General features: G+C 31.4%; 3 protein-coding genes across 18 annotated transcripts; all 3 read left to right on the top strand.

Moving 5' to 3' along the window:
- Nucleotides 1-3955: 3955 nt before the first annotated feature.
- LOC137828078 (uncharacterized) lies at nt 3956-11892 on the top strand. The gene is made up of 5 exons (XM_090304383.1): nt 3956-4549; nt 6289-6427; nt 10269-10347; nt 10597-10704; nt 11574-11892. The coding sequence occupies exons 1-5, from the start codon at nt 4011-4013 to the stop codon at nt 11846-11848; spliced, it is 1140 nt and encodes a 379-aa protein (XP_090160509.1). The 5' UTR covers nt 3956-4010; the 3' UTR covers nt 11849-11892.
- Nucleotides 11893-15117: 3225 nt separating this feature from the next.
- LOC137827692 (serine/threonine-protein kinase STY46) lies at nt 15118-30544 on the top strand. 13 transcript variants are annotated; one of them, XR_011083768.1, is made up of 17 exons: nt 15126-15804; nt 15909-16023; nt 17689-17801; nt 17967-18089; nt 18823-18895; nt 19666-19776; nt 20209-20259; nt 22439-22578; nt 22644-22751; nt 23299-23372; nt 26719-26894; nt 27302-27397; nt 28284-28364; nt 28496-28546; nt 28969-29073; nt 29320-29460; nt 30065-30544. XR_011083768.1 is itself a non-coding variant. In XM_068633955.1 (16 exons), exons 1-16 carry the CDS (start codon nt 15623-15625, stop codon nt 30089-30091), a joined length of 1662 nt encoding a protein of 553 aa, XP_068490056.1. In that variant the 5' UTR covers nt 15118-15622; the 3' UTR covers nt 30092-30544. The 13 variants fall into 13 exon arrangements, 2 of the variants coding, with proteins under 2 accessions (XP_068490056.1, XP_068490057.1); XR_016522987.1 differs by lacking the exon at nt 28969-29073 and adding an exon at nt 25921-26007; XR_016522989.1 differs by lacking the exon at nt 28969-29073 and adding an exon at nt 25921-26007 and having other exon boundaries at nt 29297-29460.
- Nucleotides 30545-31644: 1100 nt separating this feature from the next.
- On the top strand, nt 31645-60653 carry LNO1 (Nuclear pore complex protein). Of its 4 annotated transcripts, none has more exons than XM_068633940.2 (17): nt 31645-31994; nt 32086-32300; nt 33633-33801; nt 34245-34391; nt 36813-36937; nt 37671-37783; nt 38626-38765; nt 42357-42522; nt 42864-42993; nt 43110-43868; nt 44092-44244; nt 47263-47320; nt 47933-48066; nt 48139-48263; nt 57266-57608; nt 58125-58317; nt 58402-60653. In XM_068633940.2, exons 1-17 carry the CDS (start codon nt 31802-31804, stop codon nt 60501-60503), a joined length of 5265 nt encoding a protein of 1754 aa, XP_068490041.1. In that variant the 5' UTR covers nt 31645-31801; the 3' UTR covers nt 60504-60653. The 4 variants fall into 4 exon arrangements, with proteins under 4 accessions (XP_068490041.1, XP_090160702.1, XP_068490042.1 ...); XM_090304576.1 differs by having other exon boundaries at nt 31673-31994; nt 42872-42993; XM_068633941.2 differs by having other exon boundaries at nt 31678-31994; nt 33673-33801.
- The last annotated feature ends 11436 nt before the right edge of the window (nt 60654-72089 follow it).

The following is a 72089-nucleotide window of genomic DNA, read 5'->3' as shown; positions in this document are numbered from 1 at the left end:
AATGACCATAATACAATAATAAAATTAAATATTAATATAAGGATAAAATAGGTAAAAAATTTAAGAGCAGTTAAGAGGGGAATCCCCTTTATATATAGGTATAGATTATCCATATTATTATTAAAATTAATCTTATTATTAATAGTTATGTTAATAGTAATAATAATACTATTATTATTAATATTGATATCATCATTATTATATATTATTAAGTGGATAATATTAAATAGTAATATTAATAATAATATAATAATATTTATAATACAAATAATAATAATATTATTATTATTATTAGCAAAAACAGGTGTGAGACAGTTTTTTATATAATATTATTACACTAAAAATTTAATTAATATATAATAAATTTATAAATGTCATTATAAATTGTAATATATATATTTCTATGCCATTCTAAAATACATTCTAAAGAAGTGATACATTTTCAGAGGAGGATGTGTTTAGTTTTTCTTTTATTTATAAAAAGTATTTTTTTTTAATGAACATATTTATATTTATTAAATTATAACACCAGTACCAGTTGAGTAAATTTATATTATTTGAATAGAAAATATAATTTAACTTTAAATGAGTTTTTTTAATGTATAAAAAACGTCATTTATTCTTTCTCAAATCTTTAAAAACTACACGACAAGAAACTAGTGTAATACATTTATGATATAGTTTATAATAAAAGATGGAATAAATCACTAGAAGCTTAAAAATGTATATACTTTGTTTTTCAAAGAAGATTGTTACTAAAGCAACTATGAATCTTGTTAATAGAAAATAATGTATTAATTAATACATTAATACATTATTGTTAAATGATTTCTAAATTAGTATCTAATTAGTTACAAAAGTTTTTGCTAGAATCTAAATAATTGGTAGTAAAACCTTGGTAACTAATTAGATAAATCATTAAACAATAATATAAATTAATTTAAAAACTAAATTTTTTTCTAGTTTCTAAAATAATTTCTAATTTATTTTTTATGAAAGTAATTATTTTTCTACCAAATTTAAAAGTTTCCTTTAATTAGTTGTTAACTTGGACCCACTCAATAGAATAAAAAATATTATTGTGATCATTATGTAAAATTAGTATATTCTTTTTATCAATTGACTTGTATATCAATACAAGTGATTGATGATCCTTAAGTATTTCATTCTTTTATAAATTCAGAAAAATCAATAAATTACAAAATAAATAAAGATATATGTAATATACACAATTATCTATTTGTGTAAGCATATGTATGAATGTTTTGTGGGATTTTCATTGAACTATAAGATCTGGATTATGCACTGAATACAAAATAATATAATGATATGATAGGGTTTTGATATTTCCCAAATGCAGAAGAGTGTGTTTTCATTCTCCATTTTCATCCTTTATATTGAAAAAGTGTGTTTTCTAGTTTTTTTTTTCAAATTTAAATTTTCTGTTTAAAATCCAAAAATTGTGTTCTAGAATTTTTTTTTTCACATTCAAATTTTTAGTTTAAAATTAAAAAAAAATCTATTTTTTTTTTCATATTTCAAAATCACAAAGAATAAAATTGGAAAAAAAAATCCTCTTTATATATTGTGTTTTTTTCACATTCAAATTTTCAATTTAAAATTCAAATAATTGTGTTTCTAATTTTTCATTCAAATTCAAATTTTTAAATTTAGATTTGTCATATTTTAAAATTATAAAGGATAAAAATAAATATATATATATATATATATATAAAAGATAAAAAAGTTCTTTATATATTATTATAAATTAATATTATTATTACTATTAATATTATTATTATGAATATATGGATAATAATTTATAGGTAAACAATTTTCACTCTTCCTTCTCTCTTTTTTCCCAATCTTCATTAAAAGAATTAAAATTGAACCAATTTTTCACTCTATCTAAAAAAAATATTACTTGAATTTATATTTTAACACAATTTTTAAAATAAATTAGAACAAATATAGAACCTACCATAAAAATGGTTAAAGTTTATTTTATAATGTAGTAATGATCATTTATTGAAGAAAGAGAATAGAAATATTAATTAGATGTTTTTGGATATTACAAAACGCGTGGCAATACAAAATACCCAGGACAAAATAATTAATTCACCCCTTTAAATATATCATAAATATATTTTAATCCTTTATAATTTAACTTTCTTTTCCGTTTTATCCGTTTAAATTTAATTAATTTAATGTTTTCTATTACAATAATTACAAAAATAATATATATAGAAGTTAAAGCATTTGTAAGAATTATTCCTTAATTTTTTAACTGATGAATTCTATTTTAATGGAATAACCTTTACAGTTATGTTAATATACAATTTTTAATATTTTAATTTTAAATTAAACTCAACTGTATGAAATATATTATAAATATTTTAATCTGATTTTAAATTTAATTTTATTTCTTATTCATATTTAATTAAAATTTAATATTTTTAAAACAATGAAAATGAGTGTTGGATTTTTTTTTTCAATTTCATCATATTATTTTAAATATTCTTAATTTAATATCACTCTTAATGTTGAATTAATATAATATTTCCTATCAAATTAAAATCTCCGTTCAAATTAATGATGCTCTACTGTAATTAAATTTATCATGAGTTTACATTCAATTTTTTTTTTATAAAAATATATGTAATTTGACATCTAAACTACCATTAGACATTAGAGTAACAACAATCATCTACCATTATATGAAAAAATATTATTAAAAAAAGAAAAAAAAATATAAGGATATTAGGTCAAAACTCATATATTAACAAAAATGATACAGTACATAAGTAGACTATAATTATTCATAAAGAATTTTAAGAACAGACTAGATAAAAGTCTATTATACCAATAAAATAAATAATTTTCTATTAATAATTTTTAAATTAACCAAGTTATCAGCACACATATTCTTTTCACAAAAAATATGAGTAACCTTAAACCACCTAATTTTCTCACAATAATTAAGACAAGTATTCATTGATTTTGAAACATTCAAGAAACATTTGTCCTAGTAGTAAATGCAACCCAAACCAAAGTAGAATCACATTTCAACCAGATATTAATAAGCCTCATCTTTTAAGCTTCCTCTCTAGCATGTATAACTCCATAAAACTCAACCACTAGAGTAGTTTGAACTTCAAGGAACATAGAGAAAGCTACAATAAATTCTCTCATACTCTCACAAAAAATACCTCCACAAGTAGCAAGGCCTGAATACCCCTAACAGTCTCATCAATATTAATTTTAACGCAGTCTAGTAAAGAAAACTTTCATCTCACAAGAAGAGGACGAAGAACTTTACTAATACCAAAAAATTTGACAACTTTAAAATCCATAATATCACATTTTTCATAGAAGTTTTAGAAGAGTTATCTACAAGACAAGTTAAATCTTTAATAACCGAAATAGTCTGAAAAATCTCAATCTTATCTTGAAAACGAGCCCAAATAAAATGAAGAGTTTTTGAAAATTAAATGAGTTAAAAGAAATAAATGGAAGTAATTAAATATGTATTATTAATGGTTTTGTATTTTTCAGTTTTTTTTTTATGGTGAAAACCCACCGTGTTCCACTGCATGTGTAACCGAGGGCGGATATATATATATATATATATATATATATATATATATATATATATATATATATATATATATATATATATATATATATATGGAAAATGATAGTATGACAACTCAAAAAGTTGTATACAACCATGATGTGATAGGTTTAGAAATAAATATATATAGTAAAGGATAAATTTGTAATTAAATAATATAAAAAAGTATTAAAATAATAGTATTAGGAGTTGTAACTTGTATAAAAAAAAAAAAGTTATCCTTATATCATTCATATATATACACGAGGGACTGGGGTCAGAGTCACGCAAAACACTTCCTTCCTCAACAGCTTCAGTTTCCTGTCACCACAAAACGTTTCAACAAAACTCCAAATTACAAATCCCAAACACAGAAACGTTTTTCACATTTTGTGCCATGGAGAACAATGACATCGGAGCTCCGTCGGATGCCGCGCTCTTTTACCAGATGCCACCGACGGAACAGCCACACAGCCCCATGCACCACTGGAGGATCTTCTCCGACCACTCCTATCCCCTCCTCGACACCTTGGACAACCTTCCCAACTTCGATAGCAAACATCTTGATTTCGAAATGCCCAACTCTTCACTGCTGCCTCCGCTGCCACCAACCGCTTCTCTAGTGTCCGTTGACTCCGAAACCTCGGAGAAACCCAGCTGGCAGATCGGAGCTGCACCAGTAGTGCCCACAGCCGGACTCGACCGAGGAAAGTCCGTAGTCTCGGGTGATCTCTGCATGGCCGGCGGCGGAGCTGATGGCTGTATTAAGGATTGCGGAAAGAAGAAGAAAGCGAAGCCGCGTCGGAAGAACGCTTCCCTTCAGGCGTCATTGACAAAGTTGATGCAGGCCGGGCCACCGATTTCTTTGGCGAGGAAGCGTATGGAGCCGGAGGAGCTTGCTGAACTTGCTAAGGTTGATCCCATGAAGGCTAAGAGGTCTTATTCTTTTTTCCATTTTAATTATTTTTTAATTAAATCGTTTTTAAAGTTGGATTTTTGTTCCGGCTATATATAATTTATATGTGTAGAGATGTGGTTGGTTTTGACTGAATATAGTTATTTTACAAAATAAATTATATTTTTCATGAAGAAAACAAAGTTTGATATTATTAATTACTTGTGTTAAATTATAATAAAAAATTAATGGAAACATAATTACTTCTCTTTTCAAGGAATAATTTTTTTTAAAATTATTTTTGTGCATACTCATTTTAATAGGAACTTATTATTATTCATAAAAAATCTTCATCAAACCTTAATCATTTTGCCGTTAAAGTTATCAAATAGCAGATTTTTATGGTCTAATTAACGGTCTGATTTTAGAAGTATATTAAATTATTAAAATACAAATAAAATATATTTTTAAAATTATAATTTAAAAAAAGGATTTGACATATAAATTATAATATATGTATGTAATTATTTTATATTTTTTTCAAATACTATTATTATTTTACAAAGGGTGGTGATAATAATTCACTTTAACAACTCAATAAATTAATATTTTAATTTTTTTTTCAACTTAAAATATTATTATATTAATATAATAGTTATTAATGTGATTTATTTTTTGGTAATAAATTAATCTTTTCCTTTTAAAAAACAAACTTATTCATAAACTTAAAGAAGTTTGACAGAGTTATATACCATCTTTTATGTAATAAATTAAGAAATAAATATATATAATAAAAATAAATTTATAATTAAATAATATTAAAATATTAAAATAATAATATTAAAAATTGTAATATAGTTGTTTAGAAAATTAGAATTATCAATGTATCATTATCCTAGACTGCGGGTTGGACGAGCCAAGTTCGACAATTTTTCATAGTTTTTCATCTTTGCATGGTAATTAAGAGTTCTTCCACTGTGATCTATTTTTTTCAAATTTATTACTACAACTTCAAAATCAAATAAATCATTCCAATGCATGACTTTGTTTTAAATTGCTTTTTTTTATAATTTAATAAAGAACTTCCGCTTGCAACTTTTTTTAACAATTCTAAGAAATTATATTTGCATAAATGATTTTTAATTTTTTTTTATAGAAATTGTGTTTGCGTACATAATTTTCATTTTTTTAATGGAAATCATGCTTTAGTGTATAATTATATTTTTTTAAATAAAATTTGTATTTATACTATACAAGAAAATTATGAAATAGAAACTAATTTTTAGAAATAAAAGATAATTAGTTGCTATAGTGACTAAATTAAAGATTAAAAAAAATTGGTTTCTAAATTAGTTAATGATTTCTAAATTGGTATTTAAATAACCACAAAGGTTTTTCAATCGAATTTAAAATCTAAATAATTGGTAGTTAAAACTTTAGTAACTAATTATATATCAATTTAGAAACTATTGAACGATAATATAAACTAATTTATAAATCAATTTCTTTTAGTCTCTAATTTAATCAATATAACAACTAATTATTATTTTTTTTTAAAAAAATTATTTTTATTTCATAATTTTCTTGTAATGTTACCTAAAAAAAATATTACTTTAAATTGGTCTCTGTCTATCTCTTAATTACTTTAGAAGAAGTAATATTTAAATAAAAAAATCAGTTGACCATTTGCACAATTGACTTGCTCAAGAGAAATTAGTTTTCAGAGGATGTAGGATTAATGTTCTTAGACTGATATAAATTGAATCTTTGTGTTTTGTAGGATTCTTGCCAATAGGAAATCTGCTGCTAAATCAAAGGAGAAGAAAGAACGTAATGTGATAGAATTGCAAAAGAAGGAGGAATGGCTTGAAATTGAAGTAGTTAACCACATCAATAATATTGTCTTGTGTAAGGTATGTGTTTTCCTTTCAATTTATTATGGTTCTATATATATATAACGAAGATTTGGCAACTTGATTGTTAACACTAATATTTGTTAAAAATTAAACCTGTTACATCATTCCCTATATCTATTAATTATAAATGATGTTCTGAAAATACTTTGTTTGAAATTAAATATAGATGTTGTCTTTCCTTAGAAACTGTGGTGCCTTATTACAAAAGGTTTAGGATAATAATAATTAGATTAAATTACAATATTTGGCTGGGAAGAAATCCTGCAGATGCAAGACTGGATTGGGTTTGGAATAGCTAGACTAGGGGTAGAGGAGTGTTAGAATCTGGTTTTTGGGTTTTCTTTATATGAAAATTTCTTACAGACAACGCTTTGTTTTTGTTTTCTTTGTACGAAAAATTCCCTCAAGATAAGCAGGGTTGTTACTGTTTTTTTTTTTTTATTTGTTGATTTTGGTCTATCTTTCATATTTTGCTGCGATCATTTATGTGTTTGAAGGTTTTCTTTAGGAGCCGAGGTATTTTGTTTTTTGATAAAATATATTTTGAAGTTTGTTGTAATGATATTCTTGTTGGACAGATTTTTTGATTGTTTTTTAAAATAAAGATTTATTTTAAATAATTTATATTTATTTGTTCAAACTCAGAATTGAAATTTCTCTCTTCAAATTATTAAGTAACTTGTCTCCGCGGCAAGAATGACCACTTACAAGAATATACACCTATATGGTTTTACATAAACTTGTTCTCCAAAATTGTGTCTATTCCATTTTTATAAACTTTGAGAAATTTTGATATATTTCACTTATTTAAAAAATAAAAATAATCTACACAAACTTTGAAATTTCTTTTTCAATGTGTAATTAAAAAAATATCAATAAAGAATTGCATTAAAATGGAGCATTTTTTAATGCTTCAATTCATATATATTAATTAAGATGTCTTAGAGGTAAACTGGCGTTAACATCTCTAAAACCTCAGTTTTGCCACATAGTAGTACACTGTTTCGTAGCATATATATTTTTTTTAAAAAAATACTTCTTAATCACCCAGCATTTAGCTATTGAAACTCTTTCTTAAACGAGTTTCGTGTTATAAAAGAAAACTAAAAAGGTAGTAGTAATTTTCTACCCTTACATTTTGCTCTAAAACTACAAACCTCCATTCTTAGAAGATCAAGGGATCCACACTTTTGAACTCTTGATTAATAATTATCCCATTGAATATGTGTTTCAAAACTTTAGTAAATAGGTTCGTGTGTGGGTGCTTCATTTTGAATGAATTGAGCAAACTATTTGGTTTGGGTCTGCTTAATTGTATTTTTTTTAATTTGTGAATAATTACTCCTGATTCCTATATATGTTTGAAACAAATCATAAACTTAATTTTGATTTTTAAAACTTAAAATATTGGTTCATTATATTTAAGTCACAGTTGATTATATTATAGTCACCTTTCACCCAGATATATAATTTAAAGTCTTTTAATCGTGTTTCTGAATCTTTGATGGATTTAAGTGATTGGGATTGGAAAACATCCATAAATAATATGTCATGCATGTATCCATAAAAGAACATGGTGAAATTTAAATAAACGAAATTGTTGAGAAATGTTTTTGCCCCTAGATACTTATGTGCGGTATCTAAAATATAAATTGGGATCCAAAGAAAATTGAGAAATATGGCTGGATACTTTCCATATGCAGTTTGGATATTCATTGATCATAACCCAAATAAATGAACTGTAGCAATTTAAATGTGATAAATGTACTGTTTACTTGAGATTTATCTAAAAACTAATCCTACTTTAGGTTTTATGTGTAAGAAAATACTATTCTTCTCTGATGTGGTAAGTTTGATCTACACAGCACTTCACTAGAATATATTTTTATAATGTGTTTGCATTGCTTAGATACACGGTTTGTTTTGTACACTTTATTGATGTTTTTTTTGTTAGGTTTCTAAGGTCTTTTTCGGGGTGTTAGTAGGTCTAGTTAGGTTTTTGTGGACTGTTTTTTTCGGTTGAAACATGTTTATTAGACTACTATAAGTACTTTTTTTTAATAAGTTGGTGTATCCATCAAATAGTTATTTATTTTTTATTATCGATTAGAAAAATTATTTGAGTGTTTGAAACCTAAAATCTTAAAAGGCTTGTCTTATAATGAAGTTTTCATGTTGTGTCCTATGTTTTTAAACATCATATACTTTAATATGATCAAAATAATAAGGATTTGAGCTGATTTTTGTTAATAATTTTATTTATTGGTTTTTTATTATGTTTTTTATCAATAAATAATTAATGAAATTAAAAGAAAACACTTCTGTCTCAACTTCAAATCAAAGTTCTTTCCTAGTATAATTTTAGGATAATAAACTTAGGATCAAGACAGTTTAAAAAAATATAATCAAACTTACTATCATCTTTATGGATGTTGCCTATGACTAGTTTTTTTTTATGCTTGCATATATGTTGGACATGATTTCTCAATAGTTAATCATAATATCTTTGTAGTTAGGTTTATCTTCATATCCTTATGATACATGAGAAGAGTCACATGTGTGTGTTTAGTGCTAAATTAATATCATATTTTGATTTTGTAATTATTGAAGTGGTGAAACCCTCTTGGTTTCCTTTCAAGAGTTGCATTAAATTTTGTTTTTATTTTATTGTTACATTGATCCTATTACCTTTTTATATAATCTTTAATTTACACATTTATTGTATATAGAAATTAAAAAAAATTATATATATTTTTATTAAATGAACTTTTTATTATATTTCTTCATTTTAAAAAAATAAATAAATTATACTGAAAAAAGAAACACAGTTTGTAATACTTAAAATATGCATATATTATGGAATCATTAAATAATGGTATGCAATTTTTAAGATGGAAATGGAAAATCTTTTCTACGTACTCTCAAGAGGACAGTGAGGAAATATTGTAGGTGCCAGTCCACGATATTTCTCTTAAACTTGAGTTGTTGTTGTTTTTTCGTTACCTTTTACTTTTTCAGTATTTGGGTGGCTACCCTTGTACTCATTTTACATGAAAGTTATATAAAATAAAAACTGGTATATTTGTAATGTGTGCACTGGAGACAGCAAAGTAACCATTTTCATTTTAATTTATTCCTGTAAATCTCATAGTTGACCAGAGTTCATTTGTGATTCTAGATTTAGAAAAATTCTGTGTTGGTAATTTCTGTCTGAATATATAGTTTTTATTTATTCATATACTTTGATTTTACTATCATTAAAATGTTCTGCATCATGTGGAGGAGATATACATGTTTCACTCCTGAAAAAGTCCTGAAAAAAGACAAAGCACTACATTTAAATTAGTGTCTGAAATAAGAATGCAGGGATTAAGAGTCTGTTTATATACACTTTTTCTTGCATTCACCTAAAATAAAAACAAGCTCAAAATATAACTAGTTTATTAATTCCACATTGGTATTCAGTTAATTTTTGTCTCTATTATTTGAGGAATGTGGGTAGTTATTGAGAATTGCGTTCAACCATATATGGAAAATGTGTTTCTCTATAATTTGAAACAGAGTTTCTTGTTAAAGATGTTAATGGCTATTTTAGTGTTGTCGTCTTTAATAGTAGATACTGATAGAGATTGACATGTTTGTTACAATTGATGTGCAGCTTAATAACTTTCCTCTAATATCTAAAATTGGTCTGTGAGAGAGATTATAGATTGAAAACTCACATGGTGTTTTTGCGCATGGTTTATGAAAAAGGAAAGGAAATAATTATGTTAAATTTACGTACACATATGACAGAAAAAAAAAACAAAAAAAAACATTAATATCTCCTATGATGCAGAGACAGATTACTGTAGTCATTGTTCATGCAAAGGAGATCAGAATAAAATTAGAAGCTATGCAAGAAGAAGACCGATCTAAACCTGGTATGCATTCTTTTTATCATAAAAGAAATGTTTTGATCCTTATTCAAAAGTGTTTAGAATCTTAAACTACTACTTCTCCCATCCTTGTACAATTAGAATGTAATCTCCATTCTTATTATCAACCTCACTCCCTTACGCACAAAACAGCTAAAACATAACAATCTCATGATACCAACTAGAATACTGATATATCATATATGTGGATATTTGCTAAAAAAGTATTGTGATCCAAAATAACCTACTCTGCAGAACTGAATTTGTCCTCATCTATGCTTATGCCTGCTGCTGCACCGTCATATCGTTATGACACCCTTTATCATGCAGAGTCGTTGAAGGATTTGCCTCGACCTCCCCAAGGTATGAAACAAAAATAATGCAGAGGTCTGAAACTCTGAATTATTGCTTTGATATTCTTATATATCAGCATCACCTGCAGATTTTAACCACACAGAAACACCCTATATCCACTCTTTTTTTTATGGAACATACCCTAAGTGGCTTAAAAACATATTCTATTATAAAAACTGATACCTTTCTCTACTAATGCAATGTTTTCAAGCTTGTTATAGTGGACACAAATACCAATCAAAAGAAAATATTGCTTTAGAAAACTTACTTTGTTATCCATGCCCAGCTTTAGAAAGTATGCATAGTTTCATAGTTGTTTACTCCTAAAGTAGCAAACGTGAGCTTTCCCTCGCCTCACATTATAAACTGAACAATTTAAAGGTTTATCATTGTATCACTTTTTGCATGAACAATATCATGATACATCTGCATGTCTATCAATTACGTGCTTGCTTGAGCTGCTTTACATCGTATCACATATTAAATTGCATAAAATTGTTGTTTTATCATAAGACTACTTGTTGCAAGAAAAGTATTTTAGCATGTCTGCATTTATATAGGTTATTAGAATTTTTTAATTTTTTTTCCTGTGAACTTTTATAAAAAAAATTACTAAAAAAATAAACTTCCTATAAATTTTGATATGAATTTTAAAAGTTTTACGAAAAAATGTAAAGAAAATCTGTTTTTTCTAGTAGTGAATATCACTTTTCTTGTAGAATCTTAATATATGAAGTTTAACAACCTTTTAAGATAAGAGGGAGAACTTGTAATCCGTAATTAGTTTGTTATTTTTTACTAGTTTTGATCATAGAGTCTCTTGCTAATTTATAAATTCAGTACATCAATATTATCATGACACACTCTTGTATTTGCAGCTCACAGTGCTGTGTCGAAGGGAATTCACGGCCTCGAGGACGAAAACAAAAATCTTGATGTTTTATCGAGTTATCGTTCTCCAGGGGACCTTTTCGCTCCATTCTCTTCCAACTTACTTCTGCATCAGTTTCATAACCCACCATCTCAGCAGCATCTGAACCCTCTGCAGCCACAACTCTCCATGCCTAATCCTCTTGCTCCGTCTGGCCCGAGTTTCACTGGGCATTATGGCCCTAACTTCTCCAACTTCTGCAACTTCAATAAGCAAAACTAGTTCATTAGCACCATCGGTAAAAACATATAATCTTGTCTGTGTTTGCAATGCTCGAGATTGTGAAGGATATGTGAAGTTCAGTGTCCTGAATTTGTTCTTTATTGTTCTTATGTTTTACCGTGTCAGGCTATAGAGACTCTTCTAGTTTATTTCCTATATTTTTAGGCTAAAAACCAGACTCGCACTTTATTTCAACATTCTGTGGTGGAAACAATTGAACTTGATGAATGGTTGTGTTGGTGAAAACTTTCATATATTACTTAGTAGCTTCCGTATGCATGATCAAACTTTCTATTATGCAAAGCAAATGGAAGGAAAAAACATATTTTCTCTTAGTCGTATGTTTGTGGATGTGTGATAGCATTCTCTCATCCGGTGGCATGTTTTCTTGAATTTTGAATGGAATTTGCGGATGCTTAATGGAAGAAATGGATCAAGGATGTATCCATTGGAGCTATGGTTTCCTTGTAGTTGCATAAAGAGTAGGGAGAGTGATTAGTTCAATCATATCACTTAGAAAAGGTGAAGAAAAAGACCAAGGCATCTATCCTAAAGAAGTTTAGACAAATGAGTGCTTAGCCTTGCAATTTGACAGAATAACACTCAAAAGCACCTCAATCTATAGGTGAGAGGGTTAAACATTTTGGAGCCTTTTAATTTGAAAATTCAAAATACATGTGAAATCATGTTTTCCATGTTTAGCTCACACCTGCTAAATTCTCTCCACTCCTAGGCTGTCATGTGTCCGTCCATGTGCTCTATGTCAAGGTAATTTTCGTCCTCTATTATACCCTATACATTCTAGAGTTATATTGGGCTCAAATAAGTTCAATTATCACCCTAACTAGTCACTTTTAACCCTAATTAGACTTATTCTACTATTGCCCAAATACAAGCCCAACAACCTATATTACTTGGTCCAATTATTTTATGCTACTAGACCCAATACATGATCCACGAAATCCTAAACAACTTTATACAATTTATTTAAGTTAAATTTTAACCAAAAAATAATGTTGATTAGTAAGTCTAAACTCAATATTCTTGTGTTCTTCTCACCAAAACTCTAGTTTATGTTTTGATGAGTTCAAGATCTTCTTGGATATGCTTTATACATTCTTCCATCCTAGAGTTATCCTTTTGATTGGGTCTACAAATATAAACAAAAGCCCAATTAGACCCATATTTGCAAATAAGTCCATAAACAGACTTTAGATCTTCATTCTCCTTATTATGTGATTGTGTCTGGCTGCGGGCTTTGCCATCAATGTGGGCCAACTTGTATTAGTGAAATATTCTTATGTTTAAAATCTTGTGACCTTATGCGTGAGAGTTATAGGACATTGTAAGATTATTTTAAAATGTTGAATAAAAATATATTAATTACAAAAATGGTTCATATAAAAGTGCTTATATATAATGATTAAAATAAATATTTTTTCAACATGTAATTTATGATACCTAACATCAAACAATTGATGGATTGTGGTTGTTTATTGTAGAATATTATAATCTATGAGCGCATAAAATTTGGTTGGATTTATCATTAAGAGAATATAGTGTATTTACAATTATTATCACTTCGTTTAAATACATTCTTTATAATATATGTAACTCGATCAATAAGCTTTGATTGGATCAGGGAGGGTTGTGAGGATTTGAGGGGGTGAATTTGGAATAACTTGGAGAAAAATATGAAGAAAGTTAGATTGTTTAGATTACATTACTAGAAAATAATAAAATAACAATCAATTTTGGAGACAAAAAATAATTAGTTGCTATATTGACTAAATTAGATACTATTTTAGAAACTAAAAAAAGTATTGATATTTAAACTAGTTTCTATTATTGATAAATAATTTCTAAATTGGTATCTAATTAACTACCAATATTTTCTATTTGGATCATATGGCGTATGAAGAATTATGCTAGATTTCAAGATAAGATTGAAATTTTTAGGGTTATTTCGATAATTAAAGATTTAAATTGTCAAGTGGGAAATTCGTCTAAAGTTTTTTGGTATTACTACTCGTAATGGTAAAGTTCTTTGTCCTCTTCCGGTTAGACGAGAGTTTCCTTCACTAGACTGGGTTAAAATTAACATTGATAGGGCTGCTAGGGGTATCCTGGTCTTGCTACTTGTGAAGGTATTTTCCGTGGGAGTATGAGAGAGTTTATTAGTGCTTTCTCTGCGTTTCTTGAAGTTTAGACTGCTATGATTGCTGAGTTGTATGAAGTTATACATGTTACAGGAAACTCAAAAGATGAGATTTACTAATGTCTGACTTGAATGTACTTTTGTCTTAGTTTGTGTTGTGTTTACGGTTAGGACTAACATATGAGTTTTGGTATAGTTCCAACATATTTTTGTAATTTTTTTTAATAATATTTTTTCATGTAATGGGAGACGATTGTTATTACTTAAGGTGACAAAAATGTTAAATTACATAACATAAAAACTTATATATATATATATATATATATATAAAATTGAAAATTACCCTTCATAAAAAAAACACAAACATTTGTCTTTAAATCACTCATAAATGTTAATATTATGTATGGTAAAATATATCGTCTGACTTATAGATGAAATTAATAAATAAAATTTTGATAAAATATTTTATTTATGGTTGGTAAAATATTTTTTTTATTAGTTTTTTTATCTTATTTTAATAAATTGTCCATATTAATGTTTTAAAATAATTTACCAGAGAAACTTATATTTTATTCTCTTCAGTTTTAAAATAATGAGAGAAATTTCTAATGTATAAAATGATTATAAAATTTGGATTATTGTTTCACTATTACATTATTTTTATATTATTAATTTAATGCTATACTTGTTTATTTGTTTTAATTATTTAATTGTTTGTTTTTATGTTTAATAAAATAATTTTTATAAAAAATTATAAATATTTTAAATTATAACGATGAATAAACGTTTACATGAATATTGTTTAAATTTTAATTCATATAAAAAAATTAGATTATAAAAAACACACCCTAGAATGTTATATTTAGATTATTTGCTTTAACATGTTGATGCAACGGTAATGTTAACTTTTACGATTGTAATTCTTATCATTACTGTTTCCCCCAATTAAATGATGATACGAAAGAGGAAAATTATATCGCTAAGATATGTAACCTTACATAAGATATTGTTTGTCACGTTATGATTGACAGCAAGACGCGATTAAAGAAAATGATGAAAATAGTAAAATCCTATATTATATAAAGCAAAAAGCTGTTTTCTTCTTGGAACCAAAACAATAAAACAAGTCTACTGAAAGAAGCAGAACCATATTAAAACCGATATTATTTTATCTTATCATGTTGCTTAAATATGATAATATTATGTTAGAAAAATGGCATAGTATAAGTTAACGAGTATAATGTTTTAATTTTATAAGAGGATTTCAAGTGAAGTCAATGTAAGTTTTCCTTGAAAAGTAAAAATAAAATTCCCCGTTGAGATTGGTTTTGTTTTCCCTCTGAAAGAATCCGAGATTAGCCAAGAGTGAGAGGAACGATAATCCCAACCCAATTACTTCGCTTTTTCTCTTTCTTTCCTATAATCTTGCCTTTTTTTTGCTTCCGGCGGCAAGGACCCTCGCGGTGGACCAAATTGCCCTCCATTTCCTCTTCAAATCACACCAAACCCTTCCCTACTACCTTTTCCACTCATATTCTCCTCACACCACAGTCAACTCAACCGTCCTCTCTCTCTCTTCACGCTATGCGACCTTGAAGAACCATCTTCCGAGGCGAATGGATTTGGTAGAAGGCGTCGGAGAGAGCTCCTCGCCGCCGCGCGCCTTCAGCGGATATGGAAACTACGACGTACGCAACGACGTCTACAACCGCCTCCTCGAAACCGGCCACGACCAAGCCGTTTCCAATCCCGAGTTCCGCGAACAGTTGGAGGCTCACTTCAATCGGTTGCCTCCGAGGTTCCGCGATTGGACTCTCTTCTTACTATTTTTGGATTAGTGTCTTTTGCTTCACTTTCCATTGACTAAGTTAAGTGTTGATTAATCCGTTGCTGTTGTTTCAGTTATGGACTCGATGTGAATATCGATAAAGCGGAAGATGTTCTGTTGCATCAAACGCTTCTTGCTCTGGCAAAGGACCCTGACAAGCGTCCTGTTTTCCATATACGCTTCCTCGAGGTACTGCTATGCTTAATATTGAAGAATTGCTTGCTTGCCTGTGGCTAACTCCGTTTGTCTTGCTATTTGGAATTTTGAATTTCAGTTAGCTTTGGATCATCGCTGATTGATTTTGTCGGATCTTTGTTCAACCAATTTAGATAATTTATAATAATGTATTTAGATTTTAAATAAGAGTTTAATTTTCATTCGCGGTCAGTGTAAAGATTTTTACACTGGTAAAATAATTAAGTTTTTCCTAGAAGTTAAAATTAGCTTTGGTGTAAGTTAATTCAAAAGTTAAATGAAATAGTTTCAGTAAGTTATGCTATGGACTAGTTAGTTTGAACTTGTGAGAGACATGTAATTCTTTTCACCTCCTTTTGTGTTTTTGGCAATTTCATTATCAGAATGACTTTTAATGTGTAGTTACTATAATAAAAATAACAGTAGACTTACCATATATGGTGACCTGCGGTTGGATGACTGTAAACATAATTTATTTACCTTGTCAGATGCATATCAATTATTTTTTTAAGATAATATTTATCTTATTCTCTTATTGGTAACTGTGTCAGCACGTGTGTTTGAGTCCATTCTTCATCTTTTCCTAGTATGGATTTAACTAGAAGCCATACTGGTTGTGTTAACAGAGACAAAAGAAAGGATTAGGGAATATTATCTGCCATTGATGTGTGCTTGGGCCATGACTTGGTTTTACTAGCAAAAGCCTAAATCTGTGTTGGTGTTTGTTTTGTATCAGTGAATATGATGTACGTACCCTGCAATGTAACTACGAATGAATTGAAATCCAAAATAATAGGAACGTATATTCTGGATATATATACACCTTGACCTGGGCATGAACTAACAAGATAGTTAAAGTACAGAAATATATAAGTAACAAAATCTGAAAGGGAAACACTAAGATGTTGTTCTTTAGGTGTGGTCAGAATTACAATTTTACCTTGGTAAACTAAGCACTAAAGGTAGGTGCAGTTACCAAGCTGAAAGTCAATTTTAATTGGAGAGCACACTAACACCTAAAGGGTAACGCCTAAGTTTTTCCATGAATCCTAAAAGTAAAGATGCTGCAGCATCTTAATTTGCATATACAGTCAATAAAAATAATCTTTTGGGTGGTTTATGTGTATACTTACAGTTTGCCTGTTTGTTGCTTATGGTTGCAACTTGCACTGAAGAAGCAACATATATGTTGATTTTGAAATTTTAGATTTTAGAGAATGTCAGTTACCTATCCGAAAGATAAACTATATTAGATTACTTTATGTGTCCTTGCTTCTTTGTTACACGAATTCCTGAAAGAGTTTTACTTTGTACACTTTCTTAACTTGTACATCTTATATTTAGTTGAGCGTTCAAGTGCTTATGTTTACATGGTAGTTAGTTGTTCATATGATCCATCCGATGATTTTCCCTTTCTTGGTCTTCCTCTACATCTGTTTAGTCGGCTATCTCATCTAACAAATTATTCTTAATGAGACCTCTATTGGTTTTCTCTTCAATACTTCCATTCTTCTTCTTTATCCTTAAATAAATATTTGTCAATTGTGAAACAATTGCCTTTTCTATTCCCTTTTTTTTATTCATGCAATCAGTCTTTCATATTTCTTTCAGTTTTTTGTGTCTGTAACAAATTTACTTCTCTCTCAATTTGCTGGGCAGAATATTTCAACTAGAGCAGATGGTGAAGATCAACAAATTTTAAGTACTCATTATAGGACGGGGTCATCTCATTCTCATGCAACAAATGGGGTAGCAGTGGCATCTGGGAAAAGGTATTGTACCCGGTGAACATTGAAATATTCAATATATTTGCACAAGCATTTTACAGGAAGAAGATGGATATTGCATGAGTTATATTATCAATTATGTCTTCATAATGTGTGACTTAAAATATCAATTTTGTATCTTTGTAATGTACATTATATTATTTTCACCAGTACGATGAGGGATATTGCAAATGAGTTTGAGCCTTGCTCAAAGCTTGAGGACTTAAATTTGGATGTTAGAAAGAACTCCAAGGAGACAGAGGAGAAATTTCTTGCTGACAACTTTTTTCCGAGGTACTTCCAGAATGAAGTTACAACACTGATCCTTACTTTTTTTAGTTTTTGAAATAGCAGTATGGCAACTTTTGTTAAAATTGGTAGACATGGCTTCAATTTTCTCTCCCTTGGAGAGGGCAGGAAAACTTAATTCTACCTGTTGCCAAATGTTTATTAATATTTACTGACAATATATTGGGATTGAAAAATACAAGTTGTAGTAGAAAGGCCTGTTGGATACTTGGATGTATTATTGTTGACATGACAGCATTTGTGGCAAAAAGCTTATTTTTTATATTATGTGGCTAGAACATTTTCTTATTTCAATGCATGTGTAACTCTTAAGCAAGGATTTGTTTGGGATTGGGGTTTGGAGAGGAGATCAAATCAGAGAAAAAAGATGTTCTTTCTCTTCTAACAATCCATATAGAGATTCAAATAAAGTAAAGTAGATGAGGCCCCAACATAAGCATCATGTGCATTGTAGAGTAACCCTTTCATGTTGAAGGATTTGTTTGGTACTTTAGAACATGTTTATTTTAAAAATATTGTTAATTTTTTTTTTTTCATTTTGGAGGATATTCCATTCCATCTGTTTTGTTATTTATATGTGATTTACAAGTTTCAGGACTATATTCATTATTATGACTGATAGACTTTAACCTTGTTTCACGTTGATGGAGGAACTGGACCTTTATATCTCAAGTCTATCAATATATATGTTACCTGAATATTTCAATTTAAAATACAGGCATGAACATTCAAGTATCCGAGTTCATGAAATAATATTTTCTACTGTTGACAAGCCAAAGCTGTTAAGCCAGGTATGCTTGAAGAGTTTATCTTATCTGTTGTTTGTGTTAACTTGTATATTTTCTAAATTAATTGGAAGTTTTGAAACTCCAAACTATAGTGAGCTGAAAAATTTCAATCCACTTAGCACAAAATATAAAGGTTTATTTTCCATAGTTCTATCCACTTAATGAAACAGAAATTTTCTAAAAAATTAAAAGGTATTTGATAATTGGAGATTTATTAAGAAGTTTTGGACTATGTGTTAACTTGTCATTTGAAGCATAGAAAAAATGAAGCCATAGCTATATGAAAGCTTAGACTGAATTTTGGATACAAATGTTTTAATGCGTAGTTTTGGTATATCATTGATTTCATACTGACAAGTTACATAGCAAATAAACATTAGATACAAGAGAGCTTGAGAGTGCAAATGGAAAAACTGGAGTGAATTTTACTGTATGAAAGTTTAGATGGAATGTTGGATACAAATGTTTTAATGCGTAGTTTTGGTGTATCATTGATTTCATACTGACAAGTGATTTGTATTATTGAATATTCCTGTATTCTCTCATAACACATAAACATTGGATAGAAAAGAGCTTGAGAGTGTAAATGGAAAAACTGGAGTGGATTTTACTCAAAGAGCTTGAGAGTGGAAATCTGGGCTTTTCCTTGTATTAAGTGTAAATGTAGCTTCACTATGTTGATGTAATCAAATGCGAGGTTATAGTTTGTTAATATTTGACAACATAATTGTTGGATAGCATGATTGCTTTTAACGGATATTATTTTATTTTAGCTGTCAGCTTTGCTGTCTGATATTGGACTTAACATCCGTGAAGCACATGTCTTCTCCACAACTGATGGCTATTCCCTTGATGTGTTTGTGGTGGATGGGTGGCCAGTAGAGGTACACAACTACTTCTGATGAATGTGATGCTATTTGGTTTACCGTGAAGACCTCTGCAAAGTTGTATCTATGAAACCTGTAATTTTTCATTAACGTTAATTTTACTGTTGCATTTGTGTTGTTGCAAACACTTTATAACTTCTAATTGACTACACAATTTCGTACATGGTGATTGATCCCTGCTACAATAATATGAGCCTTGATTTGATAGCAAATTGGGCAAGATGGCAATTATTTATGCCCACAAATGTTGCATCCGTGTCATATTTATTTATAAAAGAAAAATCTTACCAGTTTCAGTTCAGACAAAAAAATGGTCTTATATTGGGAGTCAAGTTTGTAGGATTTTAAGGGGGACTGCTATTATATTACCCTTATGACAGGGATGTGTGCTGAGTACAAATATCGCTGACTTTGCAATCTTGTGCTCAGGAAACAGATGAATTGTATGATGCTATGGAAAAAGCTGTAGCAAGAAGTGAGGTGCATTGTGTCTCCTTGACTTTGTATCTATACATTCATATGTTTGTTTTTTGAGATGTTGGATTTTTATCTATAAAGAATGAACGAATGAATGATTCTTAATTTTTCACTGGCTTGTATTTCCTGGAATGTAATTGTAAGGAAATGTAATTACTCTACATTTTCCTTGAAAATGGCTAATGAATATGGGACTTATAGGGAAAGAAGACTTGATATGGAGGAATAACCACTGATAAATAACAAGCCTAACAGACATCCTGGAAGCATTTACCTTGGCCAGAAACCTTTTATTCAGGTTAAAAAAATATTGAAAGTGACTGATCATTTGCACTTCTTCTAGTATAGGAATCCTAGTCTCCGAACTGCTCCTTGAAATAATGTCAATGGGCTGTTATCCACAGGAACACCAAAAATTAATACTCTATTGTTAGAATGTGAAGGAAGGAAGAATTATCTGATTAAAACCCAGCTTATTGCTATGTCCACATACAACATCAGCCGGCATCACCATTTCCAGAAGATCTTTCACTCCTTCCTGCCTCCAAATCCCTAAGGTGGATATTCTAAAAATTATCTAAAGCTGGACAAACTCACCGATCATACAAAATGTTGATTGGTCAATTCGAAATCTGCCACGCAGCATCTGTGAAAATGATGACTATTTGTCCAATCTCCATAAATACTCAAGCACAAAGATTAGGAGTAACAAATCGTATCAGGACACCAATGTCTTTGTAAGACACCTTTAATCTTTCTATATTGAGTACTAGAGTAAAAAAGTAGCATTATTTGAAATTCATTTAGTAGTGTCCCAACCTGTGCTTTAGTTGAAATTCATTATCCTTTACTTTTGACATGTGATTTATCCAAAGTGTAAAATGTCAACCCCCCCTTGAACCCATGAATACGCAGAAAACTCATTCTGTTCATCAGATCCCTTCATTAACAGATAATGTATATTGCTACAATCACTTGATGCATATTAGCAATAAACATGATTTTATAAAAGTAAAAAAGCTGATGGAAAATTTCATTCAAATCATATCGTAATACATGGTTAAACAGAAGAATGAAAATTTCACTGTTGATACGTTATTCAATTTAATGGTTTCATAGCTTGGGAGAAAACTGTTTCTGTTGTAAACTGATTTCATTGATTATGAAAGAACGAATACAAGATACATTGCTCAGCCTGTTAATATCTATACATAGGTGTAGGTTCCGAGTCAGATTGATGTGACAGTTGTAGCTGTCACTACCTAAATGACAGCTTTTACACTTATTAACAGAACTAACATAATGCAATAAAAAGCTTTAAACTGAAAATTACATAGAGAAAACATATTACATAGCTAAAGGTAGGTGAGATTCCAAATAGAGCTCAAATACATTGATTTTGGACCTTAAACGAAAGAAATGCGGAGGAGAAAGTGGCTCGGTTAATAGTTCAGCAAGCTGGTCTGTACAAGGGATGTGCAGACCTGAATTTGTTTGCTGATAACTCTTTCAGTAAAGAAGAGGTCCAATTCCATATGCTTTGTGCAAGCATGAAGAATAGGATTATGAGCTAGGTGTTCTACTGTCTGATTGTCTCAAAACACCACTGTTGTGAGGCAAGGAGCAGAAATTTCATGCATTAGAGTTTGAATCCAAAGAATATCTGCAGTAACAGCTGTGAGATTGCGATATTCAGCCTTAGTGTTGGACCTGGCGATGACAGTCTGCTTTGGTACCCTTTTAGAGAGAAGACTGTTGCTCTTGTAGACTGGTTTCATTGATCTAAGAAAAAGAATGAATACAAGCCACATTGCTCAGCCCTGCACAACCTACGTATAGGTGCAGGTGCTGAGTTGGATTGATTTGATTATTGTAACTGACCAAGCTATTAGATGACTGCTGTTGCACTTACTAACCGAATTGCTGCTCTGGAGTATTTGTGGTTTCAAGTGAGCACATGAAGTTCCTTTGAATTTTTCAGTGATAAAGTGTATCTATAATGGGATGACGGGAGTTTTATAAACATTTTTTGGGTTAAATCACGTATTAGCTGGAGCTAAGAGGTGTTTGCATTTCATTCCATTTTTTTTGGGATTTAGTAATAATTGAAGTTGGTAGCTCCTTTTGCATAGTATATAATCATGGCATATAAGATTGTAATAAAAATTCTTCCTTTCTTTAGGGGTCATGGTCCCGTTCTTCAAATTCTCATTCTGCTGTTGAGAAAGCCTTAGCAACAGAGGGAAAATCGGGAGATTGGGAAATAGACAGGAGGTTGCTAAAGTTAGGAGAAAAAATAGCGTCTGGATCCTCTGGAGATTTGTGAGTTGTGTTGTTTTTTAACTTCTTCTCTTCTCCATATCATGATATTTATGATTCATACCCAGGTATCGTGGAGTTTATCTTGGGGAAGATGTTGCCGTTAAGGTTCTGAGATCTGAGCAATTGAATGATGCCTTACAGGATGAATTTTCTCAAGAAGTGGCAATTCTGAGGTCAGTATTTTGCTGCTCAGAGTTTAAGACCATACTGCATATCATAATTTGTTTTCCTAATTAATCTTATAAATTCTCTTTCTAAAAGATTATCAAATATTGGTTATTCTGTGTTGTACAATAGAGTTTATTTGGAACACTTGTGTTATCTTTTCCTCGAGGAACACCTATTTGATTGATAAAGCTTAAATTGAAATATCAACCCAAGTACCAACTACCAAGTTTTAAGAAGTCGTTTTGCCTAACAAAACCATCAGTTTAGGTAACTGCTTAGTTGCTGCATCCTTACAATCAACCCTTGAAGAACTGGATGTCTGTTTACTAGAAACTTCTGACAATTGATGTCAGTTGTAGCATCCTTACAACTGGTTATTTTTCTCAATTGATTTTCTGTGCTGGGATTTCTCCATATACTATTTAGTTTTTTCTTGTCTATAGGACACAAATTTAAAGACCAATTGCCAGTCACTTTCTCATTTAGGTTCCGTTCTTTCTCTTCTTCCCTGAAAATCTTTTGACAATTTGACTTCTGTATTTCTGAATGCAGGCAGGTACAACATAAAAATGTTGTTCGTTTCATTGGTGCATGTACAAAGTGTCCACATTTGTGCATAGTAACAGGTATTGACCAATCCGTTTGGTTCTGCAGATATATTCTTCTATATTATCCTATTTAATGTGGAAACGATTGCTGTCCTTATTCGTTGATATTTTATGGAAGTAAAGACTATTAGAATCTTGCCCCTGAAGTTTGAGATTAAAAAAAATTAAAATTTACTCACATCCATGCCCCCTTTGACCCTTTCTAATAGAACAATAATTAGTGAGGAAAACTTATGGGATGACTCCTTATTTACTAGTGAGTTTCACAATAATGTTTAGCCGAATGTTTTAGTGAATTTGAGATGACAGAGTAAATTGACACGAATTCATAAGTTTTAAGAAATTCATATATATATATATATTAACATTTTAAGAAACTGATACCATTCTATTTTTTAAATTTAATTAACATTTTATTTTTCGTTACTTCAAATTTTCTCTCACCTGTATTATCTGAATAGTTACTGTTATTATTTGTTTGTATCATCTCTCCTTTGTCAGTATTGCTGTATCACTTTTACCAGAAAGGTGCTAGGTTTATTCTAAATAGGAAATGTCGAGGATGTTGATATATTGCTACAATCACTTGATGCAATATTGACTTACACATACATAATATGATTAAGTATTGTAATTTTTTTAAAAAAAAAATTAAATTTGTTTTGGTATAAGTTGAAAGTGCGCAATGTTAATTCAGATATTTTCACAAACTAAGCAATAAAAAAAATAAGGAGTTATCTTCTCATTTCTGATTTAATGTTTTTGTTCATTGCTATTCATTTTTAATTGGTTAAATAAAAGTTTGTTGTAATTCTAAGTTTTTAAAAAATAATAGGCATTTGAATTGCTATGGATGAGTTTTACAAAATAAAATTTAACTTGAACTAGAAGAAAGAAGTGCTTTAAAAAGTTCATTTATTAAACAATTGTTATTTTTGTTAAATTTTTCAATTAATGCCGCTGTAAATGAATGTTTTTTCCTATTTCAGTTTTTCAACGTACTGTTGAAAATTTTAAATACTAATATAACCCATAAAGTAAAATCTAAATATGGTCATGATCGGAAATTAATTAGCATGAAATTTTGTGGGTAAATTGACATCTAAGTAATTTCTAATGAATTTGATAATTTAATATTCATAATATTTGTTTTCTAAATTTTCTGTTTAGTTATTTTAAGATTTTTTTTTTAAATTATTGGTTTCTATATGTATTTATATTGAAATTAACTATAAAACACAAGTTACTTAAATCAGTTGGTAAAAGTCCTTTGTAGTTTGTTAAAAAATTCTTTGCAGTTGAGCTATTAGACAGTATTGAACAAAAAACAAAGCAAAGAGAAAATTAGAGAAATATTTATTTTTCGTTTTTCCTTATTTGCTTGATGATTACATTTAGATTAGTATTTTGCACTTTTTTTTGAAAATTTTAATTGTTACAATGAATTAATATTTAAATTTAAATATATAATTGCAAGCTGAAGTAATAGTGTGGTTACTCAAATATTAGGTTTTTTTCTTCTTCTAAAAATAGTGTAGTCACTCAAATATTAAGTGAATTTTCTTTTCTGAAAATAGTGTAGTTAATCAAATATGAAATAATGGCATGAATTATAGATTTTTTATATTAATTTTGAAGTTTGCTATCATTTTGGTATACCTTAAGGTATTGAATGAAGTGTAATTTATTCTTAGAAAATTAAAATCCTTTCTGGCACCTTTTTGTGAGCTTGAGATCAAAAGATTTGTCAAATGGTCAGTGAAGCTGGGCACTTTTGGTACACGTTAATTTTTGAACCAAGAAAATGCACATTAAGAGTTTAATCCATGAGTTTTTGAACATCACAAGGAACTCAAGATATCGTTTACAATGATAAAAATGTGCTGCAGTACAAAAGTTATAGATATGCAACATGTTTAATACCAGGCTGTCTTCTTTTTCCTTACTCTAACTCATGTACCCAAAATATAGTTATTTTTTTTTTGTGAACTGTTGTTAAAATAGATTTATAATAACTATAAATGATTTTTTTTTTCATATTACTTTTCTATTATAATTCTCGATTACAAATCATTTCTATGTTTGTACAGTTTTTAATAACGGGTAGAACACATTTTAGCCAAAGCTATTCTTTAGTTTTAAACAATATTTCTCTTATTAAATTAATAAATTGTGCTTTGTAGAATGTAGTCATATTATCAATTATCAATTCATTATTTATAAAGAAATGAAGTTTTTTGCAAGTTTAAACATTTATATTTCACTTCATGTATACTTGTTTCTGCATCTATAGCTTGTGGTCTGGGTGTTTAGTTTGAAGTGTAGTTGTATGCACAAGACTTTCAATGTTAGACTTCTTTCCTTAAAACACATGAATTGTTTGATCATGATATATGAGTAGTTCTATACTGGTGTGTGTTGATAATCTATCTTTCAAGATTTACAAATAGCATAGTTTAAGTGTCTTTTGTCTTAAATGTCAAGTGCCTTTTGGTTCTGAGTAGTATGGTTTTTCTTCTGATCACTTGACCTTGTGCTAATATGTTCATCATTTAGTACTTTTCAGGGGATTTATTAGGTCAAAACACTGGTCATCGCAACATTTTCAATGTGACTTGTTCATGATGCAAATCAATGTTACGGGGCTTAGAAGGTTTCTAAATGTCATGCAAATTGATCTCCATTGTTGTAATTATGGGACAGTGGATCCCATGTCTTAAGGCAATCTTCCCTCTGTATGTTTTATGACATCAAGAAAAATGATCTGAAAATCAAGTAAAAAATTATCTTCACAGATTCATGTCATCGGATATTAATTTGTTGTGGATAATATGTTCCTTAAAGTTTGGGTGTCAAGCTTAGGATTATTTTCCTCTGTACCTGTGTCACTGCAAGTGTACATTGTTTGTTGATTCTGAAGTAGTTCACTTCATGAATATTGTTCATATACTCTAGTGAACTGAACCTGCTAAATGATGTGGGATCTAAGTTCCTCCAAATGATGTTCGATGCAGAACAATATTAGTTAAATTAAATTGGTTTTCAACAACAATCTCTGTTTCCTTCCTTTTGAGAGATTGCCTAGTGGAATCTACTGGTATGATATTCCACCATTGTACTGATGGTGTTATATGTTATTATTCATTTTTTAAACCTGTGATGCCTCTTCTTGTCCTTGTGTGTTAGAAGAATGTTTCAAGGCATATGCCTAATTTTGGCTTTGATTAATTAAATTCATTTAAGCTATGGAATACTTATATTGATTAATTAAAAAATGGTCTCTTCTCCTATTTATTGTTCAATGTCTTTCTTTTCTATTTAATTTATTAAAAATTTACTTTATGTTTCTTTTTTGTGTGTGCAGAGTATATGCCCGGAGGAAGTCTGTATGATTACATGCACAAAAATCATAATGTCTTGGAGCTGTCTCAATTACTAAAATTTGCAATTGATGTCTGCAAGGGTATGGAGTATTTGCATGCAAACAACATAATTCACAGAGATCTGAAGACGGCTAATTTGTTGATGGATACACACAATGTAAGATTTTTTTTTTTAAAAGTTTGAAACTAATAATTCTCTACTATGTACAACATTACCTGTACTAAAATGAGTGCTACCTTGTATGCAAATGATATTAATGAGGCAGATATTTGCTAGTATCTTTATGTGTATTTTTAATCCAAGAATTTTATTTCACTATGACAAATTATCCACAAGTTCTCTGATTAAATTATTGAAGTATGATAAATAATAAAACTTCAGTAATAACTGTAGTACAACGGTTTAATTGACATTTAGCGTTCTTGAAAATTTGATATGAAATTTTTGCACATATTTAAACTTTTGGAAACGTACACCCTATTTTGTTTTGGAGTTGCATATATGTAATTTTATTAAATTCTGTTCATTAAGTTTTTTTTTTTAAAAAAATCTTTTCCATTTAGGTTGTTAAAGTCGCAGATTTTGGAGTTGCTCGGTTCCTAAATCAGGGGGGAGTGATGACAGCAGAAACTGGAACATATAGATGGATGGCACCGGAGGTTCGTTAATTGAATTGAGAAATGGAAAAAAAAAACTGCTGTACTTTTTGATATGTTTTGTATCAATGTTTTAGTGTCTAAGCATCAGACATTGTAAAGCTAAGGGGGCTGGGCCATTAATAATTAAAACTAAATGTTTCTTTTGTTTACTACTTGGGAGTTTTATTAGTTCTGTGGAATTCTTATATTGACTCTTTCAAACCTAATTTGCATTTTGTTGTTCAACATAAACCATGACATATTCTTTGAGGAATTAGAACAATTTTTCTTCATATTTCCCAATCAAATTTGTACCTCTGATGAAAACAATACGTGCTTTATGCTGTGATGTGTCTAAATGGTACAAATCTCAGAAAAATATTGAAGTATTTTGTGCCTAGATTTCTGATTTTGATCTCAGAACATAATAAATACATTTCTATCTGATAATAAATGTATGCATACATACATACATATGTATGTATCTCCTTGGTGTCAGTAATACATTATAGCAAAGAAATGGATATAATCCTGTTATGAAACTGTCCTCATTACTCCTGCAAACTATTTCTGAAGCTAATCAGAAGTTGCCCAAAACTTCCCACCCTCAGTTCCGCAACAGACCGTAATCCTTATTCCCAAACAAGTGTCACGTGTGTCATTTAAGAAAAAATTTCCATGCCATTTTTGAATTGGCCAAATAGATAAAATATATTAATGCACTTGATAGACAATATACTTCCTCTCTTCTATTCTGCCTTAGTCTAAGCTGGAACAAAAGGGAACGGGCATAAGAAATGAGAAATAAAGTTCTCTTTCTATAGATGCTCATTATGACCATTGTTTTATTTTAATTTGTTCTGGTTTTACTTGTAAGTATCTTACTGTTAATGAATTTTCTCATAAGGTTATAAACCATCAGCCCTATGATCAGAAAGCGGATGTATTCAGTTTTTCCATTGTGCTGTGGGAATTAGTGACCGCGAAGGTATGAGCCTAAATTGGATGTATAATATTGTGTTCTTTTCATATTCCTTTCCCGTTCCTTGAACGGTGTGCTTGTTTGTGTGTCAAGACATTCCTTGTAAAATATGATTTTTTCTTCATCTTATATTTCAGGTACCATATGACACCATGACTCCGCTACAAGCTGCTTTGGGTGTGAGACAGGTTTGCTCTTTATTTATCAATCACACTTGAATGTTCTAGCAAATGTTACTTAAAACTGAAACCTTAATAAGTTATTACTCTAAAGGTACATGACAACATTATATGTATTCCTCTTCTTTACAAATTTGTTTCTAAATCTTAACTGGGTTTTCTGAAACAAATTTGTTTTCCTTTTTCCTAGCAACTAAAACAAAATGTGAACCAATAACTATTGGTGTATTTATGCCCCATACCAGTTGTGCCATAGTCTAGTACTTTAATTTTTTAAAATAACTATCTGTGTGCCACTGTTATGGAGGATATCATGGAACAAGTTAGTTCTGTCATCAGAAGTTGTTACTTGACTTACTTGAGGATGTGCTTTTGTCACTTAAATATTTTTCGGTAATTGCTTATATCATATCTCACATATTCAACTTTAGGTGATGGATACGGAATAAATTTGAAGTCGTAAAGCTAGCATAATAGAAATTATACGTTATGACCAGTTCAAGGATGTCAAAGATGGTGAAGGCGAGCATGAAATTGTAAACTTGAATCTGCAAGCATTTCAATTTTTCTTTATTTTCTCGTCTTTCCAAGGGATCTATAAGTCGTGGCTTCATTATAACGTCAACAAGAAATAAAAGTTAGGCAGAATATTTAGTCAACAGAAATAAGTATTCTACCTCAGTGAATGCATGTTTATGAGAGAGCATATTTGCAGTAAAAGTTTTCAACTAAGATAATCTATTTTGTGTCTGACCCCAGCTGTAATACTGTACATCCTTCAGGGTCTGCGGCCAGAGCTTCCGAAGCATGGACACTTTAAACTAATAGAGTTGATGCAAAGATGTTGGGAAGCCATTCCAATAGACCGTCCATCCTTTAATGAGATAACGGTTGAACTTGAAAATCTTTTGCAAGAAATTGAGGTAAATTATATTAACTGTTATTTCTTAAAAATTAGGACAAGGTACATTCAGACTCCCTTAACAGAAGTGACACTGCACCCAATGCCCCTCCCTCTTCCATACGCAGATATTTGGTGCAGTTTCTCTTGAGTTTAAATATAATTTGCCCTAATAATTATTTTCATGGTAGTAAGTATTGTACGATTCACGATACGAATCGAACGATACGATTCAGAGTGCCCGCGATACGAATCACAAGAATAATCGTTTTTGCTCCCGTATCGCAGTTGGATTGTGTGAATCGTGATACAAATCGTGAAACGATTCCGTATCGCGACTTGCTTTTGTAAAAATCCTAATTTGAATTTGAATTATTATATAAAAATCCTAATTTTAATTTTAATTGCTTTTATAAATAAAAGCTCTAATTTTAATTTACCGCAAATCTGGTGCGTCATTTCAAACGTCCCCGACTCATTTCAAAGGTTTTTCAATTCAGAAAATCAAATCAGCCCTCTGAAACATTACTTATATCTCGATTCAACTACTATAATTAATTAGTTTATTCTTTTGGTAAACATTTAATTTAGCTGGCCTGGTTATTGTTTATACGTGCAAATTGCAGAAAGATCCAGAAGCGAATGGTGCCTGACTGCACAAACTAATATTCCAGATCTTTTAGACGGTTGGATGGATCTGACCTTTTTTTGGCTTCCACTAGCTATTCAAATAGCTGTGAAGTTTTTCACGTTCCCCCTGTTGCACCGAGGGAAAAAGGCGTTCACAGAAGGTGTGACCTATACAAAGTGAGAAAATGTAAAGAGGCATACTAATGTTATAGCTGACTATACTTAAATATATCTTTTCCCGGAAAAATCACGTTATACTCCTCTCAAACTATATTAATTAGAGGAATGCGTTCCACGTAGCTACAAAAAACAATGAAGTGTACAGTGAGGATAATGCTGCTGAGCGTTAATGGCTCATTTCATTTTTCTATTTTTGGGTCAAGTATTCAGTGTTTATATTTCGTGCTGTAAATTAGTGACTGGTATGGACCAATGGGTGCGCGTATTTAAACTAGTTTAATGTAAAGTCTTACTTACCTTTGCCTTCCTTGTCATATTTATATTCATTCTATTATTTTTATTGTTTTGAGGAGGTGAATTTAATGAGATTTATTAAACCCGTCTAGTTAATCATTTTTTTGTTGGAAATCACACTGGATTATTAAACTATAAATACGTATGTGGTTAATCAGTCATATTTGGTATATTTTTTCTACTATGATTGAGATTTTACACCCGCGCTCACACCTCAGATTTTATCCAAAAATAAAGGATAAGAAGAATGTGCTAATATTTTTCTAGTCTTACCGATCCATCGTTAGTAATGCAGATAGTTGACGATGACAAATGTTTTAAGATATGGTGGAGTTAGTTTTATTCTGGTAAATGATGACTTGTTAATCAATCATTGTTTTATTACGTTTTGACATAGGATCTGTTTGTTCAACTATATTTCAACTTCTGTTATTTGCGGGAAAGAGATAAAATAATGTTTTCTTGGTATAAGCAACATTATTTCATGATCCAGCGACTAAATAAAATTTTAAACAACTTTAAAGACTACTCACTCTTCTCCAACAATAAAATTACTTATAATGTATATGTTCTAAGATGCTATATTGCACCAGATGAATACTTCTCTTTTCCCCGTCTCCGCATACATGTACATTTCAGTGAGGTCTCTTATTCACTTGAGTCACTTCATTTTCTTCCTTCTAATGTTTCCAACCCAATCTGATTGTGTTTATCTATCCATGTTACAAGTCACACTGAGTAAATTATATTTTTTAAATCACTCTTATATTTCTATTTTTTATAATAATTTTGAGGATAAGTATAATGTATTTTTTTTTTTTAATTTGAAAGATATGTGTAAAAGGTGTTTAGTGTAATACTTTAAAAATACATAAAAGATTTAGATAATTTTTTTGAAAAAGTTGACGTGTTAGCGTATAATTAAAAAAACTTCAGCAATAATTGACTCTATATTGTATATCCAACACAATCCGGAAAGAGTGATTTTTACAAATAACATGTTTATAAATTCAAGATATCTGTTTAACTTGACTAGAATGTTCAGCGGGAAAAAAAAGAATCGAATAAACTTAAAGTTAAAATAAATAAGAAAACCTAATTTAAATTAAGACAGACCCTCTCTTCTCAACACACCACTTTCACCCAGTGATTCCACACACTCCAATCCCACACCGAACGCAACCACTCTCGCACATTTCCTCTTCTCCACATTTCTTCATTTTCTTCAAGCTTGTGCAACAAACATCGTTCAGCAGAAAATGAGTCCAACAAAGATCGAACCCGAAGAGGTTGAAGGAGAAATAATCGGCACAACCGACTACTTTTTCGATAAAATTGGCGAGGCCATTCCGTTGAAAGGCTCCGACTTCAATTTCGACGTGGAAACCCTTCCCTTGCAGGCTCTCACAATCTCTGAACGTTTTCGCCTCACTTTTGTGGCTCATTCTTCAGGTAATCTGAATATGCGTGTTCAGTTAAACACAATTTTATTTTCGTGTATGCTCAGATTGAATGTTATTTACTTTTAGTTGTTGTGGTTTAGGTTTCTTCGTTGCGAAGACAAAGGACCTTATTGATTCGGCAAAGGAGTTTAAGGAGAAGGGAAACGGCTCTCCCGTGGAGCAACTGAGTCTCGTGGATGTACCTATTGGGAGGGTACGCTCACTGGCTATTTCCACCGATAATTTGACACTGGCTGCTGTGGCTTCTGGCTCCGGAGACATTTCGTTTTACTCTGTTGAAAGCTTTCTGAATAAGGTACATTATTTTGTGACTTGGTTCGTGGAGATTATTTCATAATAGGTGGACTCGTGGTTTTTAGTATGCGAATACTTTAAAACACTGAATGTGCTAACCAGTTTAATTTTTTTTAATAGTATTACTGGAGCAGAAGCTAATTAAACTCTTGCTTGAAAAAAATAAATGAAACATAAACTAGATGACTATGTGTGAATTAACTCAGGCAATCTTAACCAAGAAGCAGCTTAGGAAATCAGTATTATTTTTGAACAACTAAACCTTTCCATAACATGTTTGGTCAGTAGACCCTTCGAAATGTCATTAACTACCTTTGCAAGCTTACTAATCTCTTACATGGTAATGGTTTGTATTGATGCTATTTTTCTAATCTTCCATTTTAAATTTTTAGACTATAATTTTTCCCTTACTTAAGCTTTATTACCTGATGGATGACTACAAAATGATTTTTCTCGTCTCCTCTTAACATTCATGTTTATTCACCTATACCGTACTTACTATCAATCCCGTTGAAACTCCTTAGTGATTGGATGACTGACTGACTGACTGTCCTTTGTGTTGAAAGGATTAGTGACAAAATAGATCACAATGGATGGTACTACTTTAATACCATATTAAGAAAATAGAAAATGATGAATTGTGTGTTTTTGTGTAAACATACCAGTATTCTTAGTTGTAATGAAAAAGAGATACAATAATAAGGAACAAAATCAGCATCTAATATAAAAAACATTAAGATATTTCCCTCTAAAATCATCAGACCTACCTGTTTGATGTAATTAAGTTATATATCTAACATAATCAAATCATATCATATCTACTGTTTAATGTAATTAAATCATATATCTAACATAATCAAATCATATTCCTAGCACTTTGGAAACTCATTTCCTGTGGCAAGTAACTTGGAGTATGCCTCAGATTAGAATGGAGAGGCTAATACAGTAGCCCAAACTCATGAATTTAGCCGGTTGAAATTTATTTCTCTCTCATATTTCTTATTTAGTCTTTTGTTTTTGAAAGTGGGTAATGTTTCTAATGTCAAATTCAGGGATGGCCATTTGTGGAAGATTCTTCTTTTAGTTTGGTTTTCTCACTGCTTAATTGGCTATCTCTTACACAAATCTTCTATTCCCATTTTTACGATGTTAAAATCTTTACCTTCTTTGTTGGGATTTGCACTCTCTCTATTTTAACCATAGGAAGTGTTTGAGGGTATCCTCGATTATAAAAGTATATAAATTGCGTGCTTTATATCTTTATTTAAAATACAATTCGTATGCTTGAATTGTTTTATACCTACTTTACTTTAATATATATATATTCTTTTAGGAAGTGAAGCAATCCTTTTCCTGTTCACTTGATGATTCAGCCTTGGTCAAGGACATGCGTTGGATAACAACACGGAAAAGTTCTTATGTTGTTCTTTCAAATACTGGGAAATTATATCATGGAGAGATTGGTTTTCCACTTAAACATGTGATGGACAGTGTTGATGCTGGTATGCTTCTCTGTTTTTGCCTTACCTCATGAATATGTTCATATCCCATTATCTATCTGTTAATGTTTTATATATCAGTTAGAATTTGGAACATGCACCAATTGACTGTAGAATTTTGAACATGAATAGGTTCACAATGTTATATACCAGTGTGTGAATGTGTTTGTGTGTCTGTATTTCATAGCTTTAGCTATTAGTTTTTTACTTTTTCTTTCTTTTTTTTGTATACTTCATGGTTGGGAGGTAATGAGTTAAATCTGCATTTGGCTATGTCTATGCATAGATGTCTCTCTTCTTTCCCTTGTCTCACCCAATATATGAAAAGAGTAGGGTGTTTGGTGGGCATTTCAATGTTTCAAATTTCAATCATGTCTGGTTCACAACTTTTTTTTTCTTTATTTTGGCATTCTGAATTACATGTTTTAATTTGTTTTTTTGTGAAGTTGATTGGGGTTTGAAAGGTTCATTTGTTGCTGTTGCAAGTAAGAGTGTTCTAAGCCTTTTATCAGCTGAGTTTGAAGAAAGAGTTTCAATTTCACTCTCCTTTGGATCATGGATTGGTGATTCCGCAGCCAATAATAGTATAAAAGGTTTGGATTCTTCTGTTTCTTTTATGTGTGTATATATGTATGTATGTGTATATGTATATAATGTGTATAAATAACTTTTTTTTTTATTTCAATCTAAAACTTCTTTGTAGACTTGTTAAATTGATTTTTAATTCAACAAGTTTATCAAAATGATGTTTTGTTAAAATCTAAGAAAAGAAAGACTCCTACTTTTGGTCCCTTAATTTTTTTTGTTTTTGGTGTTTGTCCTTATTTAAATTTTGATTTTTTAATCCTTATATAGGTAGGAATGGAGTAAAACTTGATTTTGATTCTCATATATGTGATTTACAACACACAAATAAGAATGCATAATAACATCGTATTCTAAGAGTACCTAATATAAAAAGTTGATTTGATCTTTATTTATTCTCCCTTTATTTTTAGTAATTTTCTATAATCTAAATTTAGCACAAAAACTTAAACCCTAGTTTACTAACATTACCCCTCAAAGTTGGTGTAAAGATACCAATCATGCCCAAATTCCTAACTTGTAGTCCAAATGGCTGTGTCAACAACACTTTGGTCAAAATATCTATAACTCTTTGTGTAGTTAGTTCAAATACGTGGACATTATTCTCTCCTCAAGTTTTTCCTCTATGAAGTGTCTATCAGTCTCAAAATGTTTAGCACTATCATTTTGAATGGGTTGTGGTTAATGATGATAATTGCCTTGTTATTACAATACAACATCACTAGAAATTCAACTGGTCTCTTCAAAGGAAAGCGAAAGGTTTGCTCGACTAGGAGAGTGAGTGGTTAGTTCTTCCCTTTCAAGAAAATGCTATCCCAAACAAGGATGTTGATTCAACATCGTAGACTTCATATTCTTTTTTGGGCATGTGTCCCAACATAGAGAAACATACTTTCTAACCTTTTGAAGTAGCTCGTAGAACACTTTTCTTGACTGACCCACTGTCACATGTTGAATTGGTACAACCATTCTCTTGGAAGACCTTCCTCCCAAGACTTTCAACATGCTACTAGTTCGATCTAGGGCCACAAAACTTGACAAACATGTTGAGCTATTATTTAAATTTAACCTCAGCACTACTTCTAGCAACAATACCTTTCTTCCACTTGCAGTTCTTTGCTTCTTGCTCCTCCATGTGACCAAATTACCCCATAGAAGTGGGCAATAATCTAATGTGAATATCCTATCTACGATTGATCTTGTTCAACCAGAGCATTATTTTACACCTCAACTCCTCTCTTCTCATTTTTTGATGAGCCCTTTCTGCAACATTCCTTTAAGATTGTGAAGAATCATATACATAATTTCAAGGTTGTTGGAGATCCCACATTGACTAGAGATAGGACCAAATTATAAGTGAGGGCAAACCTTACTTTACAAACCGGTTTTGTGAGGATGACTTATGCTTCAACTCACTTCTTAATATGGTATTAGAGTCTATTCTAGTGAGGTTTGTTGGGCCTATTGTGCCACTCACTATTGGACTGCTATTAGACCACCTACTAATATCTAGTCCCATGCTCGAGATAAATATGCCTTGGCGTGAGGGGTGTGTGGTGGAGATCCCATATTAACTAGAGACAAGACCAAATTAAAGTATATAAGTGGGGGTAAACCTCACTTTATAAGCCGGTTTTTTGAGGATCAATAGGCTTAAACTCACTTTCTAATAAAAGTGTACCTCATAAGGGAATACATAAATAAACTTACCATGCTCATATATGTATGGATGAGTGTGGCATAAGAAAATTTATTTTCTCTCCAACCTTTGGTATCTATCTGTGTCAACTGGCATCCATTTGTGACATTTCTAATCCTCCATTGACCTCTGTAGTTGTATATGAAGGTTTAATCCACTCATAAAGAGATCAAGTATGACTCTCAACCCTTAAGCCTAGATACATCCAAAAGGGAAACATTATAGAAGTTGTTCAATAAATAAACTACTTTAATACTCCCTCTTAGGCTGAAGCATATATTGTATGTACCAAGCATGGAATATATAACTTGAATTATAGGCCCTTTTATCCCTACAAATTGGTCATTAGAGTTGCTAAATTCAGTATTAAGTGGGCATCAACTTCTTCCCAACAAAATGACAATTGATCTCTATGTGTTTGGTTGTGATGCAACATTGGGTGGTATAATACTGTTGGAGATTTTGAGACAAGGAAAAAATACTGTTGGAGATTTTGAGACAAGGAAAAAATAAGAAGGAAATTAGAAAGAATGTGAGTAAAAAATGTTGTTTAATAGATATTGGAATATAAAAATATATTAAATATTGAAATTTAATTCATGCGTAACTTTATCATTTTCACTATGAAATTTAATTGTCTTCTTGTTGCTTGAATTTTGTTCTTGTTTCACAATGTTATTTGTATGATATGCATTGCCATAATATAGTCTTTCTTGAACAATTGTACCAGTTGATTATGTGAAGTGCATTCGACCTGATTCTATTGTAATTGGATGCGTTCAAGTTACTGAAGATGGTAAGGAGGAAAATTATCTTGTCCAAGTTATTAGAAGCCGACATGGTGAAATTAATGATGTAAGTGCAAAATCCTTGCAATATATTTTTTGTTTTTATAATGAATGCAATCTTGACTAAGACTAATTACTATTTTAGAGATTTATGTTGACTAGACATATGACTAACTAATAACTATAGTACATAAACGGAGACTAACTAATAACTATAGTACATAAACGGAGATAATCCTCATCTTACATGCTGGTTTTGTAGGATTGAGTTAGCTCTAAACCCTTTTGTAAGATGACATTGGAGCCTATCCTAACAAAGTTTGCTAGACATATCGTAATGTCCCACAACCTTGTCTTTTTTTTTTTTTTTTCAATAATAATACCTTAATATTTTCTAGACAAATATTGAAGGTTTAGATGTGCATATTTTTAGATCTATTCTGTTTTTCTTCAAAGAACATGAATGAAGGAGTATGTACTCCAATTCCTCTCATAGTATGAGGAATAATATAACTGCGCAAAAAGCTTCAAGGAAAGCTTTTTGATACCTATCTAAAAGCAATTTAAAAGTAGTTGCGATGTTGGAGAAGTGTCTCAAAAGGTTAAAAAGGAAATAAAAAAATTGGATAACTTTGGATATGTATCTTTTGAAGCATTGGTATCTAAGACAGGTATGATGTCAATACTTTTCAAATTTTGGAGTATCCGGGTTTCATAAGTGGATTCTGGGGTACCCTAAGAAAATTCAGTTATTTGATTTCATGTAACATTACATTCTAAATTTGTATTTTCTCTTGCAGGAATGTTCTGAATTAGTTGTTCAATCCTTTTATGATATATACCAAGGGTTAATTGATGATATTGTACCAATTGGTAGTGGGCCTTACCTTTTATCGGTATACATAAAGCAATGGTAAATCTTCTGCATTTCTTTACTGATGTTTCCTGTTCTCCTTATCCATTTTTACCTAGTCTTCTGCTTTTTCTTGTTTCTATTATTTGGTTTCTATCTGTTTGGTGTCATATTTGATGATATTGTACCAATTAGAAGTGGGCCTTACCTTTTATTGGTATACATAAAGCGATGGCAAATCTTCTGCATTTCTTTACTGATATTTCCTGATCTCCTTATCCATTTTTACCTAGTCTTCTGCTTTTTCTTGTTTCTATTATCTGGTTTCTATCTGTTTGGTGTCATAATTTTACTTTTAAGTCTGCTCATAAACTTTAATACATGTATCCTGAGATAGATAGATCTCTGCTGTAATACATGAACTGCGCCTGCTTTAGGCTGAAAGTTCAAAGCCAAATCTAAATCTGTTTTTGAACCCAGTACCAATCAGTCATTAGCTGTATTGTCTTCATATTTCATTGCACGCTAAAACTTTGGGTCTTCATAGATTGTAACCTAGTTATTCTTTAAGGCTCTAAGCATTCCTCATGGTAAGAATATTTTGGTTGTCTTTTTTGTTTGCTGCATCTCTACAACTTGTTACTGATAATTGATATCATCCTTTACATTCCTTGAATTTTGTTAAATTTCTCTTCTAACCAACCTGAAATGCAAGCTAATGGATAGCTTTTCTTTATTTTATTTTCTTAATAACAACACCCAACTTGCAATCAATGCCAACATTGTTACTGATAATTGATATCATCCTTTACATTCCTTGAATTTTGTTAAATTTCTCGTATGACCGACCTGAAATGCAAGCTAACAGATAACTTTTCTTTATTTTATTTTCTTAATAACAGCCAACTTGCAATCAATGCCAACATGAAGAATACAGATCAGCACATTATATTACTTGGTTGGTCAGCAGATGATGATAAGAGTGAAGTTGCAATTATTGATATTGAACGGGATAAATGGGTTCCTAGAATTGAACTTCAAGGTACTTCAAGATTGCAAACAATATTTGTTATATAACATTATGGTGTCATGTTTTGATCAATGTTAACTTCGATTAGTAGGAAAGGCATTGTTGTTCACTTGTAACATTTTTGGCAATAAACCTCACTAAGAAAAAAGAGGAAAGGAGTTTGGAGGAAAAGGGTACTCCATTAAAAAGAAATGCCAAAACAAATTTGAGAATGCCAATCACTGGGAAAGTACGTCATTAAATGATAACAATGCATTCCATGTTTAATTCCAACGAAACAGTGGTAGTAAGTATCGTGCGATTCATGATACAAATCTTACGAATTATACGTTTCTTGTTTCCTCTCTCTCTGGATATGAATTGTGTAAACAATAGTTTATGTTCCCGTATCGCACTATACAAGTGCGAACCCTAAACCCTAAAATGTGTAAATAAAAAAGGAAATTTTGAGGTTGTGTTGCTGAAATTGTGTGGTAAATACATGTAGATACAACACTCAGGATGAAATATGAGGTTGTTTTGTTATTAATTGTATCTTTGCATGTTTACATAACTTATATATTTAAGTATATGTTACATTTTTTAATGTTTATGAATCTTTCGATTCATGATTCAAAATATAAGCTCTCTGATACATAATTTGTATCTCGATTCAACTACCGTGATAAAAGCCTTTTATCTATGGGTTTCTTTATAAATATTGTTAGGAAAAGGAGTAAACATCATTTGATCAAAATGATATTCACTCAATCACTTGGGGAACACACCCTTAAAATCTAGATGTTTTAGGGGGAGAACCAAATACATAAATACTCAATTGATCATTCCATATTCCTCGATGTAGGACTTGGGTACCCCATAATGCCTAAGTTCTTATCATCGCAATGCGTTCTTATCATCACAATGCTCTTGAAAGTTGATGTCTCGGTGGTTGACACTCTATCATCCTTCAGTCAACCTTTGTGGTTAGCTCTTCCATAGGTAGTCCTTTCTTAGACATTGACAACCATATCTGGTACCAATTGATAAACATCCTAGTGTCTCCCTTGAAAGCAAGATGGCAAGGTGATGCAACCTAACTAAACAAGAAGATGACCAAGCACACAAAAGACACTTCACACCTAGGTCAATCATCTCAGAATAAAAGACAAGGCCCCACCAACTCTCAGAGAAACCTCAACAGAAGAAGACTTGGACATGGGCCAGAGTATCAATTGTTTTTCCTTCTAGTATTTTTAAGACAACATTAAATTGTATTTAATTGGGCTCACATTGGCCCAAGTAGTAGAATAACATAACTTAAGGCTTCTAGAAAACCTAGTTTCTAGAAGAATCCACCTCATGTGCCACCCATGTGCTCCACAATTTGACCTACCTACTAGAACATCTCACCATGTGCGTCATCACCCTAGCTAGACCTAGATTTTAGAAGCTTTGTGTAAATGCCGCCCCTACCCTTCATCTCTTCCTCTCCAAGGCACCCACTTCTATAAATAGGGTGCCTCCCCTCTTGTAAATGACATTGAAATTGAAGTAAAGAAACTCTGTCATAATGATTCCTTGTGTGGTTTCCAATTTCTCTTTGAGTCTTATCTTGAGCAATGATTGCTTCAAGTGGCGACTACCCCTCACTCATCTTGGAGCTCCCTCCTCTAAGTGGTGTGATTCACTCCCACTTTCTCAATATCCATAAGTTTCCTCTCATCTTAATCTTTCCTTTATTCTTCCTTCCATTTTCACATATGTCATTCCATTATTTGGTTATGTTTCTTTAAATTTCGCCCTTATGTTATCTTGTCTTTAATTCCTCACTCATCATCATCATCATATTACTTGTGTTTTTCTGTTTGCTTTTTTGAAGAGAACCTTCACACTTAACCATTGAGTTTCACCTATTATTGTTAATAAAAATCTTAATCCTAGTAAAGATCCTAAAAACATGTGCAATGCTAAAATCAACTCACATCTCAAGGGGGGAAGAATCAAAGAATTAAACACTCTACTAAGTGTGCCATACAACTTGATGTGAAACTTAAGCACTCCACAATACCCAAGTTCCTATCACAACTTTCAAATCCCAAAACAAATCTTTTGCGGGGATCTACTTTAAAAATCATTTGCTTTGCTCGAGATTGTCTTATCTAAATCAAGTGTATAGCCAAAGAGTTTTTCATTGAACATTGCTTTGAATTTTGATGCAATTGTTGTACAAAAGGGGTTTAGATGTTTACACTTAGAAGTTTTAAAGACACAAGGTGCACTGGTGGTTCGTTAGACAGATAAATGCATTTGTCAATGGTATTTCTTTGGACTCTTCAAATGTGTAAGTAGAGATTAAGTTGCTACTTCCAGATTTCTTTTAATGTGTATATGGGCAGAGAATTATGAGGAAGGGAATAATGGTGAAGTACTTGGGGCTGTGGCATTCAACAACATCACGGGGTTAACATTTGGGAAAAGATTTGTGAACTAGAAGGTAAGATGGACTAGCAAGGTAAAATTCAAGGCCATTGTGACAAATGGGTTAAAGCTAGGAGCATGATAGACTCACCAGACTGCACCAACTATCTCTCTTGTCCCTGGTTTTAGGTTCCACGCAACTGACAAGGAGATTATTACGTATTGCCTCAAGTGAAAGTTTTTTGACAAATCTGATGCTATATATGAAGTAATGGATTGTTCTGGATTACCTAATCTGAAAATAAAATTGTTTTCCAGATCAATTGTTTTGGAACTTATGGGAGGGGTGCATGTTTTCCATATAGTTCAGTCCAGAGTTATCAACCTTATTACTATGGATTGTCTGATCCAGAACATAACTTTACATTTTGGAGGTTACAATCTCGAAGGTCCATTCATCATTTTTGGAAAACCCAATTTGGAAAATAACACTAAGAAAACAGGGGCAGTATGGTCATTTTCAAAATATTAGGGAGCTACAAGAAAGTATGGTGGTACATGAAGAAACAACCTTAATATTTTGGATCTCAGGTTATGTGGCTCAACCCTAAGCTAATCTTTGGTTCCAACAGTAGTTTGGATAGGAAAACTTCGAATCTTTGATATATTTTCACCAAATATCCAATATAAATATGGAGTCAATATTCCCGATTTCCAATATATTAAGTGAGTTTTTGCAAATTTGTTTTTTCAAAATATGTTCTACTTCAAAATAATTTGAGGAGTGTTCCCTAATAACCATTAATACATTTTGCGTAACAAATATATATATTTTTCCTTTTATTGATTTGCATTCTGTTGATTGTATCTTGATATTTTAATTTAACTCGAAATACTAACGACATTTCATCAGTTTGGGATGAGCAAATCTTTACCATTTGATTTTGTACAAATGCTTACTATTTGGAATGGACTGACTCTTTCAAATATTCTATTAGGTCTTGACATTCATTTGAAATTCAGCTAAGATTTACACTTCTTGCATCTTAGGGATGTAGCTGGCATATGCATCCTGAAACATCAATATAATAAAATAATGCATGCGTATATGTAACAGCTGATGCTTATTGACTCTTTCTTTATCTATCATTTGAATTAAGTTTCATTTGCACTTACGTAAGTTTGTAAATTCATTTTTTCCAGAAAATGGTGATGATAATTTGCTAGTGGGGCTATGCATTGATAATGTTTCAATCTATGATAAAGTTGGAGTTCAACTTGGTGTGGAAGAAAGGACAGAGCTTTCACCATATTGTGTTCTTATATGCCTTACATTAGAAGGAAAACTTGTCATGTTCCATGTTGCCAGGTAAATTTTGTAAAATTCTCTTTTATTTCCATTCACTTGGGGTATAGTTGTATTCCTCTAGCCAGTATTCAGTATATTTCTGTTAGGTGGTTATTGACAGTTGTATCCTGTGACTAACTTTCTGTTTGTTCAGGTAGTTAGGAGTTCGTTCAGGTAGTTACATTTTTGTTGTAATTCATAACCAGCTTTATATTGCTAGTTCCCATCCTACCGTCAGGTGGCATTATTCTTTTTTACACAACAAAATTCTCTGGATGTGGAAATACATTGTCTTACGTTTAATCTTTTCCATGTGCTTCAAAATTTTCTATCTTCAAAGGTTGAATAGGTTTTATCTCTAGTCTTGCAGGAAATAAAGCTTCACCGGAGATTGATTCTGTTCTGCACAATTATGAAGATACTTCTGTAGAAAACCATCCTGAAGATAAAGGTTGCACTTTTTCTCAGGGATTGCAGAAACAGGAAGATAAGGTGTCTTTTGGTTCTTAATTTTAGAATTTAAAGTGGAAGAGTTATTCTTTTGAATACTTATTAATAGTGTTTTCAGTTAAATGTCATTTCAAATAAATAAAACATATTTTGTGCAGACTTTTGAGGTTAGTGGGAATTTGATGGCCAAGCCCTCTGGTATTGTTCAACAAATAACATGTACTGATACTAAGTACTCAGAAGTGAAATCAGTGGAAAACTCGAAGAGTCTATTGTCTAATGCACATCAAGTTGTTTCTGGTGTAGATGCGAACCAAGATACAGGTAATCAAAATCCATATCGTTCAGGTGAATCACAAAAAATCTTAGGTCAAAAGACTACAGCACTTGGAACTAGCATTGGTTCTTTAACCGTGAACAGTCATTCTGCTTCTCCTGGTTTACAAGCAACTACTGAGAAGACGAGGGAGCTGTGGACAGCAAATAGCTCACGGAACTCGCAGAGGGCTTCTAATCTATTGCCTGGGGAAACATTTCCATTCCCGAAAAAGTCTGATGTGTCTTCATTCTCAGCTTCTAGCCATGCTGATGGTGTTGGTTTTCAAGATAAAAAGTATACCATGGGTGCCACAAATGTGTCTGGGATTATAGGTGGAAAACCCTTTGTTGTACAGGATATGAATAAATCTCCAGCCATCAATTCCACAAGTAGGCTAGTTCAGAATGGGGGACAACTATCTCCTTTAGTAGCTGGAAATACGCTACCAACGTTGAATAGCAGTTCACATTTGTCAACTGATGGTAATACTGCAGCTATGAAGTCTTCTGCTACAAAGTTCCTTCCTTCAAATGAGCAGCATGGAACTTCATCTAAGCTTGGGATATCCAGTTCTGATTTATCCAAGCAGTTTGGCAATGTATTATTTCTGGAAATCTTTCATAGTTTCAACATATAAATGGTAGATCTTATGCCTCTAAGAAGGCATTAATCATGAGGATATATTATTTTCTTGTTTTATCTTGTCATTTATGCTGTAAGGAAAAAGTCCTGATTGTCCTGTAATGTATTTTTCTTCTCTGCTATTAAATTCTGCAAGGAGTCCTGATTGTCCTGCCCTTTTTTGCCTTTCTTTCTGCCAGATTAATGAGATGACTAAAGAATTAGATCTACTTTTGAGATCAATAGAAGGAGCTGGTGGGTTCAAAGATGCTTGCACGAGGTCACTACAAAGTTCAATTGAAGAATTGGAGCAAGGCATTGATGCTCTGTCTAGAAAATGCAAATCATTAACGGTGATGTTTCCAGTGATACATTATTCTTGTTTAGTTTCTATTAAAATTTTAGGTGTTTAACATGTCATCACCAGAGTTCCATGATGACATGCAACTCTTGTAGCTGATTTTACCTAGTGGGATAAGCCTTTTGTTGGTGTTTAATGTTTAACTTTGATCATTCTATTCCTTGTAGGCATGTATTCAATAATTTGCTCTTTCAAAACTTTAACTATAGGATCTTAATGATAGAAGTAACTATTAAAAGAAAAGAAAGAATAGGATAAATACCTTGTCTATATTGAACACATAGGATTATGTTTATATAGAAAAAGAAACATATGGGTTAAGCCCATTACATAAATAGAAATATCTAACAATATCTATAATATCTCATAATATCTAATAATATCTATCAGTAACAAAGTCAAGCAATTTCTTTTCTCCTAGAAAATGACTATTCTTAGAGATTGATTTTAGGGTCTATTTCAATGCCAGCAAACGGCTACAAAAATCAAAACTGTCCAAGTTTTAGGAACTATTAAGTGACATCTCTAGTTGGTGTGACAAAACCACCACTTCGAGGTTGCAATTAAGAGATTCTGCAACTAAGGCAGACTAGTGGCTGAAATTCAGGTGACTTATCAACATTCTCGCTCATGTCTAGCACTACCAACCTAGAGCATGGCAAATGCAAGTGAGGTCAACAATAGATCAAGGTTTACCGCATTTCAGGCAGTTTCCCAACAACGTTCTTTATTCTATTCTGTATAGGGGAATTTGGATTCTTGACCTTTCTAATAGTTTATTAGTGTACTTCATTTCTGAACTCATTCTCCCAATATTCAGAAGTTTCCCTTGATAGATTTCATTAGGATATCCAGAACTCCTTCTAAAGTGAATTCTTGTATGGACTGCATTACCAAATAGGATTCATAGAAATGGTTTCCTGCAGTATCAAAACCTAAAAGTGACATTTACCCCAATATTTGTGTTATATGCATGATCAACTTAATTTTAACTGGGTATTCTAGTTACCATATAGCTAAATCTTATGGAGGAAGGAGTTTGTCTGAATCCTTTAGCTAGAGACCTTAAAAAGTAAGGTTTAAAGGTCTTGATCGGGAAAAACGCAAATCCCACATCATCAGCTAGAGGTAGTGCCAAGATACATTATGGGGACAATTCTCATTTTACAAGCCGGTTTCGTAGGTTTGAGTTAGGTTAGACCCGCTTTTTACTATTGTATCAAATCCTATTTTATATCCGTTATAGGTCACTCACCATAGTATCCATGTACCTGGTCCAATAATGTTGGACGTGAGGGGGTGTATTGGAAAAAGCTCAAGCCCCATATAGACTAGAAAGATAGCCAAAATACTATAATTGGGGGTAATCCCTACTTTACAAACAGGTTTTGCTTAGACTAAACCCATTTTCTAATAGTCTTGAAAGAAGGGAATAGGTCAAGGGTTTATGAAACTGTTTACTGTTTTCTATTCACTGGTCTTTTAGGGTTTAGGATTTATGGTTTAGGGTTTAGGGTTTATGGATGGTCCTGAATATCTTAAGGTGTCTTCATAAATGTGGAGGAATGGAATAACATTCTTGTGTCTCTTTGATGCTCAGCTCATGGTATTTTTCAGGAGTTTCCCTTTTTGGTTTGTAGAGGGAATGGACTGCCCATGTCCATTGCTATTGTTTGAATTTATTTTGTAATTTCTTCTATGGTTGTTTCTGGTGGAGGAAACCTCGTCCCCCTGTCTTCATAATTCTTAATTTCTTTCTTATTGAATTCCAATTTCTATATAAAAAAAAGATTTATTAGAAGGTTTTAATGAAAAGTATTAGTGTTCACAAAATGCATGCCCATAAAAGTTGTGATATATGCTTTGGTAAATTTAACATGCACCTGTCATTTGGTGATAGAACTAGTTTAGCATGTAATGAAAGGAATGAATTTTTATTGATGAACCCTAAATCCTAATTGATGTGCCGATGTGGTAGCAGGTTTAGGCTGGGGTCAGAAGATACTAAACGAATAATTTTGGTAGATATTCAAAAGACCAAAACAGGCACTCTGAAATCGTCTAGTCCTTTCTCAAAGAAGAATGAATTTTTATTGATGAACCCTAAATCCTAGTTGATGTGCCATGTGGTAGCAGGTTTAGGCTGGGGTTAGAAGATACTAAATGAAGGATTTTGGTAGTTATTCGAAAGACAAAAACAGGCACTCTGAAAACGTCTAGTCCTTTCTCAAATGAGAAGATATTTTTTCTCTACCCAACCTCCCTCTGTATTTATGGGCAACAATAATATGCATTATTTCTTCTATTCCTTTTTATTTAGAGTTTCAACTTACTTATTCACACAAAACTGGTTTGTGAAGTAAGGGTTGTCCTCCACTCATGCTCTTTTCAAGCCATATCTCTAGTCAATGCATGAAAATAACTTTTTTTCCAATAGTCTTAAAAAACTACTAATGGATACCTATCATTTCTAACTCTGATTCCCTTTTGTTCTTTTTTTCTTTTTTTGGAATTTTGATTTAGTTATTCATTATAATTTTTTCCATATTTCTTTTTCTTATCTGGAATTGTTGGTTTGTTATATTTGCAAAGACTACCGTTTCCAGCTGTAAAGCAGGCTGAATTTATATTTGCCTATGCTATGCGGCTGTGATGTCTCAATGTATTCTAGATATACTTAAGCCCCTCAAATGTTCCCAGTATTTCATTTTATTTTCTTACTATTTTTATCCTACTTTTTGGCCTATGATTCATTAGCTTTAGGCCTGAATAGGTGTTTCATCTTCTCTCATGCCATTCTACTTTTACTTGCATAGTGTGTTTTTTTTTTTATCTAGAGTGTACTAGACTTTTCACATGGTTTATTATTTGATTATAGTTGCCAACTGATTAGTGTTTATGCCTTTTATTTTTGTATTATAATTCAGATTTTATTTTAATGTCATTACTACACATGGGTGTGTTTGTGTATCCGTTCTAATATTCAAATTTTGGCCCCTTAACTTTTCAGTGCCAAGTGGATGAACATCATGAGGAAGTTCATTATCTTCTTAACAAGACAATACGAGGTAATCTTTATCTTTCTCCATGAAATTTGTTTCATGGAATTGTTAACAATTCTAATTGTGTGGTGACATCAATCGAGTAATATTAGTGTATGTATATTTAATAAAAAAGTATTGCAAAATGGTGAATAACTTATCCAGAATTTTTTTGACTGGTGTAGCTGCTAAAAATATCAAATACAATATCCTTCTTTCCAATTAAATTCCATCTATCCTAAATTATACTTTTGGTCCATGAAAAAACTGTAGTTTTTAACAGGCTTCTGGAAATCATTGCTTTCACCCTTGGGTCCTTAAAAGTTTTCTGTCCAGTCTTCGATGGAGGTTGAATAATCTAAGCCTTGTGCCTTGTCAAAAGACTTGAGGGTTCAGTCTTGTCTGATCTGCACTTAAATGTAAATTAATACAATAAAGTTTTGTCAACATGTTTTAAAACATATATTTTACTGGGGCTCAAACTCAGCCTCTTGCTTTATCTTTTGAACAAAGTAAAACAATATATTTTTGTTAGAAAAGTTATATTCTGTCACGAGTCAGTATGCTTTCTTTTTGTGGTCAAAATGGCATTGGACATTTTCTCTATTCAACCTAAGTGGTTATCTGTTTGGATTACAGTTATGGCAAGAAAAATATATATGGAAGGCATATATAAGCAAGCTTCTGATAGCCGATATTGGGATCTGTGGAATAGGCAAAAGCTGAATTCAGAACTTGAGCTAAAACGACAGCATATATTGAGTCTGAATCAGGTATTATGGGTTATAATTTGCCAATATTCTGTGGCCTATGTTTTAACAACTTCATCTCAATCTTTATTCCAGGATTTGACCAATCAGTTAATTGAATTGGAGAGGCATTTCAATGCCCTTGAACTGAATAAATTCAGTCAAAATGGTGGCCGTTGCATAGGTCATGGACCTTCCCAAAATAGATATGGACCTTCAAGGTATAATAACTTGTAGTAAATTTTACACTTTAATTCTTAACATGTTCATGCAATTTCAGTGTATAGATGTGGTCATATCATTTGTCTTGTTGCCATTAAGTAATCTGTAGTACTGACTATTTACTAATTGTCAGAGATACTACTCTTGATAGCACAACTGATAGGCTTGTTAATAGACATAATTTGCAAGTATATAGACGAAAGGAAAAGTGGAACAAGGAGTAAGGAGGGTGACTCGTAAACTAACAATGGGCTGGAAGCCTACATGGCCTTTAGGTAAATGACTGGAGGAAAAGAACAGGAGGCAAGTAGAAAGGGAATAGATAGAGAGGGCATATGAGAAGGAACAGGTTGCACACATGAATTAGAGGAAGGAGATGCTGGAATCAGTGCTAGAGAGAGGGAATTATTATATTTGTGTGGGTAATGGAGTGAGAGTTTTTTTTTTGGGGAGGGGATTTTCGGTATTGGCAGTGGTGGGTTATTCTGAGTATGGAGTGGTCTGATGAGTTGAGGATTTCTTTTACTGTTTAATTGATTTGTCTTGCTGGCTTCTTCGTTCTATACTTTCATTAATCCATATGTAAGGAACATCAAGTTTGGAACACAAATTTAATGAGATCCTCTCAAAGACTTAGTTCAAATATTTTGGGGGCTGGGTATTGGAGCTGATAGCTTCAACACTAATTCTTTGGCCTTTAATTTTTCTTAAACACCACATTCAATCTCTGTATATCTGTTTCTTTCATGGAACATTGGATTACAGGTAGTGTAAAGTGATGTTTGATGCCATGATCCTATATTAAACTTTGCGCTAGATTGGATGATGTTAGATATAAGTTATAACTGCCAATGTAATGGGCTTAGCCCATACTTTTTGTATGATTAATCTTTATATAAGCATAACCCTATGTGTTCAACATAAAAAAAGTGATTTATCCTATTTTTTCTTTTCCTTTATTTTAATATAGTATCTAGAACAAGGGTAAAATCCCTACCTTCCTGGTAAACCCACTGTTCACTGGTATTTTTTTTTTCCGCTGCCACAGTTGCTCTGGCGCCTTCACTGCTGCACCACAGTCGTAGTTTGGATTGGCAACATTGCCATTGAAAACTCGAGGATCGGAAAGGGAATTAAAAACTTGTAACTTGACTAGGAAGAGTTACTACTATATAAAAAGTTATATATTTAATACATAACACAATATATAAATCCCTTTTATTAATACTTTCTCACAGTATTTACATTCTCAATTCCTTACTTTCCCATCAATAGAAACACAATGCTTCCACACAGGATCCATCCTTCCACTTGCTATTATAATTATCAGCCAACACAATAAAAAACTAAAACAAAAGAGAGGAACAGTTTCGCAGCTGAAATAAAAAATTAAAATTAGAATACAAAAGAGGAGCTCTCCTCCCGCGACAACACAAGAATAGAGAGGACAATGGTGAGTGTGACAGCAGGGGGCGCAACCATGCTGCCAGGATCGCGGCGATCAGAGTTTGCATGCACTCACGCACCTCCCATTTGTTGGTCATTGCACTTCTTTTTACCGCATGTGGTGGTGCGTTAGGTGTCTGTTATAATGGCGCTTAACATCAATGGGATCGCCTCTTGTTCCTCGTTCTGGATCTGGCTTTGTCTCGTACGTTGTTATGCCCAAAATTTACTTTCACTTGTTCAACCCTTCTGCATGTTCCATGTTTATCCAATTTATCAAGAAACACATTCATAGTTCTTTTCCTAGTAGTGTCTCATAACGTGCTTCATCCCGTTTTGCCTTAGTTCACTCTGACATTTAGACCAAGTTGTGTTAAGTCCAATTTAAGATTTAGTATTATGTTTCTTTTATTTTTATTGATGATTATTCAAGATGTACTTGAGTGTTTTTAATGAAAAATTGTTCTGAGTTGTTTTTTATACTTCAAACCTTTTACAATGAAATTTGAAATCAATTTGGATTTTTTGTTCAAATGTTGCATAATGATAATGTGCGTGAGTATGTTTCTCATTCTTTTAAGAGTTTTATGGGTTCTCATGGTATTCTTCATCAAACCTTATGTGCTTATATCAATGTTATCAATGTAATTGGCTTAGCCCATACCTTTTGTATGATTAATCTCTATATAAACATAATCCTATGTGTTCAACATACACAATGGTTTTATCCTGTTTTTCTTTTTCACTGTTTTAATAGATCATAACATTTGTTTTTTGTATGTTTTCAAGAGATAGTATTTTCTGTCTTTGACACAAGATGTCCATAGGACATTCTGTCCAAACAACATTAGAATATGATAAGAACCGTGAGGCATTAGAATCATTCAATTAATTTCAATATCCTTGCAATTTCATAACCATGTAATTGAATATCTTCTTTGCTTTTGAACATGAATTAGATCATGTTTAAGCTATGAATCATAGATTCAAGAACACATGAATAAACATTGGTGAATTTACAAGAGCATAAGAACAAGTAGAGTTTTGAAACTATAGCCAAAGAAAATAGAAAAGATGTAGAAGAGAAATGTAGAACACACCACTTGAGATGATGTGGATAAGTGTGAGGAAGAATCGACACTTCTGGATAAGACTCCAAAGAGAGTATCACACTCCCAAGAGAAACTAAGCTCTCAAATTTCTCAAAGAAATTTCCATTCATTCAAAAGTGTCAAATATGGATACGATGGTGTCTTAGATAGTTATGTGGCGTGCCCAATCTTGGTGCCATTTCAAGTCTCAGAAGTTGAAAAATAATTCTGGAATATTCCTATCTTGGGCACACCTTGGAGTCATGCTTTCGACACTCTTGGTGCAAATGCTTTCCTTGCCACTTTGTCTCGCTTGCCAGTTTCTAATAGTTGAGAATTGAAGACATGCTTCTCATGCTAGCTTGTGTGCAACCCTTGCTTATCTTGGCCGAGAATCCACATAAACTTGGGCCTTGATTGAATGTGCTCAATTGAGTTGAGGCCCAATTATCAATCCCAATCTTCAATTATAATTTAAAAATACAATTAAAAGAAAGTAAACAAATTCTAAAACCTGAGTCCTAGAAATACTAAAATAAGAAAACAGAATTATTTTTATGAGCCAGACGGTTCTTGTCTCTTGTCAGGCTTTATGTAATCTTCCTATGACTTTCTTTATCTTTTTCTTCTTGATTAATACACTCATCCCAATATCCTGAAACTTGGGTATTAACAATCCACATCGAGGTTCCTTTATCAATGTGAATCACAACATTCCACTGATCAATGTGAGAAGCTGCATGAATTTACTAAAAACTCCAACTACAAAAGAGATGTCAAACGTAGTATAGTGAGGTAAATGAGTTTCTCATCCAGTCTCCTATATCTTTTTGGATCTTAGAAAGATTCACCTTGTCCAGCCACTAACTTTTGATTTGGATCCATAAGACTACCAACAAGTTGACATTCAATTCAACCATGCCTGCTTCGTTCAAAATATCAGAAGCATATATCTTGTGAGATAATGGTGCCTTCCTTTGACTGTTCTCCTCAATACCATGAAAGTACTTTAGGCAACGAAGAACTCAAGTTTGGAAGTGACTAAACAAGTGTTTTTTTTAGTTAGGAGATTTTAGAAGCATCATTTCCTAAAGTCACTGTCATCCCACATGGACCATTAGGTAGACACACTTCCAAGGGGAAGTATGACTATAAAACATTGAATGATTTGCTTCACTGTGATGCAATACAAAAGTGAACATTAGTTTTATCAAGTTTAGAAGGAATAATATTTTCTTCTATTTAAATTATGAGGTCATTAGACCTATATATACATGAGAGCTTGCTAGTTATTTTAGGAAATATGGACAACTAATTCTAGAGAAACAAATCCCTATGATTGTGGGATTGTTTCTAAATACATAATCCTAATATTAATAGTAAGATACAGCTGTGATACAAAATAAAAATATAATAAGGATAAAATATAAAACTTCCTAAACAGTTTTGACACTCCCCCTCAAGCTGGTGAATAGATGTTCTCCATTCCCAGCTTGGATATAATTCTTTCAAAGTTACTGTAGTTCAGTCCTTTGGTGAGTATGTCTGCAAGTTGACTCTGAGTGGACACATATGGGGTGCAAATCAAGCCACTGTCTAACTTTTCCTTGATAAAATGTCTGTCCACCTCGATATGTTTAGTTCTATCATGTTGTACTGGGTTGTGGGCTATGCTAATTGCAGATTTATTGTCACAATATAACCTCATAGGTTCATCCCATCTTATCTTCAAGTCTTCCAATATAATCTTCAGCCATAGAAGTTCACATATTCCTTGGGCCATTGCTCGAAATTCTGCTTCAGCACTTGATCTAGCTACTACACTTTGTTTTTTACTCTTCCAAGTCACTAGATTTCCACCAAGGAAGGTGCAGTATCCAGTAGTTGATCTCCTATCCACAACTGACTCTGCATAATCTGCATCCGTGTATGCTTCAAGACGAACACTTTTGTTTCGTTTGAACAAAATCCCTCTTCCTAGAGTCCCTTTTAAATACTGCACAATTCTAAGGGCAGCTTGCAAATGTGCCTCCTTTGGTTGGTGCATAAATTGACTGACTAGACTCACAGCAAAAGCAATGTCTGGCCTAGTGTGAGATAAGTAAATAAGCCTGCCCACGAGTCTTTGGTACATTTCCTTGTCCACGGCATTATCCTCCTCCGCACTTCCCAACTTTATATTTGGATCAACTGGAGTACTTGCTGGTTTGCAGGCTGTCTTTCCTGTTTCTCTAAGCAAGTCAGTAATATATTTTTGTTGAGATATGAAGATTCCTTTCTTGGAATGGGCCACTTCAATTCCCAAAAAATATTTAAGTCTCCCTAATGTCTTAATTTCAAATTCCGTGGCAAGACATTGACTTAACGTTTGCTGCTCCTCTTTGTCATCTCCAGTTATTATAATATCATCTACATACACCAATAATATTGTTACTCCTCCTGAAACTGAATGTTTAATAAATAAAGTGTGATCTCCTTGGCTCTGTTTGTAGCCCAAACTTGTCAAAACTTTGGTGAATCTTCCAAACCATGCTCTTGGGGATTGTTTCAGCCCATATAGAGCCTTTTTTAGCTTACAAACGGTTCCAGCAGCAACCTGTCCATCATAGCCAGGGGGCAACTCCATGTATATTTCTTCTTTAAGGTCTCCATGTAGGAATGCATTCTTCACATCGAACTGCTGCATATCCCAATCATGATTTGCTGCTAATGACAATATTACTCTGACCGTGTTCATCTTAGCAACCGGAGCAAATGTCTCCAAGTAATCCACTCCATAGGTTTGAGTGAATCCTTTGGCTACTAACCTTGCCTTGTAACGCTCAATAGTCCCATCAGCCCGATACTTTACAGCGTATACCCACTTACACCCTACTGGTTTTTTTCCAGTTGGTAAGGTGACAAGCTCCCAGGTCCTGTTCTTGTTTAGTGCCTCCATTTCCACATCCATGGCTTGTTTCCATTTCCTGTCAGATAATGCTTCAGATACAGAGGAAGGTGTGGGTGTAGAGTTTAAGTTTGTGAGAAAGGTTTTATGGGTAGGAGAGAATTTTTCAAAGGATAGGAAATTTGATAGAGGGTAAAGTGGCTGTTGGGTGCAGGTTCTGGTTCCCTTTCTAAGGGCAATAGGAAGATCCAGGTTTTGATCCTCCTGTGCTTCTGAATTTTCCAAAATAAACTCATTAGAATTATTGGAATTTCTAGGATTAGAAACTGTTACCTCATGTAAAGATGGTAGGTTGGATTCTTGGACATGGATAGATTCTGGAATGACCTTTCCTCTTCTTGAATATACCAGATTTTTTCCGAATTTCCCACCACCATTAGGTGCAGATTCAGCTGCTGATTCAGGTGCCTGTTCAGGAGCTGATTCAGGTCTTGCTGCTGGTTCAGGTGCTTGTTTTGTTCTTGTCTCAGTTTCAGGGACAGCAATGCTATTTGTCCCAATTTCAGGTCCAAATGCCATATTTGGAAGCATGAGAGGCTCATCTTCCTCTCTTACATTCTCCCCTTGAAGATGAGGCTGGAAGTAGCTCTCTTGTTCGTTGAATGTGACATCCCTTGACACAAAGAATCTCTTTGACGGGGGGTGAAAACACTTGTATCCTTTTTGTGTGGTTGAGTACCCTAAGAATACACATTTGACAGCCCTAGGGTCCAACTTTCCCCTTTCATTACTATGAACATGCACAAAGGATACACACCCAAATATTCTAGGTTGGAGTTTATTTGTAGGGTTTAGGTGTGGGTAGAAGGAGGATAGGACTTCCATGGGGCTTTTTGATGCTAAGATTTTAGAGGGTAACCTATTGATTAGGTAGGTGGCCGTAAGAAGGGCTTCCCCCCAAAATTTCTTAGGGACATGATTTTGAAAAAGTAGAGCTCTAGTTTGGTCTAATAAGTGCCCATTTTTTCTTTCTGCAATCCCATTCTGTTGGGGTGTGTTAACACATGAAGACTCATGAATTATCCCTTCCTTTTGGCAAAAAGAGTTTAGCACCAGGTTAAAGTAGTCCTTAGCATTATCAGACCTAATTCTCTTGATATTAACTCCAAATTGATTTTTAATCATAGACACAAACTGAACAAAAATGGAGCTAACCTCAGATTTATGTTTCAATAGGAAAACCCAAGTCACCCGTGTACAATCATCTATGAAGGTTAAAAACCACTTAGCACCTGAGATATTAGGAATATTAGCAGGACCCCAGACATCAGTATGGATAAGAAAAAAAGGGAAAGGACTCATTTTATTACTAATGGGAAAAGGTACACGCTTGTGTTTCGCAAGCTCACACACCTCACAATGGAGACTCTCCACATTTAAATTCTGAAACAAGGAAGGGAAGAGCACTTTTACAACTTGAAATGAAGGGTGTCCTAGCCGACAATGATATAGTTGAGCTTTCTCTTTATTGGTCATGGTGGATTCAGATATGAGAGAGTGACTATTGATACCAAGATTAGGATCCTCCATGTAGTATAGGCCATTCCATTCTCTAGCATGTCCAATCGTCCTCCCTGAGTTTTTGTCCTGAAATACACAATAGTTGTTATGAAAAACAACGTTACAAGAGAGATCTTTTGTGAGTTTCTGTACAGAAATCAGATTGGTGGACAATTTAGGGACATGAAGGACATGTTTTAATGTTATAGATGGGCTTATTTGGACTTCTCCTTCACCTGCGGCAGTTATACATGTTCCATCTGCTGTGGAAATTTTCTTGTTGCTAGGACATGGGATATATGTGGAGAAGTATTTAGGTAGAGGGGTCATATGGTCAGTAGCACCTGAATCTAGTATCCAGAAATGAGTAAAGGGTGTATCTGAAAAGCAGTAAGTCCAAAAGAAAATGGAAACTTACCAGAATATGTTAAGGAGCACATACCTGAGGGCTTCTCCAATTTACTAAGGAAGGACCTTACCCTTTCTATCTCTTCATGATTCAGCTGGACAGATTCTTCTCCTTGTCCATTAACAATGTGTGCTTGTCTTTGTCCTTCCCTTTTTGGAGGGCCTCCTTTCTGGCCCCATTCTCTGCTTGGGGGTTTTCCATGTAATTTCCAGCACTTTTCCCTTGTGTGGCGCGGCTTGTTGCAGTAGGTACACCAGACTTCCTCCTGTTTTTTCTCTATATTGGAAAACCTGCTTTTCTTCTGGTTAGTTAGCATGGCTGTTCCTCCTTCAGCTTTCATTGCTGAGCTTTCAGTAGTTGGGGTCTCCAACATCAGTCCTCTCCTGCTTTCTTCACTTCGAATAATGGCTACCACTTCATTAAGCCCTGGGACTTTCTCTTTTCCCAAGATTTGGATTCGAACCTGATCATATTCAGGATTCAGGCCTACCAAGAAATCATAGACTCTATCTTGTTCAATATACTCCTTAAGGATTGCTGAGTCTTCTGAACATTTTGCTTTTATAACTCGGTAGTGATCCAATTCCATCCATAGGGACTTGAGTTGATTGGCATATTCTGTAACAGATTTGTTTCCCTGCTTGGCAGCCACGGTTTTCACTTTTACATCATATATTTGAGCAGCATCCTTGGCCTTAGAATAGGTTTGTTCTACTGCCTCCCAAATTTCCTTTGCTGATTTAAGGAACATGCAGGTATCACTGATTTCTGGGACCATTGAATTCCACAGCCATGCCATGATCATGGAGTCTTCTTCATCCCATGATTTGAACTTGGCATCCTGTTCATCAGGGGCCATATCAGTCAGGTGACTGACCTTTCCTTTTCCTTTCAAGATGGTTCTAATGAGTTGAGACCATTTGAGATAATTTTTTCCATTTAATCTATAAGCAGAATGAACATTCTGCAATTCTCCAGCAGTTTGGAATCTGTCCCCAATAGGATTCACGATCTCAGTGATCTCAGCCATCACAGTGATGAACAGTAGCGGCGGTGAACAGTAACCGTGATGAACAGTGCGTGGTGAACAGTAACCGCGGTGAACAGTAGCCGCGGTGAAGGCTACACAGCAATGAAGGCTGCGATTAGGCCAAGGTTGTGCAGCAATGAAGGCTGCAGCAAGGCTCAATGTTGTGCAGCAATGACGACTGCAACTTAGGGTTTTCAGGCACGGTCAGAGACTCCTAAAGATCAGGAGCTCTGATACCATATCAAGTTTAGAAGGAATAATATTTTCTTCTATTTAAATTATGAGGTCATTAGACCTATATATACATGAGAGCTTGCTAGTTATTTTAGGAAATATGGACAACTAATTCTAGAGAAACAAATCCCTATGATTGTGGGATTGTTTCTAAATACATAATCCTAATATTAATAGTAAGATACAGCTGTGATACAAAATAAAAATATAATAAGGATAAAATATAAAACTTCCTAAACAGTTTTGACAAGTTTGTGCCTCTCCTGTCTGTCTGAGTAGGCATTTAACTTCAACCTTGTAAAAATCTTCTGTTTAACTGAACTTTAGTTTCCTCCCCTTTGCAGATATGTCCAGTCATTGCATAGCTTACATAGCGCAATCAGTTCACAACTTGTAGCTGCAGAAAATCTCTCGGATTGCCTTTCAAAACAAATGTCAGCGTTGAGTTTAAGGTCTCAAACTGAGGAAAGAAAGAATTTGAAGGAGCTATTTGAAACAATAGGAATTCCGTATGAAGCAGCTTTTGGCTCACCAGACATGAAATGTTTTATGAAGACTCCTCCTAGTAAGAAGATTGTGTTTTCTGATTTGACAGCTAATAAAGATCAATCTAGGAGAAATCAAACCAGTGCAACTAAGAGTTATGAACCAGAAACGGCAAGGAGGAGGAGAGACTCACTTGACCAGGTATTAATGTGTTAGTTGCTTATGTATTAATTCAGTTGATCAATACCAATATGGCACATATTTTTAAGCAAACTAATTTGTTTGTGCTGTTTAGTTGGTTGCTTGAATAAAAGTTATGATAATATCTTTCTATTTTTTTGTCTGCATCTGTTGATTATCATTAGCCAATGGAATCTCAAGCTTGATTATAATAACCATGTTCTAAATATTTGTGCTAGTACATTTGAATTTTTGTGCGTACATTTTTTATTTGAAACAGTCCATCTGTCTAGTGATTTGAATGTGAGCATTTGACATTTGTATAAATAAAATCGAGGGAGTGAGTGAACTAGAGTGTTTATGAGAGGTGATATAAAAATACTGCTACCAGAAAATAGTGGTGGGAAATGTAACGTGTAAGGACCCTAGAAATTATCATAAGTATAATTAGGAACTTTATCGTCCTGTATGTAGTTGTTCTGATATATTGCTTCGATTAATGATTGTGACTTGTGACCTCTACCGACTTTGGTGCAGAGTTGGACCTGTTTTGAACCTCCTAAGACCACCGTTAAGAGGATGCTACTGCAAGAACTTCAGAAACTTAATAGGAATGAATCATTATATTCAATGAATAAAGAAAAAAAAGTTTCCACTCTCGAGGGATCTGCTCCTCGTCAGACAGATGCTAGAATTCCTTCAATTGTATTCCCTTCTTCTAAAATGCAAGGTGAGCTGCAATCAATTGTTGGCCTGGTTGATAGCTTATAGCTTAAGTTTCTGACACTTATCTTTGTCATGAATATACTTGCAGCAAGCGTTCTGGATTCTCATCTTGAACTTGAAGAGGTCTCAGAAAAATCAAAGGCATTTATACCTGCTGACAGCCTCCGAGCAACCACTCAAGTTTCAGAGTCTACATCAAGTGTTGTGCCAAAAAGTAAGACTTTATTCATACCCTCACAGTCTGCATTCCATTTGTCACCAACAATGGTGCATGGTGGTTATTCCACAGAAACTAAAGATTTGGCTACTGAAAAGTCAACTGTTCAAAAGTTTGATTTAGTCTCAAATAGTGAAAATAAGCCTACCCTGCATTGGAAAATTGCTCAAAAATCCCCAATACCTATCTATTCAACCACAGAAACACCTTCAATGCAGATTATATCCAGTGAAATACCCATTACAAATAATAAAATGACTATTGCTACGAGTTCCACAACCGTAGACAAACCTTCTAGTGCGTTTACTCCCGAGTCTTGGAGAAAAGTCTTCCCGTCATCTGAGTCACAGTCATCCACTATTTCTGCATCGTCACCCTTCCTGGGAAAAGTTACTGACTTCCATGCTGATAAAAGCTTGCCCAAGGAAAATGTTCCTGCAGTCCCCACATTTGGTGGTTCATTTAAATCTGTGTTATCTTCGACTGCTAAGACATCATCCTCTCCGCCATCATCATCTGTCTCATCTGCAGCAGTGCCTCCAGTAGCAGTGTCAGTGACATCAAACAGCTTGACTAGTTTGAACACCAGTACGGATTCAAATAATGCCATGTCATCATCTTCATCAGCTTTTATTCACTTTTCTAATCAGAGACCTAAAGACACAGTGTCATCCTTACCTAACCCACCTGGCTTGAAGTTTGCCTTAGGGTCACTTAAGTCAGAGATTCAACCAGCTTCCGTACCTAAATCAGATATTCAACCAGCTTCTCTACCTAATTCAGATATTCAACCACCCTCTCTACCTAAATCAGATATTCAACCAGCTTCTCTACCTAAATCAGATATTCAACCAGCTGCTGTGTCTAATTCAAAGACTGATTCAGATGCTGCTGCAGAAGTAATCACTAGACCAAATGAACCCATAAATAATGCATCTGAATTGAAGCTTGGACCAACAAGCAGTCCTATCGATCAATCTTCCAACAATATAACAAGTTTTGATCTCAATGCTGTCCCAGTTTCTCAAGCTGCACGTCCTTCTGATGCTCCTTTGCAGTTTTCAACTTCTTTCCTTTCCTCTGCTAGTGTTTCAAGTGGGAAAAATGAGGGTTTGGAAGTTGGAATTTCCCATGAGGATGAGATGGAGGAAGAAGCTCCCGAGACAAGTAACAACACGGGTGAACTTAGTTTGGGAAGCTTTGGCGGGTTTGGGATTAGCTCAAACCCTAACCCATCAATGCCTAAGTCAAATCCTTTTGGGGGTTCATTTAATAATGTAGCGACTAGTTCATCAAGCTCTACAGTTACATTCTCTGTTCCTAGTGGAGAGTTGTTTAAACCAGCATCTTTTACTTTCTCAAACCCTCAGTCATCTGCGCAATCCCAGACAACAAATTCAGGTGCATTCTCTGGTGGCTTCAATGCTGTGGCAGCTGCTCAAGCCCCTCCTAGTGGGTTTGGGAAGCCAGCACAAATTGGATTAGGGCAACAGGTTCTTGGATCAGTACTGGGTGGTTTCGGACAATCAAGACAGCTTGGTAGTGGTTTACCTGGAAGTGGTTTCTCCCCTCCCAGTGGTTTTGGTGGATTTGCGGGAAGTAGTTCCACTAGTGCCTTCTCAAACACTCCCGTTGGTGGAGGGTTTGCTGGCATAGCATCAACAGGTGGAGGCTTTGCTGGTGTTGCATCCACTGGTAGTGCATTTTCTGGTGGTGGATTTGCCGGTGCTGCTGCCCCTGGTGGTGGTTTTGGTGCTGCTGCCCCTGGGGGTGGCTTTGGTGCTGCTGCCCCTGGAGGTGGTTTTGGTGCTGCTGCCCCTGGGGGTGGTTTTGGTGCTGTTTCTTCTAATGGAGGATTTGCTGGAGCTGGTTCAGGTGGTGGTTTTGGACCATTTAGCAGCCAAGGGAATGGTGGGTTTGGTGCAGTTGGCGGCAATAAGCCACCTGAGCTCTTCACACAGATGAGAAAGTAGTCCAAGGTGACTGGAAAGCTCAAGAAGAGTTTATATTCTGAAACTTGAAAAGTAATTACAGCTGAACTGAACATAAAGAAACGGTATAATTTTAATGACGAACAATTGTCTTCTAACTTTTCCTGAGAAATGTATGAAATTTGTGGTCAAGAAGGTTATGGTATGGTGTTCTGTTTTGAAGTGATAACTGAAGGAAAACTTGTTTTTAAATGTTTAGAAATTGAAAAAAATAACCACCTCGATTTAACTAGTCAAAAGCATATGAAATTTTGGATTGATAATGTTGAGATGTAATGAGCAAATGTAACAGTTGGAGTTCATAACATTTAATAAAAAATTATTTAAACTTTTAAAATTCTTTATTTTTAAAAAAAAATCTATATAAGCTAGTTCCTTTTCTTGTAATTTTATGTATAACGTTAATGGTAAACACAAGTGTCCTACTTCATATTTATAAAATAAACTTAAATTTTCTTCACCCTTCCACTTCATCTTCTTCTTCCGCCATGCACCTCCAATTAGAATTTGGTGCATTCTCTTTATGTTTGTATGTGAGAGACTTTGTAGGAATAGTTTATATGAAGAATCATCTTCGACCTTGTTGTCTCGTTGCGCCGTTGGACGAGATTTATGTTTTGAATTTATTTTCTTTATTGTTGATGCTGCTGGTTTATTTCAAATTGGATGATCCAGGACGTGCAAAACTTATTTTGAAACTTTATATACATTTCAGAATATACAAATATGAATGTATAATATACAATATAAAATGTATTAATATATTGTGTAATATAAAATGTATATTTCAAAATATATAATATATAATCTAGAATGTATTAATATATTATGTAATGCGATTTTAGAATGTATTTCGAGATTAAAAATAGAAAATTGTGTTCCAGAATATTATTCAGAATATAAATTATATTTCAGTACAATAAAAAAATATAAAATATGATTATTTTTTATGCATGAGTCACTTTCCATTTCACACTTGTCATTTAAGTAAATGGATCTTATGGATGTAAATAGTAAATTGAAAAAGGCAATTGCTTCCTGACTGGTCAATTATGACTGGCACTCGACGACGAATTTTTAAAATTCTCATTGTGCCTTTTTCTTCTTCATTTTGAAAAATAGTGTATGGTGAGGTAGAGGAAGTTCATTGTTGTGGTGAAGTTTTGCTTTTAGCTGTAGAAGAATAAATGAAAAATCTCATAGAAGCCAAGTGTCATAACTATCTAACACTAATATGGATATTAATATCCGCAGAATAACAAATTTCGGATAAAAATATCTGCAAGTCAAAAGTTCATTACGGATAAAAATATCCAGAAGGCAATAATGAACTACGGATAAAAATATCCAAAATTCAATAATGAACTACGGATATAAATATTTGGAAGGCAATACTCAACTACGGATAAAAATATTCGAAAGTCATGTCAGTGTACCTTGACTTCTTCGACGATGGTTCTTTCTCCGACTTTCGAAGTTGACTGTGGCGGCTGCTGCTCTGCCTGCGATGATGAAGGTCACTGACAGTGAAGCAATGAAGCAAACGAACGGAGACGAAGGTGGCTGACTGTGATGGTTGCCTGGTTCACGCACAAATGGAGAAGAAGAAGAAGAAGGTTGGGTGCAGATCACACTTAAGGTATTTTCAAATTCATTAAGGGTAGTCTAGTCTTTTTCTATATGCAATTGGGTGTCAGTATAAATGATCGGGTGCAGGGAGAATCAGCCATTGAAAAAATATATGACTAAACTTAGCAGAGTTTAGTATTTGGACGAGTTGTGAAAAAAGTTGAAATTGTATTACTAGCCTTTGTCACATAACATGTTTTTATAATTGATGCATCAACTTTTATTGGTTGGTTCATTCATGGTTAGTTTCTTGAGCTTCATGCTAAAAGCAAAAAAAGTTGAATAAATTTAGGTTCTCCTGGGAAGACTTGATTATTTATTTATTTTATTTTTTTAATTTTTAGCTTAGGGCATCATTTTGTACTATTTTTTTTGTCACAGAATTATGTGAATTCTTTGGGGATAATGTTGATGGGAATTAACTATTGGAAGAAATTGACAATTTCTTCTAGCTAAAATACACTCACAAATAAAAATTTAAAATTTAAATAAAAACACACAATAAATTTAATATGTTTCCACATCTCAAGACATAGTAAAAATTGTAAACACTCATACAATTTTTCTAGTAAAAACTGTAAACCTTCTCATGCAATTTTTTGAAAAAAAAGTTATAAATCGTTTTATGACAAGCAATTATCCAAGTCTTTATACATTCAAGAGACTTATTGAGATTCAAGAGACTTATTGAGTTCTGATGACAATTTTATATCAACTCTTCATTTTTATAGTAACTTTTTACTTTTTTTATTATTTATATTATTCATTACTCAATGTGGTTCTTTAATGAATATTCATTAACGTTAACATATCCTCCATTCACCAAAAGTCTCACATAAAGAAAGTAACTCTACAACAAAGCTTCAAAATCAACCATTTTTCTTCTTCTTTGTGCTTTGAAATGAACATTTCACATTTTGGCAACAAATTTGCTTGAACCATTATCGCTATTGGTGACTTGGAGATACTCCTTGACGATGACTCGTAAGTCATTGTTGTTGGATGCTCACCAATACACAAGGTGGAATTCATGACTAACACCACCCCCGAGCAAAGGTAGATCCCACCATATATGCATCAACAAAGTTATTGCACAAATATATCACTAACCTCTCCGAAGATGCAATACACAATGTTGATTTTTCTCATGTCTAACCGCTCTTCTTCCTTCCTTGTTAGAACCTCGACTCTAATGTGAGTATTAAATCACACAATAGGAAAATAATTTATTCTAACGAAAATCCACTCACAAATAAGAGTATACACTACAAGACAAAAAAATCATGAAATAGAAACTAATTTTTAGAGACCAAAATAATTAGTTGGTTTCTAAATTAGTTTCTATTATTATTAAATAATTTTTAAATTGTTATTTAATTAGCAATCAAAGTTTTAACTACCAATTATTTAGTTTCTAAATTTGGTAGCAAAAACTTTGGTTGCTAATTAGATACCAATTTAGAAACTATTTAAGGAAACTAATTTAGAAACTAATTTGTTTTTTAGTTTCTAAAATGATTTCTAATTTAGTTACTATTGTAAATAATTATTTTGGTCTCTAAAAATTGATTTTTATTTCATGATTTTTTTCAGTGATAACTTAAATAATAAACACAATAAATTTAATGTGCTACATGAATATTAACAAAATTATTATTGCTCAACATGTAGAGTTTTTAGAAAAAAACTACAAACATTATACAATTCTTTTGAAAAAAATTGCAAACATTCTTATGTAGTTTTTTTATGGAAAAAAGCTATGAATCTTCTCATGCAATTTTTTACAAAAATTACAAACATTTTCATGATTCACACAACTATGTAAGTCTCTCCTATACTAAGAGATCTCATATACTAAGAGACTTGTTGAGTTGTGATGACAACTTTCATATCAATTCTTCATTTTTATAATATTTTTTTATTTTTCATATTACTTAATATGACATTTTAGTAAATATAGTAAATCTATCAAGGCATAGAAAGTGTAATTCAAGTAAATTTATAGTTTTTGAATTACAGATAAACTTAATATCTACTATCACCATCTTTTTTATTAAGATGCATAATAAACAACTGAAAATGAGTAAATCTATGTTTTTTTTTAGTTACAGATAAACTTAATGTCTTGAAAGATTTACACTCGAAGAACAACTCTAATTGACATTACGTTGCTTTAATGGTGAAATATATATAATATGCAATGTATTTTGAAGCAGTTTGCATAAAAGTAACATTTTCCTATTTATATTCTCATTCTTCGTTTTCTCTGCTAAATAATAATTAAATATTTAGTTACATCTCATACATGAGCAGTGATACGTTGATACGTATCCAGTCAAAACATCCACTTCATAATTTAATAAAATAATATTTTAATAATATTTAATTTAAAATATTATTTATTATAAGAAGTTGGTAAGTTGCTATTTTTTATTATTTACTTTATCAAACAAACTTTATTATTTTTTATATATGAGAGAAAATTGAAACCCTGTACGAAAATCATGTCCAAATTCATTTATATGAACACTTGCTTCAATCCTGTCCAGATTCATAAACATTCTTTCTACTTTCATTTCAATCACTTCAACCATTTTCTTTTCCAATCTCTTTCACTTCATTTTCTTCTTCACTTCTGCTTTCAACCAATCTCATTCTTCCACGGATCAATAGTTTTACTAAAAATTGTTTAACAAGTTTGTTCATAATTATTATTATAAAAAATAACTAAATAAAAAATAAATTTTAATATAAAAGATTATTAATATTATATTAATTAAATTATATTATTTTATATATTAATAATATTCATTAGTTTTATATGAAAACTTTTATATAAAAAAATATTAATAATATTATTAATATATAAAGTAATTATCATCAACTTATAAGTCATAGACTAAATTATATTTTCTTTAATTACTCCTATTTTTCTACTTTTTATTCATTCAATAACTTCAAGAATAAGTATAATACTTTTAAATGTAAAAAATTGTCAGTATGATATTTTCAAAATATATAAAAGATTAGATAAGATTTAAAAATAAATGAAATGTTAATTAGTGTATATAAAAAAATCCCTCAGCAATAATTTAGTCTACATGATATATACAACACATTCATAGGGTAATTTTTGAATTAACCATGTTTTTTACTTTAAGATATTTGCAGGTAATTAAATAATTTTTCTGTTCCAAAACAATTAAATAATTTATTGTGTTAATATAACTATCACATATATTTTTAATATTATAGTTGTAAAATTATATTATTTTATATTTTTAATATTATTCTCAAATATATTTTTAAAATTATATTATTTTAAGATAATAAAATGTAAAAACACATTCATGAAAGCATATGCATTTTCGAGTAAATAAAAAAAATTATTGTGAAAAATAAAAATTGTTTTCCAAATATTTAATACACTATATATCAATGTTAGAAATTGAAAAAAGTAGTCAAGTTAGATCTACATATTTACAATAATTACAATTAATTTTAAAATAAATATGTCATACAATGTTGACATTTTTTTTATCAATTTCATTATAATACATTTCCTTTTGCATAGCTAATTATTTGCATATATGGCACGTGGAATATTGTGGGAGCACATGCTTGACCGAGACAGACCATGTTATGTTACAATTAACATTATTGAAGGAAGAATATGTCATACATAACAAAATATATATATATATATATATATATATATATACACTAATGGATCTTATTCACCATGATCTCCAACACACACATCATCTTTTTACATACCATGTTTGTGACAAGAACTTTTGTTTGAACTTGTTTGCACTCATTAAGTATGAAAGCAACTTCTTACACATGTTTTTCTTCTATTATTAAATACCTTACAATTAAATAGATCTAGTGGAAGAATAAATTTGTCATTTGGATTAACTATTTGATTTGATATATAAAAGGTTAATAAAATATGGGTTAAATATTTTTTTTTATATTAAAAATTGATTTTTGTTTTTGGTTTAAATTTTAAACCATCCAAATACTTATAGTATCTATACCTATATATAAAAGGGATTTCTCATTATAATTGTTGTTTGATGTACACAATTTTTTTCGATTTTGCCCTTATTTAGTATATCTCATCTTATTAATACAATGAAGTATTTTGTCATTTAATATGAATTACTTAAAAAATAAAATTATTTTTTAAATTAATATTAATATATGGTTTTTATTTGACTCCCACACTCTTCCATTAATTCCTTATTTTAACGTAACAACAGAAAGAAAGGGAGAACATACTCTCACACATTTCCACACCAAATCTCATATATCAAATAAAATAACCTTTATTTTCAATCACTCTCTGCACTCCGTTTTTTACTTTTCAATTTTGACCCATCTAAAATTATTTATGTATATTAAATTTGTATTATCATAAAAATTGAGTAAAAGAGAAAAATGCGGGTACACAGGCGCGGTTGCGTTTATGTTTCCGCTAGTAAAAATAATTGAAAGTGGTCATTATGTATGTGAAATGATTGTTAATTTTTTTCAAATTTTTTTTTTATTTTTATTATTATCTACTATGACTACTTTTAATAGGTTAATGAAGCAAAATCTCAAATTGAATATATTTCATATTCAAAAAGATATATTCCAATGTCATTATAAGCATTTAAATTATTAAAATTTGAATCGAAGAGAAAAATCAATTTTGTATTATAATATAAAAAACAAAAATATATTTATTCTTAAAATAACATATGGTTTCATCTTTAAGAAGAATGAATCTTATTTATAGAGTAGAATAAAATTTACAATTTTGCACAATAAGTTGGAGCTAGAAATTGCCTATATTGTTTTTTTAATATGGTAAATAATGATAAAACAACTATAAATATCTAGTACGAATTTTATCAAATGAAAAATGAAGCAATTTCTTAGTACTATGATAGTAACCACGAGTGCAATGACTCATAAGTCCATGTTATCTATTATTTTTTTATTAAAAAATAATTATGCTTAAGAAAATTATGAGTTTTTATTAAGCATGTTCTAAGAACATGTGTTTTATCATCTTTTAAATAATAAATATTAAATTTCAAGTTATATTCATAAAGATATAATTAAAACTTTTACTTTTTAGTTACTTATTTTTTAAAATCTCTTTTAGAATATTTGAATTTCTTTAATATTTTTTTTATAGTTTTCTAAAGTGACTTCTTATCACTTTCTCAATAAGATTTTAGTAATTAATAAGATTTTAGTAATTAATACTAACTATAGATAATTTTTCCTAAACTACATTTGAACTAAGGAGAAATAAATATATTAAATGGAAAAATCGTATGAAAACTTATAGTGACTTAGTTTGAGTGAATATTTTGTTTATTGAATGAGTAGAGTTTGGACAAATAGAATGATGGTTGGACAATTTGTAACAAGTGTTTAATTTGCTATGTGAGCAAAGTGTTGACTTAACAGGATAATATTTTCTAAACTTTGAAAATATATTTTAAATGTTTCTAAAAGTTAATATTGTTTATCTCTTTCAGTATATTTTTATATTTGTCAATATATTGTATTTCAATGTTATTATAATGTAATGGAAGATTAATTGTAATTTTGTAACATTTAAATTGAGTTAGATGTATACATATGAATAGAAATTTATGATATGACATGTTGTATGTGGTGAACGTGGTTATTTTTAGGGAATGAATACTATGGTGAGATGTTTAGGTTATATTAAATTTGGGATTTTGAAGGAGACGATCATGACTCTACTAATTTTGGACTCACATAAAGGAAAATATTAGGTGGTGAAAGTTGGAAGAGGTTCTTATAACAGAGTATGTGGTGTGAAAAAGAACTATGTTAGTAGATCATAGGAATTTATCATGTCATATAAGTGGACCGATTTCCTATTATAGAGTTTTGTTGTGGTGACAACTTAGTGAAAGTAATATGATAGACGCACTCAAGTGTTTGTGATACATTACATTAGTAGCTTATAAGTTATAACATGATATGTAGCATGTTGGTTAAAATATATACACTTGATTTCTAATATATATTTAATAAATAAATCTAAATTGTATCAATTAAAGTACGTGGATGAGATGTGAATATAATATGTGTGTAAAATTTAATATATACATATACGAAAGTTTTTAAAATCCTATAGTTACCTTACTTTGTGATTGTGTTATTTATCAATTATGATGATTGTGTTACACAAGACTAAATAATATTGCGATAGAACAATTTCAACATAAATGAATTAAAAATAAAAAAAATAAATTATATTTCACATGTTGTTGTTTCCTTTTCTTAGAAAATGTGTGTAATATAAATGTAAATGTGTGTGTGTGGTATGTGGGTGTGTGTGTTAATGTAACGGTAAAAAAAAAAGAAATATTACCTTACAATAAATTAAAGAGATGAGTGAATGATTGTGTGTTAATGTAACTGTTAAAAAAAGGAATATTACATATACAATAAAATAAGAATGAGGTTGGATTTTTTACATACAAAGATAGAAGTAAATTAATTTTTTTAATATGTCAAATTAAATTTAGAATTTAAGTTGAAACATATCTTTTACCACTAAAATTAGATATTATTTATTTAATACCAACAATTTCACCATAATATTAATTATTTTTCAAAATTAATTAATACACAATTTGAATTAAACAAGAAAATTATTGCTATCTCAAAATTAATTAATACACAATTTGAATTAAAAACGAAAATTATTGCTATCAACATTTTTAATAAAAGAAATGTTGCTAAAATATTTCAATTTGCTTATATATTTAAAAAGTTTCCACATATACGCATCAATTTCAAATGTTGGAAAAAAAATAAAAATGATGCTATTTACTTGACAAACTAATGTTTTTTATTTACAGTAATTTTCAAATTAATTTAACTTCCAAATGTTATAATGATAAAATGACTTTTAGTGTACATTTTAATTTCTGAATAATCGAAATAAAATTTTATATTTTACTTAAAAAGTACAAATTATTATGTTTAATGTTAAAATTAAATTTTAAATTTTATTGAAAAATATGAGAAATAATGCATATATTGTGTATCTAGAATTTATTATTATATATTTTTATATCTGGGCTTACCTACACTTTTACAAGATTTTACTGGCAAATTCTTCTTGCACCTATGGTTTCATCCTGCATTCTATGAGGTGGTGAAATTATTATTTTATCCTTAAAAAAATAAACCCTAACAATACCCCTTTTCATCTTCTCACTTGCAACTCACTCTCTAACTCAATCCTCAACTCTTTGCAACTTTCTCAATCTCTCTTCATCATTATAATCAAACATTCCTCTAAAATCAACACAAAAATCATTCAACTATTTTCAAGAACAAACTATTGAATCTTATAATTTGATGTGGAAGAAACAGTTTTTTTTATCAACAATATAAAATAAAATAAATAAATAAATAAAAATCACTTGATGAGTGATCTAATCCTTGTACAAACCATACAGAAAAGAACAACATCTCCTCTAGACACTTATCATTAACTTCCTACTAGGACAAAAACTAAAACAAAAATACAGGCCAGCAAAGATCAAAACAAGAAATTCAGGAATAGACTAACACTTCATCCCAACCTTCTAAAAATCCTTAAAATTCAAAATCTCTTGATCAAATACATACAAACCAAAGAATCAAGACACCAATCTGAATAAGAAAAACAAACAAAAGCCAAAAGTCATGCTCATCGTCAAGCAAAAGCCAAAAGTCAATCTTGAATCCTAGAGACCAATCATGAAATCTCATCCTTCACACGCAATAATTTATTGGCTAAACCATCTAAAATACACAAATTTATTGGGGACAATAACCTTATAAAATACTCATGCAAGATTACCTTATCTAAAATATAAAATTTGTATTCTTCATTATGTAATCATAATATAAAATTTGTATTATGAATTGCGGAACTTGAAATACAAATTTCTTATTTTATTACACAATCAAAACACAAATTTGTATTCTACATTATGTAATCCGAAATACAAATTTTGTGTTATGAATCTAAAATGCATAAAAACATAAATGTTAACTTCTAGATTCATTAAAAACATATATCTATATTGAAGTCTTCACATCCCACATTATGATATTAAAAAAATGTCAATTAAAAAAAAAGTAATTTTGATTTTGATTTAAGTGTGGGGGTACAGTAGGAAAACATTGAGTTATAGAATTTTTTTTTGTCAAATTTACTATTTCTTTAAAACGACATGACTAGAGTGTGGAAAATATATCATGTTGGCCATAATTTTCCTATTCTACCCTCCCTCCTCTCAGTTCACGCATTTTAGCGTTAATCACTGACAATTTCCACATGTTCACAAGTTTTAGAATTTCACAAGTTTAATAAGATGAGAAAGTTATTATTATCTCAATTATTAATTCAACTGTGTTTTGGTGAGGCGAAGTTTCCTTTAAGCTTTTGAAGATTTTTATGCAAATTAAGCTCTTTCTCATATTGGACTTATTATTGATTAGATAATAAACAACTATCAGGTAAGTGGAGAGTTTAATCAAATTCTTGAGTCTACTTTAATATGGTCAACATGATATTTAATTTTTAATTAATTGTGTGAATTATTGAGTTATAAGATTATTGGTAAATTAACGAGATTCAGAATTACTTAAATAAGGGGTATTCTGTTGTTTTATTTTGATTTAAGTCTTGATAGTGTGCACATTGATTAGTAGATGAATTTTTTTGGTTTGAATTAGGTTGTAGTTGTGAATATTTTCGATTTTGATGAGAAATCTTCATATTTATAACACTTATTTTTTTTCAAATTAGGTATAAAAAGAGGGGTGTAAAAATATATATTTGTCGTGTCTCCATCTTCTCATATTCTTTTTTTCTTAAATTACTAAAATATTTATATTTTATTAAGTAATTTAAAAAAATTATCCTCATTATTCTTATCATTATTTTCGTTTCATCTGAAATCCCTTATTTATTTCTTTTGCCACATATTTTTTTATTCTATTAAGTTTGACTTGTTTAATATTCACAAAATTATACAATTTTTTTTTATCTCTCAATTATTGTTAAACTTGTTTAATATTTAAAAAGTTTACTCGAATTAGTCATTTTACATCATATATATTTTTTTTTATGGTTTCGTTCAAATGATACATTTGTATTTCGTGGAACATAATTTCTAATTTCAAATGTTTTATCATTAAATTCTTAAAATATATGTTTATTTAATATTCAAATCCTTGAAAATATCATATTTTTTTCTTGAATTTTTTTAATAAAAAATATTTAATTTAATATTTAGAACATTAAAGAGACAAGTACCAGCATGATACTAATATACAGTGATGAGTTTTTAAAGAAAGATTCATCGAAAAGTTTAAATAACAATAAAACCTAAAACCTAAGTCAAATTCACAGAAGGATTAACACCCACCTCTAAACTCAAACTTCATTCTTCTATTTATCTTTTAAGACATTATATAAATTTTTTATTTTCTTTTTATTGTGTTTATAATGTAAATTTAACTCGAAGAAAGTAAATATACTATTCACATATAATACATTAAATTCAATATAATTGGATAAATAGTGAAATGGTGATCAAATATGTGGTAATATTTTAGTGAAGAAACTTCATATAATTAAAAAATAGTCTCTTTTTAGGAAGAAGAGAGGTAAAGTCTAAAATAAATTATAATTTTTTTAAATATTTTAAAAAATAAATAATAATATTAGGCTTAAATAACATACAATAGCACTTATATTCGTATCTTTAAATTATACTGTCTAACTAATAGAAATAATAGCAAATAAATTAGTATTCCGCAACAAAATTTCTCACCTCATAATTTTAATTGATATTAAATAATTTATTAAAGAAGCATAAAATAAATTTGGAG

The sequence above is a fragment of the Phaseolus vulgaris genome, chromosome 7, assembly GCF_051622355.1.
Source record: "Phaseolus vulgaris cultivar YP4 chromosome 7, ASM5162235v1, whole genome shotgun sequence".
Lineage (NCBI taxonomy): Eukaryota > Viridiplantae > Streptophyta > Magnoliopsida > Fabales > Fabaceae > Phaseolus > Phaseolus vulgaris.
Note: the sequence above shows the minus strand (reverse complement) of the source record. Positions and strands in the feature narration are given on the sequence as shown.

Excerpts from the sequence above, each read along its gene's own strand:
- LNO1 (XM_068633940.2), top strand. The coding sequence starts at position 31,802 with ATGAGTCCAACAAAGATCGAACCCGAAGAGGTTGAAGGAGAAATAATC. Across the intron at positions 33,802-34,244 it reads GATGGACAGTGTTGATGCTG|TTGATTGGGGTTTGAAAGGT; the intron begins GTATGCTTCTCT and ends TTTTTTGTGAAG. Across the intron at positions 34,392-36,812 it reads AGCCAATAATAGTATAAAAG|TTGATTATGTGAAGTGCATT; the intron begins GTTTGGATTCTT and ends CAATTGTACCAG.
- LOC137828078 (XM_090304383.1), top strand. The coding sequence starts at position 4,011 with ATGGAGAACAATGACATCGGAGCTCCGTCGGATGCCGCGCTCTTTTAC. Across the intron at positions 4,550-6,288 it reads GATCCCATGAAGGCTAAGAG|GATTCTTGCCAATAGGAAAT; the intron begins GTCTTATTCTTT and ends TGTGTTTTGTAG. Across the intron at positions 6,428-10,268 it reads TTGTCTTGTGTAAGGTATGT|ATTACTGTAGTCATTGTTCA; the intron begins GTTTTCCTTTCA and ends ATGCAGAGACAG.
- LOC137827692 (XM_068633955.1), top strand. The coding sequence starts at position 15,623 with ATGGATTTGGTAGAAGGCGTCGGAGAGAGCTCCTCGCCGCCGCGCGCC. Across the intron at positions 15,805-15,908 it reads TTCAATCGGTTGCCTCCGAG|TTATGGACTCGATGTGAATA; the intron begins GTTCCGCGATTG and ends CTGTTGTTTCAG. Across the intron at positions 29,461-30,064 it reads ATCTTTTGCAAGAAATTGAG|AAAGATCCAGAAGCGAATGG; the intron begins GTAAATTATATT and ends TGCAAATTGCAG.